Raw genomic sequence first — 72,089 nt, 5'->3', positions numbered from 1 at the left:
CTCGATGGGTGTTTAAGAACAAACTTGATGAGAATGGTATAATTGTTCGAAACAAAGCAAGATTGTTGGCCCAAGGTTATAATCAAGAAGAAGGAATCGACTTTGAAGAAACATTTGCTCCGGTTGCAAGGTTAGAAGCTATTCGTCTTTTACTTGCTTATGCATGTTCATTAAATTTTCAGCTTTATCAAATGGACGTCAAGAGCGCATTCTTGAATGGCTACATCAATGAAGAAGTCTATGTCAAACAACCCCCGGGATTTGAAGACTTCAAGAATCCTTCACATGTCTTTAAGTTGAGAAAGGCTCTTTATGGATTAAAGCAAGCACCTAGAGCATGGTATGATAGACTTAGCAATTTTTTGTGTGAAAAAGGTTTCGAAAAGGGTAAGGTTGATAAAACATTGTTCATTAAGAAAATCAAAAGTAACACTTTATTGGTTCAAGTCTATGTTGATGATATCATTTTTGGATCGACTAACAAAGAAATGTGTGAGGAATTCTCATTGATGATGCAAGGAGAATTCGAGATGTCTATGATGGGAAAGATGAACTACTTTCTTGGACTACAAATTAAGCAACTCAAAGATGGAATCTTTATCAATCAATCCAAATATTGTAAAGAACTATTGAAGAAGTTTGATATGGACAATTGTAAAGCAATGAATACTCCAATGGGCTCCGGTACATATGTTGATCAAGATGAATCCGGTACTCCAATTGATATTACCAAGTATCAAGGTATGATTGGTTCTCTATTGTATTTGACGGCAAGCCGTCCTGACATAATGTTTAGTGTTTGTCTTTGTGCTCGCTTTCAAGCAAATCCAAAGGAATCACATCTTATGGCGGTTAAAAGGATCATGAAGTATCTCAAAGGAACGACCAACGTTGGATTATGGTATCCTAAAGGTAGTGTTTGCAATTTAATTGGTTATTCTGACGCGGATTATGCAGGATGTAAAACTGATCGTAAAGGCACAAGTGGTACTTGTCACATTCTTGGAAATGCATTAGTATCATGGGCTTGTAAAAAACAAGCATGTGTTTCTCTTAGCACGGCCGAAGCGGAATACATAGCAGCGGGTAGTTGTTGTGCACAAATTCTTTGGCTTAAGCAACAACTTCGTGACTACGGACTTGATCTCGGGTGCATTCCTCTTCGATGCGACAATACAAGTGCTATAAATATTACAAAGAATCCGGTCATGCATTCAAGAACTAAACACATAGACATTCGACATCACTTTCTCAGAGACCATGTCCTTCAAGGGGATGTCGAAGTAACATTTGTAGATACTCATAACCAACTTGCGGATATCTTCACCAAGCCTCTTCCAAAAGAATCGTTTTATAAAATTCGACGAGAGCTTGGAATTTTAGATGAAGGTGATATTTAAATGTGTTCTTCATTGCCATAAATCAAAGGTACACACTTCTAATCACTCATGTGTGTCAAAAAACATGTTTTATTTATGATTTTTGAATTTTCTTTATGGTTAAATCGATTGGAAACATAGGCAAATCGATTGCATATTGAAACAGTAAGGTCTGTTCTAATTTTTATGCTATGCAAATCGATTGCACCCTTGTGCAAATCGATTGGTTGCTGTTTGCTTTGATTTTTTACGCTTTCTGGTGCTATGCAAATCGATTGCACCCTTGTGCAAATCGATTGGTTGCTGTTTGTCTTTTATTTTTGCACTTTCTGATGGTATGCAAATCGATTGCACCTTTGTGCAAATCGATTGCACCTGTTACGTTTTGCCATTATTTTGCTTTTATGTTGCTTTTAATTTTGGTCAGAATTTTTAATTCTCTTCAACCCACTCTTCCACCAACCTTTCCACCTATCCTTGACCATTTTTAATACCCACTTATCACTCTCCCTTCCCAATCTTATCTCATTAAAATCTATCTTGACCAAATCAATTATATAATATTCTTTCTCTTAAACCTAACTCCACACTTTGTCCAAAAATTCACTCTCTCTCTCAAAGCAACCCTAAAACGAAAAACCTCTCATCCATGGCTTCAAGACAAAAGAGAAAAGTTTCAGACCAAAGCAAGGGCAAGGGCAAAGCTTCTTCATCATCCATGGTGAATCCTTTACTCCAATATCTCACCATTGAACAAGAGGAAAGGTATACAAAGTTCTTTTCAAGCAAGAATGTTCAAACTCCAAAATATGGTATTCTCTCTACCTTTCCTCAAGAATGCTTTACTTTTCAAAATACCTTGGCCTCTTATGGTTTGGAACCGGTCATATCTTCATTTGGACCATACTATCCGGAATTAGTGAGAATGTTCTTTTGTAATATGCATATGGATAAAGGAAAACTTATTTCTTATGTTGCTGGAAAAAGAATTTGTTTAACCTTCAAATTACTTGGTCGTATTTTGAATATCCCTAGTAGTGGTAGCTCTCTCTATGACCCGGAGGATGAAGCATGGGCTGATTTTAATAAAAGAAATTTCTACTATAGTATAGGAAGGATGACTGAACAAGAATTTCATGCTAAGAGAGTTAAGGGACTAGGTGGTGTTGAACCATCAAGAGGTTCATGGTCTGCTGGAATTTTCTATATAGATGATAGGTTGTTTCACTACTTTATGGTCTATATCATGTTTCCTAGGGCTGGAAATCATTGCACTGTTACGGAGCTTGAAATGCAACTCTTGTATGCAAGGAAGAACAACATTGAGGTTAATTGGGCTCGTTTAATTATGGTTCATATGTTGAAATTCAATCATAAGTCTAAATTCTTACCATATGCTTGGTTTATCACTCGGATCTTGGAATTCTTTGAGATAGATTTTGCTGGCTATGAAGTTTGTCTTATGGATTCAAATAGTAATAAAATTACTATTAAGAATGTTGATGCGCGGATGGGTGTTTTATATAATCCGGCCACAAAAACTATCACTTACATTGGTGAAGATGTCGTAGAGAATGAAGGAAATGAGCAAGAGGTCGAAGGTGGTGAAGAAGATTCTCGTCCCTCACATGATTCAAACGGTCCAAGCAACCAAGAACTCTATGATTTCATGACTTCACAATTTGCCAACCTTAACACCTCCATCAACAACCAATGGAACTCAATCAATGAATCTACTACAAATCGGATTAATGAGTTTCGCCATGATGTGAACCAACAATTTTCCTATCTCTATTCACATCTTTATATCCCTCCTTATGATCCGACCAACCCGGCTGCACCTCCTCCACGATATACCGAACCACCTATTCAACAAGATTTCTTCAACCAAGGCCCTTTTGATTTCAACAACAACAACATGGACCAACCTTAAAGCTTATCTATGTTATGTCTTATGGTCTTTTATGTTATGCTTATGGTCTTCTCTATTATGTCTTATGGTGTTTTAGGTTATGTCTTTTTATGTTATGTTCTTGTAAGGTACTTAGTACCATAGCTATTTTATCTTGCATTCTTAGTATTATGACTTATCCATGTTATGCTTATTTTCTTTAATGAATGAATGTTTGTTTCTTTATATCTCTTATACTTTCATGTATTTTTTTTCCATCTTTCCCTTCTTTTTGATAATGTCAAAGGGGGAGAAGGAAGTTACACCTATATGCTTGTATTTCCTTGATTTTTTGTTTAAGGTACAAAATTCAAAATTTTCATCTCAAAATCATTCAAGACAAAATACTCCTAGATTCACATATTGAGGGGGAGTTATACATCTTAAAGGAGAAGCTTTCCGGAAATAACAATGCATTAGTAAAGATTATTTGTCATCATCAAAAAGGGGGAGAATGTGAAATCAAGATTCTCAATGGAAGATCTTTTGTTTTGATGAAGGCAAATCATACATGACAAGAAGGAAAAGATGATATTCAAGATAAAGCATCATGTGTAAAGACTTTGATTCAAGCTATGGATTCTTTGGAATAGGTATAACAATAATTACCAATTACTTAAAGTTTTAGATGCTCAAAAATCAAACCACAAAATTGCATAGCATACTCTCTCTTAGATCTCAAGTTTCCTAAACAAAAAATGCATTTTCACTAAGTGTAAATCGATTTACACTTACTGTAAATCGATTGCTTGCTGAAGGTTTTTACATGCGCTCCTGTTTTTGCTTGTGTAAATCGATTTGCACAATATAGCAATCGATTTGCACTGAAGTTTTTTTGAATTTTTTGACTGTTAGAAGTTGTGCAATCGATTTGCACAAAGGTGCAATCGATTGCTTGCTGAACGTTTTTGAAAAACAGCATCTTTTCAATACACCTTCTCAAACACCTTTTCATTAAAACCTTTCCTTTAATCTTGGCAATGGTTCATGATTAAAATACAGAAACTTGTGATATTTCAAGAGGTGTTATGAACATCTATATATACTCAAAATTTCAAATTCTTTCTTCACCTCTTCCAATCAAAAACTCTTAGAAATTTTCAGAAATTCACATTGTTATTCTTCAATCTTTTTCAAGATATTTTCTACACACTTTCATATCATCCAAATCAGAAAATATTTTGAGCAATCTATTACTTTAAAGAATTGTGAATTATTAACATTGGAAGGGAAGATCAATCAAGAGATTGATACATTGTTCTACTATTCAAACTCTTATACAAAATCAAATACTTGTTGTATTCTTGTTATCCAGGATTGTTGGAAACAAGTTAGACACTTTGAGAGGATTGTTCTCATAAGTGGTCTTAGTGAAAAATCCAAGAGGATTGTTCTTGGTCCAAGAGGATTGTTCTTGGTGTTTGGTTAGGCTTGTACAAGATACCAACTATATTAAAATCTCTTACTGCGTAAGGGGACTGGAGTACTCTCGGTTTGTGAGGGGAACCAGGATATATCCTTGTGTCATTTATTTTTCTGCACTTTACATCCTTTGATAACATTACCATAAACCAGAAAAATAATCACTTTACACCATAAAACCGAAAAAGTCATAAAGTACCTAATTCACCCCCTCTTAGGCATATCTGATACTTACAATTGATGACTGTGGATCTTGGCTTGGATTGTAATGCCCCATGGATATTTTCATATGAGCTATTTGAAGATGATTGATGTCTTTGAATGATCCCCTTGGGTTTTCTGGGGTTTCCCAAATGTAATCCCTGATTTTAGTCCTTGATGGGGCTCAAAACCCTAAACTGGGTATCAGTTGAACAAGAGACTGCTCTGAGTATCTATTTTATCTTTAATGAATAGTCTAAAAGATATGACATCTCATGGGGTCAAAAATTAGGGTATGACACATCGAGGGTCCTTGTTATAGCACAAGAGAAAGCTATGTGGTTTTGAACTTATTTTGGCTCTAAGCAAATGGGTAAGAGGTTTCACCGGGAATAATTCCTCTTTGGGTGGATGTGTCCTATTTTTTGTTCTAAGGTTTTTGCCAAGATGTTTCACCGGGAATAATTCATCTTGGGGGTTTGAACTACAGATCTCTAATTAGGAAAGAGCCTTCACCGGGAAGACATTCTCAATCCTAGGCCATATTCCTATAATATATATATATATATATATATATATATATAGTTTAACTGTCCTAGGGTTTACACTCAAACGTAGTTCTAAATATATAAACAGTTCTATATTTGACAGTAATTTAAATAAAGACTGTAAATTGAAAGCTTGTAAAGCCTAACCTGGATGGAGTGGAGGCCTTTGAAGAAGTATGTACAAAGCCTTACCAGCAATTTTTTATAACAGTTGAATATTTATAAAAAACAGTTAAGGGTTTGGAAAACATAAGAAGTGAAGATGGACAAAGGTCACATAGGTATCTAAAGATTTTCACCGAGAATAATGTCCTTCAAATACCAGAAGAATGTTTTGAAAACAAAAAGGAGATTTTATAAATACAGTTTTTTGAAAACAAACTATGAAAAGAAAAAGGTGTTGGGACTTACACTCTATTAGAGGCCCAATGAAAAATGATTTACTGTTTATGAAAACAGTTGGAAAATGATTGAAATGATATAAGGTTTTGTTGTTTGAAAACCTTAATCATCTGTTTAATCGGAGATTGAAAATTATGACAAAAGTCAACTTAATTAAGGTAAAGATAAAATCTATACCTAATTAAGACCTATATGATTAGGGTTTTATCATAAAATTATTCACAAAGAAAGATTAAGTTTAAAATCAAATGAAAATGTATTAAAAGTATTTTAGAAATTCTTAAAGAATACATCATTTTAAACCTAATAAAAATACATGAAATAAATAATATTTTTATGATTTTTTTTTATTATTCATAAAATAGATATATTAAATGATAAGTGTATGAAAAATGAAGTAAAAATGATTTAATTTGATAGGTTAAATAAATGGTTAAAGTTGTGAAGGAATTAAGTGGAAAAAAGTGATAAAAAAATAGGGTTTTGTCACCACGAAGGTTTGAACCCACGCCCTTTATGTTATCAGCCCAAAACAACACCACTGAGCCAACGCGCGCTTGGTGACAAATGAATGGTTCCATTGCAATACATATATTACTCAAATGCATAGAAGCAAAAAAAGAAATAAAATCAAAAGGTCTGGGGCGAGGAGGATTCGAACCCCAGACCTTGGGCACGCGCAACACACAAACACTCTTTACCACTGGGCTATAACGATTTAGTCGTTTATGAAACAACTACCATTCAAAATAAAATAAACTTTAGCCATGGATTTGAATTTTGCGCGCCACCACCATTGTCATCTTCAACCTCTAGCTTTTGGATTTTTGAAATTCTGAACTCTCTCAACTCTCAACCATTTGCAAAGATGTAAAGAGCAAACTTGCTCTAAATTCTCTCACGATTTCAAATATGTAACTAACATTTATTTATATGGACTATAACTATCTAATTTTCCAGAAAACACGAAGAACATATAAACCCTAAATTTAAAGTTAAATGACAAACAAGATGAATAAATGATTGATGATAGAGGGTTTTCAATCCTCTGATGATGTTGAACAAGATAGTGTCGAGCTATATGAGAAAGAATACTCAAATAAGTGGGATGGAGTTTGAAAAAATACCTCTGAAAATGGAGGTTGTGAGGATGATGAGGAACACCTGGGCTTGTGTGAGTGATCCTAAAAGCTTCCTTGGGACTCAGTGATGCTAACTGAATGCTTGTTGTGACTTCAATCCTTCTGAATTGCTCTATGCGACACCTTCGATTTGAGCTTCAAGTGGACATGGAGGGTGTTGAATCTTGAGTTACAGATGAGCTGCAGCCATCTGAACAGCTTCACTATACCCTAAGGAATGTGTCTGGATGCTTGGCTTTGTTAGAAACCTTCTGAATTGCTCTATGGACCTCCAACTGCAACAGCTCCAAAGTGAGAGCAACAATGGTGTTCCTCCACCTACAGAAGTGATCCAGGTGCTTGGATCACCTCAAATGAGCCCCCTTGAGATGTTAGAATGCTTACTTTCCAAAGAGAAGCTCTGGTTTGAAGAAAACGATTCTTCTTGCCAAAGAACTTTGAAAAACCATAAGCATGAGAAGAGAAAGAGAAAGCAAGGAATATGGTTACTTTGGTGTGAATTGTATGAAGGATAGCACTTGTATTTATAGGCAAATGGTTCAGTATAGTTGCAGAAGAGAGAGCTTGCTTAGTGAGGTTGATTTGGTTTCTTGGCTATGAAGGAATTCAAAAATATCCAAAATGCAATGATGGGAATTTTGATTCCATTTGATCAATCCCCTAGCCCTCGATTTTTCTTGATCTTAGGGGACAATTATGAGACAGAAATGAGCTCTAATTGGTTGGTGAGAAGATTCCTTGGGTGATTCATCAATTTGCCATAAATTCCCAAATGTAATCATTACATAATCACATGTTCTTGTTTTGAGAATCTTCCTCAATTCTTATGCTATGGTGAAAATGAATGCATCGCATGTTTTCAGATGTGTTATGGGTTGTGTAGCATCCATAAGTGAGGTCATGTGCACAAAATTTCAAAGTTCCAAAATGAGGCATGACCTATAATTTCACTTCATGAGGCCAACTTTGAACAAGCATAACTCCTAGCTCAAAATGAATTTGGAGAACATTGAGCACAATTTGGATAGCCCTAAACATCTACTTCAAATCATTAGTTTATGGTTTCTTCATAATCATTTGGGAAAATTGTGAAAAATGAGCCCAAAGTTGGATGAAAACTAGGTTAAAAACACTTAGAAAAATTTATAAGTTTTTATGACCTAAAGCTTCAAAATTTCAAATCTCTTAAATGGTTGATCTTTTGAAAAAAGTTCCTATGTAAGATGTTGTTTTATTTTGCAAGATCTACAACTTTCATGTTGGAAGTTTTTTGAGTTGTGTAGGTGAAATTTTGAGTTCCCACAATGCCCTCAAAAACCCTAATTCCCGACTTTTTGCTCCTTGGTGAATCTCTTTGAATTTCTTTGGTCAAATGACTTTAATAACCATATATTGATGATATTGATCTTTAAAAGTCATGGTTTGACCAAAAATCTTAAAAGTCAAGGGTGATCCTATACAGTTGACTTTTTCCTGATAAAGTGAGATTTTGGACTTTTGTGTGGAATCAAGATCTTCTCCTCAAATGGGTGATGTAAATGGATTATATTAAGGTAGTAGAAGTCCTTGAATCATGTCTTGAGTTTTGGATCCATGTCCTGATTAAAAGTCAACTTTCTTGGTGAATTAGGTCAAAAACCCTAATTGTCGACCAGATGAAATTGATGACTGTGGATCTTGGCTTGGAGTGTAATGCCCAATGTATATTGTCATATGAGCTATTTGAAGATGATTTATGTCTTTGAGTGATCCCCTGGAGTTTTCTAGGGTTTCCCAAATGTGATCCCTGATTTTAGTCCTTGATGGGGCTCAAAACCCTAGACTGGGTATTAGATGAACAAGTGACTGCTCTGGGTATCTATTGTCTTTGATGAAAAGTTTAAAAGATATGACATCTCAGGGGGTCAAAAATTAGGGTATGACACCGTGACCAAATCCATAAATCCGTGGAAATCTCCTCGGAGTCTCCCTAAATTGGTACGAAGTACAACAACGTCGTTCCGAAGGGTTTCTATAGCAGCAGTGTGGTCAACCATAGGCACGTCCTCATCAGGTGTAGTATCAATGTCATAGTAGCCAGTCGGTGTCCTCGGATCACTTTCTTCTTCCTCGAAGTCATTCTCACCTTGTCCTTCCAAGTCATAAATCCAATTTTCTTTCTTGTGAACACTTGGGAACCTAATGCAAGGTAGAGCAAAGTGATTAACTAGCTCATAGTTCACGAGTAGCTGATAAGGTGGAGACTCGTAGTTGCTAATCAGGCTCTTGTTGAAGCAAAACTCCATGTCCATGGATTTGAATCCTCCATAAGGAGTCAATCCAGCAAGCGGGCCTCTCAAAGAGAAAGCACGGGCGATCTTAGTAACAAGACCCCCTACAAGGATAGGACCGATGGTATCTTGGGCCAGAGTGGCCATCCTAGCTAGCATAAAGGAAACTCCCATAACCGGTCTGGCCTTGAAAACACACATCATAATGCCTAGCTCATCCTTAGTCACCGAAATATCGCACAGAGGTTTTCCAAAAAGTGTGAAAGCTAGAATCATCTAGAAATACCTAATGGCGGTATTATGGATTTCTGAAGAGAGTCGTAGATCATTCTGGTTTCTACCAGATATGGTACTCCAAAAGTAGTCAACGATGTTATCAGGGAAGTACTCATCATCGACTTCCATCAAGGCGTCTATGCCTGTGGGATATCCTAGTAACTCGGCCAACTGACGGGTGGTGAAGCGGTAGGTGAACCCAAACAATCTGAATGAAACTCTTCCTTTGTTGAAACCTAATCCAAGTCTAGGCTCATATCGGAGGGAACTCAGAAACTCTAAGGTCAGGTTGCAGAAAGTGGGTGTACGGGTGGTAAGGAGATCCTCCCATCCAATCTGATGAAGCATAAAGTGCACACTTTCACGGATACCTAGAACTGTCAGAGTCGCATCATGCGAGAAAGCAGTGACACCTATCTCACGTTGTGCCAGAATCTCATATCGTCTCTGCTGATCCTGACTCCCAAAAGTAACTACCATGTCATCAGTGAAATCCATCTCTAAAGTCAGAAAAGTGGTTAGTACCCTGGGATTATTTTATAAAATCATAAAGAAAAGTTTTAAGTTAGTATGATTTTAAAACAAAGAGTTAGTATTTTGAAATAAGAGTGCAGAAAGAAAGGAAGATAAATTTTAATAAAACATTTAAAATTAAAATGACTTAACGGAAAATTAAAGTTAAAAGGTGGGTTGTCTCCCACGAAAGCCCTTTGTTTAACGTCGCAAGCTCGACGAACCGATGGTTAGTTCTACGACTCGACGATTAATTCTACGAGCTTAAGAGTATCAGTGTAGTCTTTGTTTTCAACAATATGGTAATGTTTCAATCGCTGCCCGTTTACAACGAAGCTATCGCTCGATTTTCCTTTAATTTCGATAGCGCCACTCGGATACACTTTGGTAACTTCGAATGGACCAGACCATCTTGAACGAAGTTTTCCTGGGAATAGCTTAAGTCGAGAATTGAACAGTAGCACCACATCTCCTTGATTGAATTCCTTCCTTGATATGCGTTTATCGTGCCACTTCTTTGTTCTTTCTTTGTAAATCTTAGCATTCTCGTAAGCATCTAATATAATTTCTTCCAACTCGTTGATGTCCAATAGCCTTCTTTCGCCTGCGGCGGTGTAACTTAGGTTTAAGGTTTTTATTGCCCAGTAGGCTTTATGCTCTACTTCCCCCGGTAGATGACAAGATTTACCGTATACTAATTTGAAGGGCATGGTTCCTATTGGTGTCTTGTAGGCGGTCCTATACGCCCACAGTGCTTCGTGTAACTTAGTTGACAAATCCTTCCTAGATGTGGCAACAGTCCTTTCAAGTATTTGCTTAATTTGTCTATTTGAGACTTCGACTTGTCCACTAGTTAGTGGGTGATAGGGCGTTGCTACACGGTGTCGGACTCCATATTTCACTAAGAGTTTTTGAAAATTATAGATATGAAATGGGATCCTCCGCCACTAATGACTAATCTTGGTACACCAAATCTTGGAAAGATTATATTTTTGAATAGCTTAATAACTACTTGTGCATCGTTTGTGGGTGAGGCTACAACTTCTATCCATTTAGATACGTAATCGACTGCGACAAGTATGTAGTTATTTCCGAAGGAAGATGGGAAAGGTCCCATAAAATCGATTCCCCATACATCAAAGATTTCTACTTCTAAAATGCCCTTTTGAGGCATTTCGTCTCGTCTAGATATATTTCCAGTGCGCTGACATCGGTCATAGTTTCTAACAGCGATGTGGACATCCTTCCACAGGTTAGGGCCAAAAGAGACCTGCCTTCAGAATCTTAGCGCATGTCTTTGATGTGCTTGCATGCCCACCATAGGGGGCGTCGTGACAATGATGTATTATGCTTTCTATTTCTTCTTCCGAAACACATCGGCGGAATATCCCATCAGTGCCTCTCTTGAATAGCAAGGGTTCATCCCAATAATACTGTTTAAGGTCATGGAAGAACATCTTCTTTTGTTGATAAGTCATGTCGGGCGGAAGCACTCTTGCAGCTAGGTAATTGACAAAATCGGCATACCATGGCGGTGTGGTTTCGGTGCTTAGTGTCTTAACGGTTTGCGCTTTAGGTTGTTCCAATGTGTCGCTTTCGAATTATAAATGTGCTATTAAGCGTTCATAAGGGAAATCATCGTTGATTGGTGTTTCTTCTGTCTTAATACCTTCCATCCTAGATAAATGGTCGGCTACAACATTTTCGGTTCCCTTTTTATCTTTGATTTCCAAATCAAATTCTTGTAGTAGTAGGATCCACCTTAATAGTCTAGGTTTTGCATCTTGTTTAGCTAGTAGATACCTAATGGCTGCATGGTCGGTGTAAACTATTTTTTTTGCTCCTATTAGATAGGAACGAAACTTGTCCAACGCGGAGACCACGGCCAGGAGTTCCTTTTCGGTTGTGGCGTAATTCATTTGCGCAGGGTCCAAGGTCCTACTTGCATAGTATATTGCATGGAGTTTCTTATCTTTCCTTTGGCCTAAGACTGCTCCTACAACATAGTCACTTGCACCACACATAATTTCAAATGGTAAATTCCAGTCGGGTGGTTGCATTATAGGTGCGGATATCAGGGCTGTCTTTAGTACTTCAAAGGCTTCTAGACATTCATCGTTGAAATCAAACTCAACGTCTTTCATTAAGAGGCTAGTCAGAGGTTTAGAGATCTTAGAAAAGTCCTTTATGAATCTTCTGTAGAAACCTACGTGTCCTAAGAAGCTTCGTATCTCTCTAACTGTTTTTGGGGGTTGGAGATTTTCTATTACTTCGATCTTTGCTTTATCGACTTCTATTCCTCTTTCGCAGACTACGTGTCCAAGTATAATCCCTTGTTTAACCATGATGTGACACTTTTCCCAGTTTAGGACGAGGTTAAATTGTACACATCTGTCCAATACTCTTTCTAGATTTGAGAGGCATCCTTCGAAATCTTCCCCACACATAGAGAAGTCGTTCATGAAGACTTCCAAGATGTTGTCTATGTAATCGGCAAAAATCGACATCATGCATCTCTGAAATGTCGCAGGGGCGTTGCATAATCCGAAAGGCATTTGTCTATAAGCAAATGTTCCATAAGGGCACGTGAAGGTTGTTTTCTCTTGGTCATCAGGGTGAATCGGAATTTGAAAAAATCCTGAGTAACCATCCAGGTAGCAGTAATAGGAATGTTTTGCTAAACGTTCGAGCATCTGGTCAATAAAGGGAAGAGGGAAATGGTCTTTCCTCGTGGCTTTATTTAACTTACGATAGTCAATACACATCCTTGCTCCAGTCACCTTTCTTTCGGCTATAGATTCGCCAGACTTGTTTATGGTAACTGTTATGCCTCCCTTCTTTGGTACACAATGGACCGGACTTACCCACTGACTATCATAGATTGGATATATTATTCCAGCATTCAGAAGTTTGGTAACTTCATCTTTAACTACTGTGCTCGGGATAGGGTTAATTCTTCTTTGATGCTCCCTAGAGGTTTTACAATCTTCTTCCAACATGATGCGATGCATACATATGGAAGGACTTATTCCTTTCAGATCAGCAATGTTATATCCTAACGCAGATGGATACTTCCTTAAAACTTGTAATAGCTTCTCAGTCTCTGTGGCTCTTAGCTCTGCGTTGACTTTTACTGGTCTTTTGAGCTCATCCTCTAGATATTCATATCTAAGAGTCTTGGGTAATGGTTTAAGGTCCAAGGCTGGTTTCTTTGGGCACGGCATAGGGTTGGGTGTTAAAGCTAAGCATTCGCTTAAACTATCGTCTCGATATTCCGGACGCCAATTGTCATCTTCGAAAATCAGGGGCATCGTAATCTTTATAACTTCATAGTAAGATTCTTCTAACAATCCTATCTCTCTTATACATTCATCAATAACATCCACCAGATAACATGTTTCTTCTATAGCTGGGGCTTGAAGGAATTGTGTTAGAATAAACTCGACCTTCTCCTCACCTACTTCGAATGTCAACTTGCCCTTCTTTACGTCTATAATGGCTCCAGCGGTAGCTAGGAAAGGTCTTCCTAAGATTATAGGAGTATTTACGTCTTCCTTTATGTCCATAATTATGAAATCCGTAGGGATGTAGAATTGTCCGTTGCGGACGGGCACATTTTCAAGCACACCTACAGGATACTTGACAAATCGGTCTGCAAGTTGTACTGACATCTTGGTTGGTCTTAGATCTCCCATGTTTAGTTTCTCGCAAATGGACAAAGGCATTAGGCTAATACTAGCTCCTAAGTCGCATAAAGCTTTGTCTATGACATATTTTCCTATATTGAAAGGTATGGAGAAACTTCCCGGGTCTTTCAGCTTCGGTGGCATTTTATTTTGAATTATGGCACTACATTCAGCAGTGAGTGTTACGGTCTCATTGTCTTCTAGTTTCTTCTTATTCGATAGGATTTCTTTTAGGAACTTAGCATATGAGGGCATTTGGGTAATGGCTTCTGTAAATGGAATTGTGATGTTTAACTGTTTAAGAAGTTCGACAAAATTCTTAAATTGCCCTATGTTTTTAGATTTCTCGAGCCTTTGAGGGTACGGGATAGGTGGTTTATAAGGTGGTGGAGGTATGTATGGAGCTTCTTTCTCCTCCGTCTCGCCTTCCTTGTCCTCTTGCTCTTTCGAATCACTTGGTTTATCCTTGGGTCTACTTTCCTCCTCAGTTGTCTTCCTAGGGCTTTGGAACATAGCAGGGTTTTAAGCCTGGGGTCAGTCGGTTCATCCATCTCTCTACCACTTCTCAGAATAATAGCATGAGCATGTCCTTTCAGGTTCGGTTGTGGCTGTCCTGGAAACGTCCCAGCAGGTGCGGCAGTAGGTGCTTGTTGCTGTGCCACTTGAGAGATTTGTGTCTCGAGCATCTTGTTGTGAGTGGCCAACGCGTCTACTTTAGTCGCTAACTGTTTGATCTGCTCATTAGTGTGCATGTTCTGGTTTATGAAATCCTTATTAGTATGAGTTTGAGTGGCTATGAAATTTTCCATCATTATTTCTAAGTTAGACTTCCTAGAGACGTTAGGAGCAGCGAATGGTGCCTTTTGATATCCAGGTGGTACACTGGGTGCTTGACCAGGTGCGTACAGAGCATTATTGTTCTTGTACGAGAAAATAGGGTGATTCTTCCATCCTGAGTTATACGTGTTTGAGTAGGGGTTTCCTGGAGCATAGTTTATTGGTTCAGGGGAAACTCCTGCCAAAAGATGGCACTCGGGGGCAGCATGTCCAGTCATTCCGCATATTTCGCAATTGGGGGAAACAGCAGCCACGGCAGCAACAGGTGCTATAGTGAGGTTTTCAATCTTCTGAGTTAGGGCATCGACTTTGGCGTTAACGCGGTCGAGGCTACTTATCTCGTACATCCCACTCTTCGTTGAAGATTTCTCACCAGAAGTTTTCTCTGATTGAGCTCTCTCGCTTCCCCAATGCTAACGGTTTTGAGCCATACTTTCGATAAGTGTGTAAGCATCAGCATATTCTTTATCCATCAGTGCACCACCTGTTAGAACAAGATTTGTTATGATCAATATTCTTAGTTTTGATGATAACATTGTATATGAATTTTGTATGAGATAATGTGGTACTCTAATCCTATGCAATTTCCATTTCAGGAACCACATAAAGAGTTTGCACAAAATCAGCGCAAGAAGCACTGACTCAGAAGGTTCAGCATGCAACATCAGAACATGGTCTGGCAAGACATCAGAAGATGGTCAAGCAGAATCAGAACATGGTCTATGGAAGCATCAGAAGGACTTGAGATCAGAAGCAGAAGCACTGAAGTTCTCATGGTATCACGCTCAGAAGCACTTCAAGGTCAGAAGACAAGAATATGCTCTGCACCAAGCTGTTTGACTCTGATGATATTCAAACGTTGCTTACACAAACATCATATCAGAAGCAAGTACAAGATGGCAGGCTACACTGACTGACAAAAGGAACGTTAGTAGCTATTAAAGGCAACGCCAGTAGACACAGCGAAAGCAAGGCTCGAGGTAGTTGACAAAAGAGTGAAACATTAAATGCAATGCTGTACGGATCACGCAAAGCATTAAATGCTCTCAACGGTCATCTTCTCAAACGCCTATAAATAGAAGTTCTGAAGAGAAGCTGAATACAACACTTTGCGCAAACATACAGAAACGCTGTCAAATTCAAAAAGCTCTCAAACTTCATCTTCAACCTCACTACATTGCTGTTGTAATATATTAGTGAGATTAAGCTTAAACTTAAGAGAAAAATCACAGTTGTGATAATAGCTTATTAAGAAGCATTGTAACTCTTAAAAGAATTTGTTTACATTAATTTGTAAGAACTAGAGTGATCAGGTTGTGATCAGTATACTCTAGAAAGTCTTAGAGGGTATCTAAGCAGTTTGTTCCTAGAGTGACCAGGTTGTGATCAGAATACTCTAGAAGACTTAGAAGTTATCTAAGTGGAAAACCATTGCAATCTTGTGTGATTAGTGGATTAAATCCTCAGGTGAGATAAATCACTCCAAGGGGGTGGACTGGAGTAGTTTAGTTAACAACGAACCAGGATAAAAATCATTGTGCAAATTGTTTTTATCTTACAAGTTTTAAAGCTACACTTATTCAAACCCCCCTTTCTAAGTGTTTTTCTATCCTTCAATTGGCATCAGAGCGTCGGTTCTAAGGTGCAAGCACTTAACCATGTTTAGAAAAGATTCAGGAAGAGAAAAACGGTTAAGTCAAGTTTGCTGGTGAAGATCCAACTCATACATCTACATCTGGCTCTACTGAGCAAAACAATGGAAATGGTAACAATGGTTATACTAGACCACCAGTATTTGATGGTGAAAAATTTGAATACTGGAAAGACAAACTTGAAAGTTACTTCCTTGGTCTAGATGGTGACTTATTGGATCTTCTGATGGATGGTTACAAACATCCAGTGAAAGCTACTAGTGTAAAGCTTACAAGACAAGAAATGAATGATGATCAAAAGAAGCAATTCAAAAATCATCATAAGTGTAGGACTGTTTTACTGAATGCTATCTCTCATGCTGAATATGAGAAGATATCTAACAGGGAAACTGCCTATGATATATATGAGTCATTGAAAATGACCCATGAAGGAAATGCCCAAGTCAAGGAGACTAAAGCTTTTGCCTTGATCCAGAAATATGAAGCCTTCAAAATGGAGGATGATGAAAATATTGAGAAGATGTTCTCAAGATTTCAAACGCTAATTGCTGGATTAAGAGTTCTTGACAAGGGATACACACAAGGGCTGATCATGTCAAGAAGATCATCAGAAGCTTGCCAAGAAGATGGGTTCCTATGGTGACTGCTTTCAAAATTGCCAAGAATCTGAATGAAGTCTCTCTTGAAGAATTGATCAGTGCTCTGAGGAGTCATTAAATTGAGCTGGATGCTAATGAACCTCAGAACAAAGGTAAGTCTATTGCATTAAAATGTAATTATAAAAAATGCACTAACGCTTTTCAGGCTGAAGAAGAAGATTCTGAAGAATCAGAATCAGAAGAAGAAGATGAACTATCCATGATCTCCAGAAGGGTAAACCAACTCTGGAAGAGCAAGCAAAGGAAGTTCAAGAACTTCAGAAGTTCAAAGAAGCCTGAAAGAGGAGAATCTTCTGGAGGCAGATGATCTGACAAGAAGAACGTCATCTGTTATGAGTGCAATGAGCCTGGACACTTCAAGAATGAATGTCCAAAACTTCAGAAGGAGAATCCCAAGAAGAAGTTTCATAAGAAGAAAGGTCTTATGGCAACATGGGATGATTCAGAATCAGAATCAGAATCAGACTCTGAAGGCGAGCAGGCAAACCTTGCACTGATGGCCACAGTGGATGATGGATCAGAATCTACATTAGAATCAGATTATGAAGAGGTATTTTCAGAACTATCTAGAGAAGAGTTAGTTTCCAGTTTAACTGAACTACTGGAACTCAAGGCTCATCTTAGTATCAAATATAAAAAGCTGAAAAAGCTATTTGAATTTGAAACTAAGAAGCTGGAAATGGAAAATTCTGAACTGAAGGAAAAAGTCTTAAAATTATCCAAAGATGTTGGATCTACTTTTGAATCAGAAAAATCCATTCCTAGCCTCAATCATATTCTGAAAGAATATGACTCGAGCTTCAGAAAGTTTCTATCTAGAAGTATAGGCAGAAGTCATCTTGCTTCTATGATATATGGTGTTTCTGGAAACAAAAGGATTGGCGTTGGCTATGAGGGTAATACCCCACACAAATTTGAACCTGTTGATGATTTGAAAATCACATACAAGCCATTGTATGATTAGTTCAAATATGGCCACTCACATGATATTAGGCTCACTTCACATGCCAAAAGCTTTAACACTACACACACCAAGAAGCATGTGACACAACCTAAAAAATATCATGCTGCCAAACCTAAAGAATATCATGATGTTCCTCCTGTTACTTATCATGCTAAACCCAAGTTCAATCAGAACTTGAGGAAAACTAACAAGAAAGGACCCAAGAAATTGTGGGTACCTAAGGAGAAGATAATTTCTGTTGCAGATATCCTTAGCAGCAAATAAGACAAAGCACAAAATGTCATGGTACCTGGACTCTGGGTGCTCGCGACACATGACGGGAAGAAGGTCTATGTTCCAAGACCTGGTGCTTAAGTCTGGTGGAGAAGTCAAGTTTGGAGGAGATCAGAAGGGCAAGACAATTGGCTCTGGAACCATAAGTATGGGTAACTCTCCTTCCATAACTAATGTACTTCTTGTAGAAGGATTAGCGCATAACTTATTGTCCATAAGTCAATTAAGTGACAATGGTTATGACATAATCTTTAATCAAAAGTCTTGCAAGGCTGTAAGTCAGAAGGATGGCTCAATCCTATTTACAGGCAAGAGAAAGAACAACATTTATAAGATTGATCTTTCTGATCTTGAGAAGCAGAAGGTGATTTGCCTTATGTCTGTTTCTGAAGAGCAATGGGTTTGGCACAGAAGATTAGGACATGCTAGTTTGAGAAAGATTTCTCAAATTAACAAACTAAATCTGGTCAGAGGACTCCCAAATCTGAAATACAAATCAGATGCTCTTTGTGAAGCATGTCAGAAGGGAAAGTTCTCCAAACCTGCATTCAAATCTAAGAATGTTGTCTCTTCCTCTAGGCCATTAGAACTTCTGCACATTGATCTGTTTGGATCTGTCAAAACAGCATCTGTCAGAGGGAACAAATATGGATTAGTCATCGTAGATGATTATAGCCGATGGACATGGGTAAAGTTCTTAAAACACAAGGATGAGTCTCATTCAGTGTTCTTTGAATTCTGCACTCAGATTCAATCTGAGAAGGAGTGCAAAATCATAAAGGTCAGAAGTGATCATGGTGGTGAATTTGAGAACAGATTCTTTGAGGAGTTCTTCAAAGAAAATGGTATTGCCCATGATTTCTCTTGCCCTAGAACTCCACAGCAAAATGGAGTTGTAGAGCGAAAGAATAGGACTCTACAAGAAATGGCCATTACCATGATCAATGAAACCAATATGGCTAAGCACTTCTGGGCAGAAGCAATAAATACTTCATGTTATATTCAGAATAGAATCTCTATAAGACCTATTCTAAATAAGACTCCTTATGAATTGTGGAAGAACAGAAAGCCCAACATTTCATATTTTCATCCTTTTGGATGTGTTTGTTTCATTCTGAATACTAAAGATCATCTTGGTAAGTTTGATTCTAAGGCACAAAAATGTTTCCTTCTTGGATATTTTGAACGCTCTAAAGGCTACAGAGTATACAATACTGAACATTGGTTGTGGAAGAATCAATCAATATTAGATTTGATGATAAGCTTGGTCTTGAAAAGCCAAAGCAGTTTGAGAATTTTGCAGATATAGATATTGATATATCAGAAGCTGAAGAACCAAGAAGCAAAGTTTCAGAAGCTGAAAATCTCAGAAGCAAAGGATCAGAAGATCAAGTTGCTGCATCTTTAGAGAATCTCAGAATTTCTGAAGAGCCAACAGTCAGAAGATCTTCTAGACTCACCTCAGCTCACTCAGAAGATGTGATTCTTGGAAAGAAAGATGATCCTATCAGAACTAGATCATTCCTAAAGAATAGTAGTCAGAATCAGTGATTAGAATCAGAAGATGAAAAGTTCTATTCATCATCAGAAGCAAATGCAATGCAACACAGCTGTCATCAAGTGTTTTCTGATGGTGAACACGTGTTTGCACGGTTGGAAAAAGCTTAAGTGAATCTGATGGGACGCCGCCCTAGGTAATTGTGTTAAATCATTTCAATTACAACGTTCTCTCACCTAACGTCACTCATCATTTAATGCATTTGATTTCAATTGATTCTGTAACTGTTCATTCTCATAATTTAATTGCATTCTTTTTCAAATCCGCCTCTATAAATATATTTCAAATCATAACGTACATCCTTTTCGCTCCCATTCTCTCTCTCTTTGTGCATGCATTTTTGCAACCTCTTTGCCCTTTTCTCAAACCCTAAACGCAAACCCAGAAAAGATTCTTGTAATCTCAGTACTGTTTCAATGGCTGCTTCATCATCTCTCAACGCTGGCTGCTCTGTTCCTCTTCATCTTCAAGAAGAAGAACAACAAATTGTTCCTGTGATCTCTTGCTCTATTCCCAAAAAGGAGTTGGAAGTTATCTATGAACTTATGGTAGACTTTGATAGTCTTGAAGAACATGAGTTTCACCTTAAAGAAGATATCATATTTCAAGGATGGACTTCATTATTTGCTGAGTTCTGTGGACCGGTTTACCCAGAACTTGTAAAGGAATTTTGGGTGCACGCTGTTGTAGCCCCTAAATCAATTCTGTCTTTTGTTCATGGGAAGTTTGTGGTTGTTACTGAAAACATCCTGAGAATGATGTTTGACCTAAGAAACCCTGAGGGTGTTCATGAAATTGACCAAAGGGCTGATTGGGAAGAGGTTTTGGCTACTCTTTATACAGACGTGAAGAAAACAAAGCGTGTCAAGAACATGAGGGATCTCTACAAAATCTAGACCAAGATTCTTCTGGGGTGTTTCTATCATAGGAAGTCAACCCATTCTGCAGATTTTGTCAACAATGAGCAGAAATACATTTTGTATTGCATTGCCACTCAGAAGAAGGTTGATATTATCTACATAATCTTCAACCACATGTGGACTGCTGTGAGGGATTCCAGAAATGCCTTCAGAACAAAGAAGGGTACTATTATTCCTTTTGGAAGAATTATTACAAACCTTCTGGTTCATTCCAAGATTGTTGAGGACTTAGAAGTTCTAGGGATCATCAAAGATCTTGTTGTTGATACTGGAAGCTGCTTGAATGCTCTCACCTTGAGAAAGACGAGTGTTATTGAAGCTATCACACAAACCCCTCAACCTCTTCCTGGAGCAAGAAGCAGAAGAGATCATGTTCTTGCTGAATTTGAATCCTTCTTTAGAAGTGAGCTTCCAGAAGTCAGAACTAAGTATCTGAACTCACTAAAGGAAGAAAAAGACAAAAATGCTCCTGCAAAAGGTGGTCGCAAGAAAGTTTCTACTTCCAGGCCTGCTGCTTCGGAAGATGTTTCAGAAGCTGCACCAGAAGTTGTTGTCAAGAAGGAAAGAAGGACAAAGCGAAAATTTGATCATCCTTCTGTTAACCAGGAGAAGGTAGTCCAAAGTGTAGCTGTTGCTACTGTTGTTGTTGAGAAAGCTGCTCAAGAAGAAGTTGTTGCTGAAGAAGTTCAGGAAGTTTTAGTTGAAAATAAAAATAGTGAAAAAGAGACTGCTGAGAAGAAGAAGAAGAAGAAGAAGAAGAAGAAGAGAAAGATGAATAACAAGAATGTGGAAGATGGAAAGGCTGTCGAAAAGAAGAAGACAAGAAAAAGAAAACTTATCATAGAAGCCTCCGAGGATGAAGAAGAAGTTCAAGAAGCTGTGAATCAGCAAGCAGAAGCTGTGAATCAGCAAGAAGAAATTTATCAAGAACCTGCAACTCAAGAAGTTGAAACTCAAAAAGCTGCTGATAATGAGAAGGAAAGACTGGAATCTGCCAGAAGAAGAGAAATTTCTCTTGGAAAGGCAAAGATTGTAGAAGAGAAGAAGAGCAAGAAGCAGAGAAATCTTGAGGCTGTGTTTGAAGCTATTCAGAATGTGTCTAAAGGTATACATCTTTCTGAACCCGTTTCTGTTCCTACTTTACGTTCAGAAGTTGCACCAATAGATGTTGCTCAAACCCCTGAACTAGTAAATTAACCAGAAACAGCCCCATCAGAATCACCCATAAACATCCATGTTCTCACACCTCCTTCTTCTCCTTTAACCAATGCTCTTACCCCTCCTCATTCACCCATCACAAATGTTCCCATTCCTCCATCTCCATCCACAACCAACATTGCTTCTGACCAGACCCTTGAAACCCCTGTTCTTGATATCCAACCCCTTTAAACTCGCTTTCCACCTCACACAAATATATCAACTTCTCAACCTCCACCTCATGCAAACTATGAACCCATTCCTTCTACCTCCCAAAATAATCCTTATCTATCCGACCTTCTAGATTCTGCATCACATGAGCAATTGCTCCGTGACTGCAATTACACACCCAAGCCTCGTCCTGAAGCTGAGCTGGTAGTGTTAGATTTTGAGAATGAAGCAGAATCATCCTTGTCTTGATAGAGAGCCTCAACCCTATTTTGTCCCAAAACCATATTCTCCCATAACCAAAATAAAATCTCGCCGAGCATACCCTATTGGTGTAATCTATGAAATGGTAAAGAGGAATGTCAGAAGAGTCTTTGACACTCTTAGAATAGCTCATCATGCTGGATTAAATGATGTTGCTATGCGAAGATTCTGGAGATTCTTCAGAATAAAAGCAGATGCTTGTTTTCAAGAACTTCAGGAAATTTGTGTAGAACTTGCTCCACGACCTTGTGGAATTCTGAGGCCCTATGAAGATTTTTGGTTCAGTCGTCTTGGGGGGAGATATTGTTTTGAAGAAAAGGAATTCATTGATGAACTTGCAGAAGCACGAGTTTCTGCGGATATGGAAGCCAACCTCTGTAGGGAGATTATGGTTTGGAGACCTAAGTATCCAGTTCTGACTGGAGACTTCAAGTGGCTGTTTGATTTTCTGAGGGAGAATCCTTCTACGAAGGCCCCCAATACGGTCATTCTAGAAGTTGAAGGTCCTACTCCACCAAGGAATCTTGCTGCCATTCTTCAAGCACTTGAGAATGGAGATTCTGATCTTCCTGCTCCTGAGTATGAAGAAGATGCTTCTAGGGAAGAAGCTGATGCTGAGATTCATCTTGTTGGAGATATTCCTGCTAAGGAAAATCATGATGATGATCTCACAATGGATGCTGCTGTTGAGATTGTTGTCCCTCTGAACAGAAGTTGTGAAGCTTCTTCTGGTGAACCCTCTCTTCTGGTGAAGACTCTAGAGGTTATTCAGAAGAACCAAGCTGAACTGGCTTCTCGCATGGACAAGCAAGATGTTATCAATGATGAGTTTCGCTCATTTATGGAGAAGCAGTCTGAGAGCAATGCTGGGATTCATGACATGCTGGCCAAGATTATGTCTAAGCTAGGCTCGTCTTAGTCTTTTTGTGTCTTAGTTGTTTCCTTCCTTTTTGCATCTACTTTGTGCATCTATCTTCTTATCCCTTGTATCTTCTGATTATTTCCAATGAATGAAAATCTTTTATCCTTCTCTCATATTGTTTTGTTTTTCATCTGAATCTTTTGTGTTTTTGATGTTATGACAAAAAGGGGGAGAAAATGTGATAAATGATCTGATTTATATTATCAGTTGCTGGGAGTAAGTCTCCACATTTCTAACAAGAATTTGCAAGTTCTATGTCTTTGAGTGTTTTGCAGGATTGAAGACATTCTAAAAAGCTCAACATGAGAAGCAAAGACATGAGGAAAAGCAATTCTATATAGAAACAAGGTCATGGAAATTGAAGCAAGCTGAGTGCTGTGAAGCTTCAAGATCAGAAGCAAGAAGGAAGAATGTTATGATATTCTGATGATAGAATATGCTCTAACACATTCGTATTCCTTATATGTTCTGATGCATGTTTTTGTTCTAAATATGCTCTGAAACATTATTGTTTATGCTCTGATACATATTATATGTTCTGATACATATTTTATGTTCTGATTCATTCATGCTCTGACTTTTGTCGTGTAGTTTGTTCTGTAACATTTCAGGATGTAAAGATGCTCTGATGATGCTCTGGTACATTCAACAATGTTCTGATACAATCTAGCATGCAATGATTCAAGAAGAAATTCAAAGCTCTGAAGCTGTCCTATGGAAGCAAGAAGCAGAAGCTATGAATGTTCTGAAGATCTAAGCATATGTGATCGTCTCAACTGAAATGGAAAATACTCAGGGAAGTCTTTTATTTATAAATTTCTTCTAGTATTTATTTCAGGGGGAGATTATTTATCTCAGGGGGAGATTGTTAATCTCAGGGGGAGACATATTCACACATTATGTTTATATGCTTATGCTATAACTGTGTAATTGTCTTTAGCCGTCTGATATTCTGATTGCAAATTCATATCATTTATATATGTTTTTGTCATCATCAAAAAAGGGGAGATTGTTAGAACAAGATTTGTTCTGATCAATATTCTTAGTTTTGATGATAACAATGTATATGAATTTTGTATGAGATAATGTGGTACACTAATCCTATGCAATTTCCATTTCAGGAACCACATAAAGAGTATGCACAAAATCAGCGCAAGAAGCACTGACTCAGAAGGTTTAGCATGCAACATCAGAACATGGTCTGGCAAGACATCAGAAGATGGTCAAGCAGAATCAGAACATGGTCTATGGAAGCATCAGAAGGACTTGAGATCAGAAGCAGAAGCACTGAAGTTCTCATGGTATCACGCTCAGAAGCACTTCAAGGTCAGAAGACAAGAAGATGCTCTGCACCAAGCTGTTTGACTCTGATGATATTCAATCGTTGTTTACACAAACATCATATCAGAAGCAAGTACAAGATGGCAGGCTATGCTGACTGACAAAAGGAGCGTTAGTAGCTATTAAAGGCAACGTCAGTAGACACAGCGAAAGCAAGGCTCGAGGTAGTTGACAAAAGAGTGAAACATTAAATGCAATGATGTACGGATCACGCAAAACATTAAATGCTCTCAACGGTCATCTTCTCAAACGCCTATAAATAGAAGTTCTGAAGAGAAGCTGAATACAACACTTTGCGCAAACATACAGAAACGCTGTCAAATTCAAAAAGCTCTCAAACTTCATCTTCAACCTCACTACATTGCTGTTGTAATATATTAGTGAGATTAAGCTTAAACTTAAGAGAAAAATCACAGTTGTGATAATAGCTTATTAAGAAGCATTGTAACTCTTAAAAGAATTTGTTTACATTAATTTGTAAGAACTAGAGTGACCAGGTTGTGATCAGTATACTCTAGAAAGTCTTAGAGGGTATCTAAGCAGTTTGTTCCTAGAGTGATCAGGTTGTGATCAGAATACTCTAGAAGACTTAGAAGTTATCTAAGTGGAAAACCATTGTAATCTTGTGTGATTAGTAGATTAAATCCTCAGGTGAGGTAAATCACTCCAAGGGGGTGGACTGGAGTAGTTTAGTTAACAACGAACCAGGATAAAAATCATTGTGCAAATTGTTTTTATCTTACAAGTTTTAAAGCTACACTTATTCAAACCCCCCCCCCTTTCTAAGTGTTTTTCTATCCTTCACCACCTACGACGGCGTCAATTGTAAGTCTCGTATTGCAGAGAAGACCATTGTAGAAGGTATGGATGATTAACCATTGTTCTAAACCGTGATGCGGATAAAGTCTAAGCATGTCCTTGTATCTCTCCCACGCTTCGAATAAAGACTCGTTGTCTTTTTGTCTAAACCCATTGATCTGGGCTCTAAGCATGGCGGTCTTACTAGGTGGAAAATAACGTGCCAGGAAGACTTTCTTAAGTTCATTCCAGGTCGTGACAGAATTGGCGGGTAAAGACTGGAGCCAAGCTCTAGCTCTGTCCCTCAGTGAAAAAGGAAAAAGGCGCAGTCGGATAGCTTCTTAATTGACACCATTTGCTTTTACAGTGTCTGCATATTGCAAGAACACTGACAAATGAAGATTAGGATCTTCCGTCGCATTTCCAGAAAAATGGTTTTGTTGTACAGCTGACAACAATGATGGTTTTAGCTCGAAATTGTTCGCCTCAATAGCAGGAGCAGCAATGCTATTGTGAGGTTCAGCTTGCGAAGGAATAGCGTAAGACTTGAGAGGACGCGGCTGTTCTCCCATAGTTGATTCTTCAACTAGTTCAGAAGTAGGAGTAGGAACAAGAGTGCGAGTACGTCGTAATCGACGTGATACAGTGATAGAACGCTCCGGTTCAGGAATTGGCAGCACTAAGTCTTCACTTCGAGAGCGAGTACTTGGCATGCACAAAGGGGATTAGAAAAATTGTGTTTGCCTTAGTCTCTACAACGTAACAGTTAATTACGATTGTCGACTAAATTAGTCCCCGGCAACGGCGCCAAAAACTTGGTCGCGACAATGGGGTATGTCTATGATTATGACTGCAAGTGCACCGTCTATCGCGTAGTTTTAAAAGATATCGAACCCACAGGGACTAAGAATCGACCTAATGTAGTTAATCGCTACTACGTAAATCTAAGGCTTAATATCTGATTGATTAGGGATCATACGGGAATTAAAAAGAAATATTATTAAATTGAATCAGGATAATAATATTGGTATGCAATGGTCGGACTTTGGGGATCTAGTAAGCCATCGATGCTGATCGTAATTTAAAATCACTTTTCTGTAGAAATCATTAGTTTAAAAATCCTCCTCTCACACTCTCGTGTTTATTGATTATGACTTCACTATTAAACCTAAGTGAGCGCTCTCGCTGTATCAATTAAAGTTCAAAGTGATTTTTGAAAACCAATGAAAACTAATTACCCTTAAAGGGCCCTCGTTGTATTTAAGGTTAATGCCTAATTTCTAAGGTCCAATTAAAATCTCAAACTCTCGTTTTTATTGATCCTAACTTCTATTGTTTTTAACTCTTGTTACAAAACTGTTTAATTAAGCGTTTAGAAATATCAGAGAGCTAAACATGACGACAATAGGGTAAAAAAGTACGTAACCCTTTCAATAATTCTTGAGGGGTTTATATAGAGCTCTCAATTCTTGGATTTCTAACTTGTCTCGTAGCAGTTGTTGTTCTTTCGGCAGAGAAAATGGAGGAGAGAAAGTAGCGTAACGTCTCTTCTGGGCTTGAGTGTGTGACTTACGTCACACACATATATTAAGGGGGTGCCGAACGGATGGGGAGGGGCTACGCCGACCGGCAGGTGGCCTAGTGCGCCATTCGGATTCAGTCTTGCGCAATGGGCTTTCTTTGTGTTCTGGGCCTCTTTCTTCTTCCTATTTACACCTCCTTATTTAGTTGCTCTTTTAAGCAATTCTTCTCCATTTTAAGTCCTTTTTCTGACTATTTCTTTTGCGAGCTCCGATTAAATAAATTCCTGAAAACAAATAGAAATACCGGCATAATACAAAATAAAATAATAAAATCAAAATAAAATAGAATAATAATGCATGTAAATTAAGCTAAATATACGATACGTTTTCGCGTTATCAGACTGCATGGGAGAAAAGGACAAATTTTGACATGTGGACATATGCGTCATTTGAAATGGCGCATTCACTTTAATTATACACATTAGCGCCATTTGAAATGGCGCCTTCCAAGAAAGGTTATTTGAAAATTAGGGTTCTTGTTTTATCCTGTAGTGAAGCTGTCTTGATGTCCCATACTGTCAGTGTGTGTTTTGGACAGTCAGATACGCATGCTTTCGTCTAGTCCCGTCATTTTTGAATCTTCAGAGCATGCATTGATCAGTGTGCTTGCAGTTATTTGAAAATTTTCAAATTAGATGTGTCTATAAACACAGGCAACAATGTCTCGCATTAGGGTTTCCTTAGTCACCCAATTCTTCTATAAATTAGGGTTTCCTATGGATGAAATACTACAAACAAAACAACAATGTCTCGAATTAGGCCAGAAGGATCGCACCGGAAATCAGAGCCTCGACCACCAATGAAGCGTCTCGACTATGAACCGGAGTATTGCAAAAGGAACGGGCATGTCATATTCTCTCCCGTCAAACCCCCTATGCCGGTTATGTTTTGGAATATCAATTCTGTGGACCAACTCAAGAGGACTATCCTGAGGTTTTTGGATGAGGAGTATAAACCCGACGAAGAATGCCAATATCTTATGCTACAGTAATATATTATGCTACTTAAGAATGACAATATCTCTTTACAATCCACCACACACAGCCAAACACTTATCCAAAACAATGGCATCCCCACTCCAATACGTAGTCAATGCCCATCTAAACGGTGAGACATACATATGTGAAAGAGTTGGTTTTCTGATGAGAAACACTAAAGTTGTTACATTTTCATTAAGCAAAAAAGCCAATTTTAAAACTTCCATAAGAGATTAGAGGCGAAGATTGCAATGGGTCATATTGCACAAATTTTCTACCAATATCCTTTTATCCGTGACAACAACCCGGTTAAGTTTTACCAGGTTGAGGTTCAAAATGACGAAGACCTCTAGAATATGTTTGCTAATCACGAATATTCTGGGTACGAATGCATCGAGATGTATGTTACTGTTATACCCCAAAATTTGCCCACATCTTTTTTTAAGAAAACTCCAATCTAAAAGTTAAGAGTCTCATATAATCATGGATTTTTATTTCAATAAATATCCTGACATGTGAAATACTTAGTTTTTAGAATTTTTCTTATACAGTATTTTGGCTTGCAGTTGAATTTATTCTTACGCAAACGCCAAATACTGTTTATTACTTCACACATGCTATTTATTTATTTACAGATAAATAGTACTGACACAATTGGTACAGAGTTAAATCTTTTACAGGCGCAAAATCAGGAAACTCAGACTGTACTAGTAACAAGTAGATTATTATTATCTATTGTTTCCCATTAATTTTTGTACTATATTCCCTTATTTTCAAAATCTTTTCAAATCTCTTTTTCAAAAAATCAAATCCTAACTTTATCCTATATATCTCTCTTTTTCCCAACACTATCATACACTTTCTTTCAAATCTTACTTCCACTCAAAATTTTCCTTTTGTACGGAATCACTTCATTCCCCAACGTCTCTATCCTTCTTTCCATTCTATAAATACCTCTCATTTTTCCATAAAATCTCACATCAAATTCTAATTCATCTCTCAAATTCTTACTTCATATCCATCCTTTCTTCTTCCCCGACAAAATGGCGAAGTGGTGGGAAACGTGTTTTCTTATGGTCATCACCATTGCTACGGTGATCATGTCCTTTTTCTGTCTACATAGCCCGGAACACTGTGGACCTGGGATGCTTGCACTCCCAATCATCTACATGTTATTATTTGTAGCATGGGTTATTAATCGTCATTCTTAAAGTTTGCCGTATTTCTTATTTCTTAAATGTACCGTTTATTCGTCGTACTGTTCAATATAGTATGTAATATTTGTACTGTCAGTATTAAATGTTGTACTATTTGTCATAATGTTGCTTAATTATTCAGATAATATTTTGTGTGTTTTCTGCCAGTTAAATATTCATTTTTCTGTGCATTAAATGATTTTCAGGATTATTATCAGTAATGTTGCTCGCGTACAGTAAATATTAGTTATTTATTATGTCTGTGTTTTTTAACAAGTCATGTAAATAAACTTTCATTTTTCACATAAAACAAAAACAACAAAAAGAAAATTAACTTGGACTGTTGATTTTTCACTCTAACTGCTACATTAATACCCGAACAGTCAGTTGACAGTCAAACTGCTGGCAGTACAATTCTCAGTGTTTTGTACCATCAATCAAATCAATCTTTCACAATTCAAAATTCCAAGATTTTTGTCCTAGAAGTCTTCTGAATATCACATGATTAGCAGAGACTCAACACTGCACAAAAATCAGGTACGCTTAACTGTCTCCTACACAAACAGTCCCTGACTAGGGTTTTCTTGTTTTTACAGGAGAAATAAGTTTTTGAGACCTCAAATGGATTTCATGGACATCCATATATCTCAAAGTACCATCACACAAATTTTCAGACTTCAATTCACTCAGACGCACCGTCAGCAGCTCAAACAGTCAACAGACGACCCGTTTGACCAAAAAAGTCAACAGACAGTCAAAAATGAAATTTTTTGTCAAAGTACATATTTTGTCAAAGGATTCATCATTTGATCATTGGATGATCATAATTCATCAAGGAAAGATCAAAAATCAACAAAACCCTAAGATTCAAAATTAGGGTTTTTGCCTGAAAAGTCAACTCAACTTTGACTGGTCATAACTCTCTCATCCTTCATCCAAAAAATTCAAACCAAAGCTCATTTTGAAGGAAATTCAATTATCTTTCAAATGCAATTGATCCCATGTTCATCACATTCACCATTTGAAAAATATGAACAAAGACATTACAGGTCATTTTCAAAGTCAACAAAAAGACACTTTTTTCAAAAGGACACACAAGGAGCATCAAAAATCATTTTGACATGAGACCAAAGGCATTGGTTAGAGGACTCTTTGAGGTTTCCAAAAAGTGCAAGATCTCCTTCATATGACAAAAATTGAGGGGTTTACACCTTGTTGAAGTTGGGTAAATTTTGGGAAAGTGCATAAAACCAACATTGCTCAAAAATGCATTTTTTCCAAATGGGGCCAAGTTTTCATGGTTCAAACATGTTTGCCATAATATTATGGGCCTCCCACGACCAATACTAAGCCCATACCATTTTTATCCATTTTTGGCTTAATTTTATCTTATTTTAAGATTAAATAAAAAGGAAAAATGGATGGATAATGGATAGCTTAAAATCTAAGCATGAGTCATCCAAGAATCTTCAATTTTCTGCAGAGGATTGAGGTACAAGGCAAGAGCATTGAAGGGAAGCAAGACTTGGTCAACAATTCAAAGGTTTTAATATAAAAAAATCAAGAATTCAACAAAGGCAACAAAAGGCTTCTTGGCTTCAATTCTAAGCACAACATAGTTTATATAAAGGCTATAACACTTCACAATCAAAGAGACACGAAATCATAGCCAGAATTCTGCTTGTAACACACTTGTAATCACTTAAATTTTTCAAAGAAATCTCAAATTCGAATTTTGAATTCCAGTCACTTTCCATACAAACTAAACATTCTAATACCTTCCCCAAGCATCACTGAACATATTCCAATCATTTCTAAGTCTTGAAACCTCACAAATCGAGCTACACAAGCCACGGTTTGTTCAAACTAAAACCAACTTATATCTCATAACACACGCATATCTAGCAAGATGTAGACATATATTTGTGTTTAGATTGAGGTCCTAGTCATTTCTGGAAACTTAATTGAAGTTTGGACACTCATACGAAGAACCACCATTTTAGGGTTCATAATTTCAAAATTAGGGCTTTCTGAAATAGGAAAAATCAAAGGTTCTAAGTGGTACCATTGAATTCGTATGGACTAGACGAATCAAATGGACATGTCGCGCCAAATTTATTTTCACGTTTGACCCTATTCGCTATTTTGCAGGTTTAGGAAGTATCTATTACAGCGCTTTTATTACAAAAACGCTGTTAAAGATGCTGGCTGGAGGTTGAAGACGATGAGGTGTCTTCACCTCATTGGATGTAGCGCGCGCGTTTTTTAAAAAAATCTCTGATTCAGTGCGTGAAGTCCTATCATTATGCCATGTGCCTCAAAATCTGAGCCATCAGATCTCATTAAATTTTCAATCCAACGCATCACAACACGCAACCACACCATGTTCCCTCATAAACCATCACACCTGATTATTATCCTTTTATTTTCTATTTTTATTTTAATTTCTTTGTTAAATTAATTAAAAATAGTTTTAAAAATCCAAAAAATACAAAAAAAATATTTTTAGGTTGCTAAAATAATATATTATTTTCTGATATAAAAATATTTTATTTTTCTTCATAATTTAAATATTTTGCATAATTAATTGGTATATATTTATATATTTGCTTTTTAATTATTTCAACCAATCAAAAAATCATAAAAAAAATTGTTCTTTATATTAAATATTGTTTATACATTATAAACTAATTTTTGTACATATTTTGAATAATTTTCTCTTCAAGTTTTAATTATTTGTGTAATTATTTGTATAATTATATATTAATTAACTTAATAAATTTCTAATCAATTTCAAAAACTCAAAAAAAATTAGTTTTGTTTTTTTAAATTAATTAACAAACATTTTGAACATATTTTGAACTTAAATTTTAGGTTTAAATTTTATTTTCATCCTTTTTCCTCATTTTATTTTAATTAATCATGCATTAATCATAATTAAAATAAATCATAAAAATCCAAAAACATGTCTTTATTTTCTTGCTATTTAAAATTCCTAGATAAATGTATAGGCTGCTAAATTCATGTAAATAGGCATAGTTTACATTTCCTGCAAATCGATGTAATAGCGTAGATTTACTTTTCCGCATTTTACATTTCCGCATTTTAAATTCTAGCACATATAAACTGCGTGTATGTCAGAGATAAAATTGAACCGTTAGATCACTAACTTCAAAAGATAAAATATCTTAATTCAAACACAATCACACTTGCACCTCTTAAGGTAACCCCTTTCTCATTCTTTTCAAAATCAAAGTCAAATTCTACTGTTTCGAGTACAAAATCGAACCTTTTGTTTATATCCGGTGAAAGGATAGATTTTTAAAGGAAATAGGATAAAGACCTTACAACTCAGGGTAGACCTCCTAATTTGCTTGCTCAAATCAAAACAAACAAAATTCTCATACACTATTGTTTTTCAAAATAAACTTTCCAAAAAAGACAATACTTTGTATACATCCAAACAAGGATCATTACGAAGTTAACGTTCTTTTTCCAAAAACATCTTTTGAAAGATAAAAACACTTTGTATACATCCGCACAAGGATCATTACAAATTCAATTTACAAAGGTATTTCAAATCACATGCAAGTATTTCAGAGCAATTGAAAACAAGTGAGCTAAGCAAATTAAGAGCCCATGGATAACCATGGATACAAAGGGTGCTAACACCTTCCCTTTGTATAACCTACCCACTTACCCAGAATTTCTTAAAGGTCTTTTTTCTGTGTCTTTTATAAACCTTTCCTTAATTGGATAAAATAAAAGGTCGGTGGCGACTCTCTGAATTTTCAAAAAAATGCGAAAGCAGAAACAATAAAAAGAGTCAGTTCACGTATCTCTCCGCGAGAGGTATGGCCGGAAACGGAGGTCCACAGTTACCATACCGGTCGATACACAAAAATCACGTGTTGTTCAATCACAAGTTATTGACCCACCCGTCGACGAGCAAGCAGAGGTGAATGTTATAGACGAAGAAGAAGAAGATGAACAGGAAACTGATGTTGACGACATGGTCAATGAAGAATCTAAAGACGAGCAGGACATATCGGTGCCTCTAGATCATGTGTACGAACCTCCTGCACATATGACTAACTTAAACTTACAAGGCGACGAACCTTCATCCGATATCTTCTTCAATCCATAAATACAAAGTAATGAAGCGTTAAAGTCCGGAGATAAGTTTCCTTCTAGGGAGGCATGTCTGAGAACTATCAAAAAACGGCACATGGCACACAATGTTGATTTTGAAGTGGCCCTCAAACCTAGAAACGTATATAATCATTTGTAAAAACCCTGATTGTGCATTCAGACTTTGTGCTTCGTATAGGAAGAGAAGTGATGCCTGGGTCATAGGGTCGATTTCACTACAACAAACATGTGTCAACTCCAACATATCCCAAGATCATACGAAGCTTAGTTATGATCTTATCTGCCAGGAGATCTTGCCTCTTATCAACTGTGACCCGTCTCTGAAGGTGAAAACGATTATCTCGCATATCACTACAGGATACAACTACACTCCATCCTACATAAAGGCTTGGATAGCAAAAACAAAGGCCATTGAAATTGTGTACGACAATTGGGAGGATTCATACAAAATTCTTCCACGTTATCTAACTGTGCTTCAAATATATGCTCCTGACACCGTTTTATTCTAGAGACATTGCCAGCGCATGCCCCGGATGGAACCCGTGTTCAAGGAAATGGAATATTCCATTGGGCTTTCCAACCTTGCATACGAGGGTTTGCATATTGTAAACCGATACTGCAAATTGATGGAACTTGGTTATATGGTAAATACAAAGGAACCATGTTGATGGTTGTTGCACAAGATGGAAACAACAATATATTTCAAGTACCATTCACAATAGTGGAAGGTGAAACTGCCATGGGTTAGAGTTTCTTTCTAAGGAATCTTCGAGAATATGTTGCTCCTCAACCTGATCTTTGTTTAATCTCTAATAGGCATGCTTCCATTGAAAGTGCTTACAAAAATCCAGCAAACGGATGGCAACACCCACCATCAACACATGTATATTGTATTCACCATATTTCCCAGAATTTCATGCGGGAGATTAAGGATAGGCACCTCCGGAAAACACTGGTCAATGCAGGATATGCATTAACTCAACCTACATTCCAACATTATCGGAGTGAAATTGTATTGTCAAATCCGAATAAGGGAAGTTGGATTGATAACCTTTCCAGGGAGAAATGGACCAGGGCTTACGACAACGGCGTGCGATGGGGTCACATGACAACAAATCTAGTAGAATCCATGAATGGTCTTTTTAAGGGCATTTGAACTGGTGGAGGCAACCTACTTTAGGATGGCTTCACTATTCTCAACAAGAGGTAAGAGGTGGAGTACTATTAGAGAATCGGGTCAACTGTTCAGCGAGAGTTGCATGAAATTTATGAAAGAACAATCAGCGAAGGCCAACAGTCATCATGTAATTGCTTTCGATCGATTCAACCGCACCTTCAGTGTTTAAGAGACAATTGACCAAAATGAAGAATTGCCGAGACAACAATATCGGGTTCTACTAGATGATCATTGGTGCGACTGTGGAAAGTTTCAAGCATTTTGTATGCCTTGCTCACATGTCATAGCAGCACGTGCATTTGTGCACCAGGACGCATTATCACTACTATCTACAATTTACAAGGCTGAGATATTGCTCCAGGTATACAGTGTGGCATTTCCAGTGGTAGCGAAGGAGGGTTACTGGCCTGAGTATGATGGGGAGGTAATTTGGCATAATGACACGATGCGACGAAAGAAAAAGGGTCATCCCAACAGTACTCGTATTCGAACCAAAATGGACGTGCATGACAAAATGGAAAGAAAATGTAGCATTTTTCGTCAACTAGGGCACAATAAAAAGAAATGTCCTAGTCGTGGAACAACTCATCGCATGTTTAATCAACTTTGTAACATATTTTTACGATAATGTATCGACTTCGTGTATCGACTTTGTAACATATTTTTAATCAATGAACTTTACTTTATTAAGCGGCGGAATCGATAACACAAATATTAAATAACATAATTAGGGTTAATAACAATTTTACGAAATCGGCGTATCGGATAATTTTACGAAAATCAAAGACCGGAATCGTAAACTTTGCGCGAAATGAAACGAAATGGGGTATTTTTTTTAAAAAGGAACCCTAACACATATGAGTCATTTCAAATGGCTCCTATGTGTAAACAATAACACATTTGCGCCATATCAAATGGCTTGCCCTATCTTCATCAACGTTTGCGCCATTTGGTTTGGCTAGTTCACCAGAAGTGTGAACCAATGCGCCATTTGGTTTGGCGCATACCCCATGGTGTACTGCCAAACCTAGACACTTTGGTAAATTTTCTGAAAAACTGGTTTTTTTGGTTTTTTTTAACCTGGATATTTAAAAAATTCTCAATTTGTTTTGCATTGATAAATTATAAACATAGTATAAATAATGGAAGTAAAATAAGTTGTTTACCGATTCCCATAAAAATTTGTCACACAATTTTTACGTGCACCTCTAAAAATTTGCTAAACTCCATGATCAATTTGTTTTGCATTGATAAATTACAAACATGGTATAAATAATGGAAGTAAAATAAGTTGTTTACCGATTCCCATAAAAATTTGTCACATAAAAATCTGTCACATAACTTTTACGTGCACCTCTAAAAATTTGCTAAACTCCATGATCAATTTGTTTTGCATTGATAAATTATAAACATAGTATAAATAATGGAAGTAAAATAAGTTGTTTACTGATTTCTGGCAGAAACAATGTTTGGCCAGTGCACGTGCCTTCGTAGCACGAGCTGGATTAATCGACCTACTATGTAAGTCGGGAAAAAAAAGCTGTTTACCTTTTGTAAAAAAGAATATGCATGATCCACCCAGAGTGTATCAGTGGTGTAGTAGCCTTGTTGCGTTTGGGAGTAAGAAAATCCAAAAGAACCAGTTTCAAGGTTGAAGGGGATTTTGCCATCAAAATAAACCCGGCAGGTTCTTGACAAAAGAACCGGAAGAAATCATGAGTGGCAGAAGAAGCATCAGAGTAACAATGATAACACAACTACATATCTATCCCATCATCACACTACAAAGCAAGATTCAAATTGCTGGTGAAATTAATTAAATATAAGAAATAGAGAAACTGACCAGAGAAGGGAAGAGAAAGGTTTTGAAATAGTCAAGGTGAGTGGATGTTCAATTGAGAGCGAAGCATTTTGGACATAGCTCATGTCTGTACTATTTTGGATATAAAATATCAAAACAAATGGCCAAAGTCTATATATCGGATACAAGATATTTTTTTTCAAAATGGCCAAACTCCATCTATCTAATATTCTGGAAATGGAACTTAAAAGTTAAACCCTTCTTATTCCATGTTTAACTAAACTTAATTTTAAGGACATTACAAACTATTTACACTATTCTTGATTTATAAAAGGCCTACGTTTAATAAGGCTGGCGTGTCAATTGTAAAATATTTTGAATTTTTTCACGTAATGTCAAGCTATAGAAGATGGAAGGGCTCTCTCATATTCACTCTTGTCAAATGAATCTTTGGAATTTTAGTTGTTCAATTAACCTTTCACTCTCCTCAATGTCTTGACTAATGAATCTTTGTTTAACATTAAGCCAAAGAATTTTTCTTCCTGCACCCCGAAAGAGCACTTAGCGAGGTTCAGACGCATATCATACTTCCTGACTGATGCTAAGACATCCTCTATGTCTGTTGCACGACTCTTTCCCTTTGGAAATTTTACTATCAATTCTTCAACATACACTTCCAATTTTAGCATTATCTAATGGGAGAACATTGTGTACATGAGTCACTAGACGGCAACGCCTAAATTCCCCAAGCTAAAAGGCATGACATTATAATAGTAGTTGTCGTGGTTTGACCTGAATTTCGTCTTGGGAACATCTAGGGTTTCCAGATTAATCTTGTTGAACCATGAGTAGGCGTCCATGAAATAATGCCGGGTTCATTCATGACCGGGCACTTGCGTCCTATGTACTTCATGCCTGAGGGGCTTGGATACATACACCTCGGATTATTTAAATTAGGATACCGAATACAAATATGAAGTCAAAAATAAAAGTGATAATATAATTTAAAATAAAGCCCGAAGGTAGGACTTTGGGTTACTGTTTACTGTGAAAATAACAAAGCCCGAAGGCAGGAGTTTGGGAAAACAAGCGCTAGTCTTCCAAAAATAACAATCTTTGGTTACTCACAGGATCGACTAGATTGATCTTAGAAGATGTGCTTTATATTTCAAACCTTAATCTTGATAATAAAGAACACTTCCACTACATTCATGTTCTTATTGAAATGTTTATTTTGATTTACCTAATTCTTTAAAGTAATGCTGTAAACTTGTAAAGAAAGTAAAGTAAAGGCAATTGAAAGTAAATTGCAAGAATGCAAATTCTAGAAATGATAAGTTATATAAAATTGTAAAAGAAGATAAAATGGCGTTTACACGTACATTTTCAGAAGACTCTTTTCTCAATGCACAGATACTTTGAGTTTTTTGGTGACATTTTTACACAAATGAACACCTGAATCCTAAATGCTAAGACTCTTATATATACTAAATCGAAGATAACCATTTCCAGCGGTATTTCGATTAAAACATGCCACGTTTTGCTCAGCATGCCTTCCTTTAGCCATAAAGCTCCACGCGTCCTCTAATGAAAACAGATAAGGACAACAGGTAATTACATCTTCGTTCAAAACTCAACTTCCCAATCGAACTCTTCTCTTCGTTGAAGCAACTACAAAACTTAGAAAATATTTCTAAGTCCATATCAAACACTTTCTCCTATCATAACTGACTTCGACGGGCCTTCAGAAAACATGTTGTTTTGTCGAAAAATCATAATATCTTTAAAAGATATTTTCTTTCCTTCACTAATTCCATGGTGTCGAAAATTGCAGCTAACAAATTGCGCCCCAAGAAAGCTTCCAACCTACCTCTAATTCACAAGATCTTGGGGCCTCAAGTGGTCGAGAACTAACAATATGTTATTGAGTTGTTTATTGAAAAACAACAGAAGATCTATAACTCCCAGGTCTTGCTTCCTCTTTCCATAACTGCAAAACCCCAAGCCATGCTAGGTCGTATAGTGGACCCAACAGCTGATCAAGAAAAACTTAGACAGTTTTTTCCTACTTACGACAGGTATAGACCCATAACAAACATTAGGAAACCCAAGTCAAAAGACGAAGTTCACACTGATGAACAACCACACCCTAACACCAAGGCAATCCTTCAACTGATGATCCTATCAAACTAGGGTTTATGAATAATGGGTTTAGGGTTTTTCGATCGTCCCTTTCATCTAAAGATGTTTCATACAACTTAGCATGGTTAGCTAAGGTGGAAAAGAAGAAATCTCAATTCTGGAAATATATGGGTATCTTCAATTTAATAGAATTGTTGAAGGTAGGACGCGCTTATTGTTCAAGCATCTTAGTTGCTTCTATGTATTTTTCGGATAGTACTCACCAAACATTTCATCTCTCTTGTTGAATGATGACACAAACCTTCTTTGACATATCTACTATTGTTGGACTCAAATCCACCGGTGAGACTTTCGACCCCTCCTACCTAGTCGAATATTCCATAGACTTTGATGTTTCTAGAGGAACATATAGTACCCACATCGAACACTACCATAATAAGGAAACTGATGAAGTGTTTGATCGAGAGCACATTGCATTTCTTGCTCTATGGCTACGGCGTTACGTTTTCTGCTCGAGGTCCATTCAGTTGGCGAAGAAGTTCATCATCATTTCCAACCAACACAATGCTGGAAACAAACTTTGTTTGAGCCAGATGATCCTGATCCACCTTTATGAGTCTCTTGGCGAAGGAGTCACGTACCTTAAAAACCCCAAACCTAAAGGAAGCCTACGGTTCGCTGGTCCCTTTTGGCTGCTTCAACTCTGGTTAAATGCTTCTTTCGAGACTTCTTTACCATATCTCAGTCCTATTGATGCCAACTCTGACGAGATTAAAAATAGGAGAGTTAAAGGAACATGTCAGGCTCTTCTAACTCTAGTCGAAGAAGGACGCAACCTCCAATAAGCTTTTACCAACTTTGTGATGGTTTTTGCAAAGCGTCACAATTTTACTCCCTCTATGGCTTCTTTCGCAACCAAAAAGATTGGACCTGACTGGTTCACAAAAAAATTTCCTGCTCCAAAGAAAGAAAAAGAAGCAAAATCTTTTGCCATCAAGGATTCATTTCTCTCCCTTAGAGTGATACCCTTAAGACTTCATCTGTCACTTTAATCTGATGATAACCCGACCTCAAATCAATCTTACTGAATACACGAGCACCCACTAACTGATCCATCAAGTCATCTATTCTCGGAAGTGGATACTTGTTTTTGATAGTCACTTTATTCAGCTGTCTATAATTAACACATAACCTCATACTTCCATCTTTCTTCTTCACTAATAGCACTGGAGCTCCCCACGGTGATACACTTGGTCTCACAAACTTCTTCTCAAGTAGGTCCTCCAATTGCTTCTTTATCTCTATCAATTCAGACGCTAACATCCTGTACGGAGCCATAGAAACAGGTCGGGTACCAGGTACAAGATCAATCATAAACTCAACTTCTCTTTCAGGTGGTACGTCAGGAATTTCATCAGGGAAAATTTCATACCCCAAAAATTTGCCCATACTGTTTCTCTTGTTCAAACTCAAGTCAAGGCACATTGCTCAAAGACACCCCTCCTAAACAAAGGCCCAAGAAACTAGGGTTTGTGGTTTCCTGAAGAAAATCAATGAAACAAAGGCTCCAAGGCATATCATATGGTTTATGATGTTTCAAACTACCTCCATGACAAAATTCAAGGCTCAATTCAAAGAGTTGACCACTCAGTTGCTCAGAAAGTCAACAGTCGACTGATTTGGCCTAAAAGTCAACTGTGGTCAAAGTGCAGTCAAACTCCTGATTTTTTGTCAACATCCTCATTTTGAAGTATCATTCACCATTTTATCAAGTATTGATCATGGTTCACCAAGAAAAGTTCAGAAATCAACAAATTCAAAAGTTTCAAAATTAGGGTTTTCATAGGAGAAAGTCAACTGAACTTTGACCAGCCATAACATCCACATGGAACATCAGAAATTTCCTATCCAAAGCTCATTTTGAAGGAAATTGAATTCCCTACAACTTTGTCTCTCACATGCCAAGTCTAAAAATGCTTCATTTGAGAGATATGGAGCAAAAGATTATAGGTCCTTTTTGAAAGTCAGCCAAAAGCAGTTTTTAAAGCCAATATCACCAAGATAAATTCTCCAAAAGGGAAAAAGTTTCCAAAGTGGCTTGTAGAGGACATCTTGAGGTTTCCAAAAAGTCCTAGAACTCCTCCATATCTTAAAAATTGAGGGAGATATGCCTTGTCAAAGTTGGACAATTTTTTAGAAAAAAATGTGAAGTAAAGGGCTCCAAAATGAATCTTTTTGCAAAAGGACCCAATCTTTTTTTATTCAATATTGTTCCCCAAGCCATCAAAGATACTCAATCTCAAAGTCACGAAAACATGATGAATATTTGATTTTATTTGAATTTTATTTCATTAAAATCATGGATTTAATCAATATTTGGGATAAAAATTAAAAAGATATGATTTTTTTCTTAGTTCCAATCATATCCAATCTACATTCACTCCAAAATATCAATCAAATTTCGTGTGCCAACTAATTGGAAAAAGATTAGATCACATTGGCAAATTTAGAAAGATTTAGAAACATATTTTCAATCAAATTTGTCATATTGCAAATGAAAGATTCAAATGGATTCTTGCCATAATTCTTACCCTAATCCATTCTCCTATATAAACACAAGTGTTTCAGATGCAAGGTTTCACAAGAATTCTGCCTCAAGAACCCTAAATCCGAGTATAAAAGTTCAATAAAATCTCAAACTTGAATTCTGAGTTACAAGCTAATTCTTGGTGTTCTATTGATCCCAGCACGTGCCTTCAAGATCACTGAAGCTATTCCAATCCTCATACGCGTGCAACACTCCCAGAATCTTCTCCTATAAGCCAAGTTAAGTAGTGAAATTCTCAAATTCGATTACTACAATCCATGGCATATAAAGGTAATTTGAATGCATAATATTGTTCACCATGATGTGTGGAACGTTTCTGGATGCTTAATTGTGTGTTTGCGTATCTGTGTGTGGTTGTGCCATTGTAGTGGTTTAGGGTTCCGTTTTAGGGTTTTTTGACACAGTTACTTTTAGGCCAAATTAAGGCCATGGTAGAATTTGTGAGGCCCAGACGAATTCAATGGTGGCCTCGCGAAAGATTTTTGTGGTCGTTTGCTTGTATTCGTAAATTGCAGATCTATAGCTATGGAGGCGTCCGTCGCTAAAAGCCAGTTGCAGGGCTAAGACGATGAAGGGGAGGTTGAAGGTGACTGCGTGGCATGCCCCCATTGGCTGATTCACGTGCGCGACATGTTTCAAAATTCTGCTGGGCATGGTGCCTTATGACTCGTCCTGGTATCATGTGCCTTCAGTTTCCAGCCGTTAGATCATTCCATCTCCAGATCCAGTGTTCAGGAACACACTGGCGCATCATGGACCCTCACCAGTCTGCCACACAGGATCCACACGCTAAGTTTCTAATTTTTTTTCTTTTTTATTACATAAAATTATGTTTTCATTTTTTATTCCATATATTTTGTATAAATGTTTTTATATATAATTTAAATCTTTAAAAAACAAAGTTTTCTTTAAAACTCATATTTTTTATAAAACATGATTAAATAAAACATTTATATATTATTAAATAATTTTATTTTAATTGTTTAAATTAATTTAATTTGTTTGAACTATTTGTTTAATTTTTATTAATTCTTATTAATTGATTAAAAATAAATGCTAGGGGTAGATATTTAATCGAAACCTGATTTTCACCGATTTAATTAATTAGGTTGAAAAACTAATAATTAATTAAATTGATTTTATTGATTTTGTTAATCCTATTAATTCGTACCCTAGTCAGGGTTTACGAAGATCATGTCTACACTGAAGTCGTTTTCCTTGTGCAATTTTTTCAGGGTAGCACCAAGGTTTCCTCCGACTACGAACCATATCAGATCAAAGCTAAGTCCCTTATTTTATTCTTATTCATTTAAATGTTTATTTTTGTCTTTTAATTTAAATATTTATTTTTGCCTTTTAAGTTAAATCTTTATTTTTGCCTTTTAATTTAATTATTTCTTTTTGCCCTTCTGATTTAAAATTATGATTTTATATTCAACATCAATGAGCTGGCCATACACTCACCCCTTTGTGTTTATTTTTCTTTTTTCAAACTTTCAGGGTTAGCCAACCGTCAAAGCTCGATTAGTCGGTAACCCTAAAAATTCAATCTATTTTATTTCTTCTTTAAATTATTACTTATGTCAAACCCTATTGGGGTTTAAGTTTATTGCTTTTCTTTTTCCCCCATCCCCATGATTTATTATGTAACTGCTTCCAGGGTGTATTGTGTGGCCTTGAAGGCATTTAAAACTGTTATATTATATTAATTGCGTGGTTAGTAATCCTAGGGAGTGGTAACCTCGAATTGAATTAGAATCATTAATATTACAAGATAAATTGTTTTGAATCTGATCACGTGATTGTTGCACCCACACACCTTTTATGGTACCCCTCTCGTTGCTTGTTGCATGTTGCCTGTTGCCTTGTGTTTTAATGCAGAATAGCCAAGTCCCTCGAATACGAGGATACCTCCGCAATGTTGCCCTCAGTTCATTCAGATCATAAGTCCCTAATGATGCTGCCTTCGATTCGCTAATATGATCTCGTCCCTTGAAGTTGCCTACGAAGTGCTGAGGTATCCTCCGGTTGCCTAAAAGTAAATGGCTATTCTGATCCTTCCCTTATACTACTTGCCCCTCTATGGCAGGGACAGTCTTGTGGCGAACGATAATTCGACGACCCTTCAACCTCCAAATAAAAGGACTTCCCTACCCTCCTATGGTATGGATAGCCCTGAAAGGCTAAAAGAACATTTTTCATCTAACCAGGTAATTTGCCCCTAATTGCTTTGCTCTGGTTTAAAAAACTTTTTATTACACTTCTTCTTAAAAAACTTCAATAAGGCTACGCTCATTTTACGAGCTAAAGTCCTTATTTCTTCTTCTACATTTCTAAACTTTTGGTTTCAAAGAGCAAAGCAATTAAGAGCCCATGGAAAACCATGGATGCAAATGGTGCCTTGCACCTTCCCTTTGTATAATTTACCCCCCGCACTCAAAATCTTTTAAAAGGTCTTTTCCTGTTCTTTTAGCCTTTCTTTAAATTGGATAAAATAAAAGTCGGTGGCGACTCTTGCTATCCGCAACATTTCTAAAAAAGTCAGTTCACCGTATTACAGAAAACTTCAAGAAAGTCTCGTACTACTAGCAATTCTTCATTCACCGCTTGATTCTCCACTAATAATGTAGCCATTAACTAGAACATCTGAGTTTCCTCTTCTTGCATCAGTTGGCGTAACTGTTTACCTGACAGCAAACTCGCTTCTTCTTCTGGAGTAGAAAACCTCACCGACTTATCATAACAATTAATATGGACATGGTTATGCTCTAACCAGTTCATACCTAAAATCACATCTAATCCCCTTAAAGGAAAACAAACCAGATCAACAACAAAGTCTCTATTGAAGATCGACAAAGGACATTTCACACACACAAGAGAAGTAGTCACTGACCCCTTAGCTGGAAGATCGACTACCATCTCTCCATTCATAGCAGACAACACAAGATATAATCTTTCAACACAATCAGCAGCAATGAAACAATGAGTAGCACCAGTGTCATTAATAGTAATTAAAGGAGTACTATTGATGAAGCATATACCTCTGATGAGTCGGTCCTCACTAGCTGTCTGTGTCCCAGCTAAAGCGAACACCTTCCCACTGCCTGGCGCCTTCTTCGGTTTCTCACACTTTGTACTGATGTACCCTTCTTCGCCGCAATTGAAATAGATAACCTCCTTATGCTTTCAATCAGGAGCCAAATGTCCAGTCTTCCCGCAACGGAAACACCTCTGTGCCTCAGCACTACATACATTACTCTTGTGACCAGGTTTTCCGCACTTGAAGCACACAATACTAGCAGGAGCATCTCCCCCACTAGTCCTCTGACCCTAAGCAGCTTTCTATTTACCCTTGCCAGCTGTAGTATCATAGGGCTAACCACGGTTCTGTTGGTTCTAGCTTCGCTTCTCACTGATCATCTTATAATGAGTAGTGTTGTCTTCCTCATAGATCCGGCAGCTATCCACCAAATCAGCAAATATCTGAATCTTCTGATAGCTGATAGTCTTCTTGATTTCTGGATGCAACCCGTTCTCAAACTTGATGTACTTCGAGAACTCTCCAGTAGGTCCATCATAATGCTGATAGAACTTAGCCAGCTCACCAAATTTCGCAGCATAAGCAGTGACCGACATGCTCCCTTGTTTCAGCTCAAGGAACTTGATCTCTTTCTTTCCACGAACATCCTCAGGAAAATACTTCCTCAGGAACTCCCTACGAAACACAACCCTAGTCACTTCCTCACCAGCAACTTCCAACCTTTGACGAGTCTCTAACCACCAGTCTTCAGCTTCCACCGCTAGCATGTTAGTACCATACCGAACCTTCTTCTCTAGAGTGCAATCCATCACATAGAAGATTCTCTCGGTCTCCTTCAATCAATTCATTGCACCATCAGGATCATAGGTACCCTTGAAGACAGGTGGATTCTCTCTCTAGAAGGTATCCAAACTATGAGACCCAACATTCTCACCAATGTTCGGCTGATTTCCCAAAGCCTGAGCCATAGCCTCCAATGCACCAGCAATCACAGCGTCGTTTCTTCCAGCCATCTCAACTTATATCTACATCACAAACAATGGCTAGAAATAAATAACAATACTCGATTGTTAAACAACTACAACACGACCCTTTGCCGGACGGACCGACCTACTCTGATACCACTAATGTAACACCCCAAATCTACCCGAATATTTATTTCAAAAAATCAGAGTAAAATTTTCAACCAATCAAATAAGATGTCACATTCGTCATTTTAACTCACAAACGGAAAACGTGCCTTCACATGGATACATAGCAATTAAACGAAAGCGGACAATATAAATATTTAAATTAATCATAAAAAATACTCCATGAATTAAAACAACGTCGCATCAGAATTCACAAAACTTCACCAAACTTTAGTATCATCATCATAGCATCTTTCTCAATTAAACATCAAGTATGAACTAAAACCAAACACCAAAAAAATTCAGCAATTAAATTATTTAATAAAAACATTCGTTTGTCCCCTCGAGTGCTACGTATCAGAGCGACAACTGACTCGACTCATGGCGGCTACACTTCACTCACAAGCATCACTTGCACATTACCAATATAAAGGCAACGACGAAAACAATTAAAGGGTGAGATATCGAGCAATATAAACGAAATCATGATAAATAGTATATTACGGTTCAAGTTATAATATATCTCAATTCGCAATTTCCGTAAAACAGTTTAACATTCAAATTCACACAAAGTCACAAACAATTCAAATGAATGAGACGCGACAGATGCAATGCATATGGTACCCGGGGCTTCAGCCCCCATCACTAATTGCCCGTAATTAGAGGCATTCATACAGGCGTAAGCCTTCGTCACCATTCGCCAAATCGAGGCCGTCATCAAAATATGCAAATCATGCGATACGGATGAAATGCAACAAATCACAAGAACATCACAGTATATATATCGTCACAAAGGCATTCGCCTATATCGCCAAAATTATCAATAATCATTGATAATAATCATCACATCAATTTACTGCAATTTCGCAAACTTCACAGTATTCTTCGCATTCGAAACATTACCAAAATATCGATACCGAATTATTCCCGTACGTACCTAATTTATTCTACTCGATTGAATTAAATTCGGTCTACAGAAGATTCATTTTCTGTCACTGATATGCTAACTTAATGCTACTCTGCTACTGCTAAGGTTTACTCTGCTATCTCTAACAATTAACTCTGCTAGCATAATTTTCCTATTTCTTGAAATCGTTTTATTTATATAACCTCTGCTATATTGTGTTAATTCAATTACTGGTAATTCACTTAAGTTTATTATTCAATTCTAAGAATATTCAAAGGTAGCATTTTAGTTATTTTAGTTATTGATTGTAATTCATTTACTGGGCTTCTAAATGATTAAACAATAAAACAAGAAAAGTATATAATTGAGACATGGGACACCCGTCCCACAATGGGACTTCCCCAAGCACCCAAGGGCGCCCTCCCCTTCCCTTAGGGCCGCCTGCCCCACACATGTGGGGTCTTCCCCACTATTTATTTAAAGGACACCTGTCCTAGTTACGTGGCCCCGTCCCTTACCTCATTTTCTTCTTTTTCCCATATTAAATCATCAGTTTTCCATGAAAACAAACATCAACAACATCACAGAAAATATTCCCAGCACAAAATCCTTATCGATCATAATTTCAACTCAGTCAAACAATCACAGAAAAACACCAATCAACCATAGTGGCAAACAATAGATTTTGCAAACAGAATTCCAACAGAATTCCAACACAGTAGCATACAATTTATTCATGCATATTAGGAAAATTTCAATCGAACACAAAGATAACAAAATTCCCCAAACCCACATACAATCCATCATGTTCCCAATTATAGATCAAGAACCCCACCCCTTACCTTTGGAATGAAGGTTTCTCTAATTCGTCCCGATCAAAAATCCCCAAAATTGCTCTGCTATGGAATTTGCTCGTATCTCTTCTGTCTCTCTTTCTCTGCAACTCAGCTTCTCTCCAAATTGTGGTGTCTCACTGAGTTTTTCTAAAACCTAGTATTACCTCACTATTTCTAGTTTGGGCCACTCATCACACGTGCATACAGTATTGCTAACCAGCCCACCTACTTTAATTAATAAACCTTTTTTTAACTCTTAATCTCCAACTTACGGTCTAATCTCAATTGCTCGGAAAATTCCCAAAGCGCCGACTATTAATCTATTAATATTTCTGATACTAAAAATATTAAAATTCTCGATTAATTATCACTCCTCTATCCCGAATTAACACTGACTAAATTGTCCCAAAATGCAAAAAATTCAATAAACATTCCAAATGACTAAATTAAGAAAATAATCATTTTTCTGGGAATTACAGTTCCCATCCAAAAAAACAAGGTTTTTATTCACAGAGGGTCTAGGAACTCAGTTCCTCCAAACTGGGAACCAGTTCCCATCTCCAAAATCTCAATTTTCACATTTCAAAGCGTCCGGGAACTCGGTTCCTCCAAACTGGGAACCGGTTCCCGCTGTTGCAGAACCCCAAAATCCCCAAATTTTTATGCTACGAGTTTATCCCCCAAAACCCCAAAAAAAATCCATTCTCACATATTAAAACATCAGTTTAGGTCATAATTTCCCGGGTCTAACATTAACATCAAATAGTTATTCGAATCCACATATCAATTACATCATTTGCACAACAAATCATCCATCAATTTCAACATTGAACAACGACATCAAAATTGCAATTGTTATACAAACATGGATATTAAAGCATAGAATCTAATCCCCACCATAACCTATCATCATACAAACCCTTATAATGCAAGAATCCCACCCTTACCTGGTTTGGATTGAAGACAACTCTAAGCTCCCAATGGGGTTTGCCCTAGCTTTCTCTCCTCTTTTCCAAAACCTGGCTTCCTCCTCTTCCAATTTTGTTTTCTTATTCTGATAACACCATACTCTCTATTTCCTTATTTCATTAAAAAAAATCTATTTCTAATATCATATTGGGCTTAATGCTTAACACCCCTCTTTACTATGCTTCTCAAAACCAAATTAGGCCCATTAAACTAAATAGTTCTAAATAAACTAAAATATCAATTCTAATAATATTTCTCTGACTAAACTAATTTATTTACCATCATAATAACTTAATAAAATGGCATAATGCTAAATAATCTCATAATTATCAAATAATTCACAAAACACATCATAAAATAATTAAATAGCCACATAACATAAACGGATATTATTTCCAATAATATTCCACAACTACAATTGATCCATAACTTAAATAATACCAACTCGCAATTTGTATTTTTCCGACTAATCCAACTAATTAATCCGACCATAAACTTTACTGCTGAAATCAACATATTAATCCAATTACGCCTTTAGAGTAATACCGATAAATCCCGACTTTGACTAATTTCAACGAACAAATCCTTGATTAATTTAATTAAATAATTAATTAAATTCGGGGAGTTACAGACTATTTGTGTCAGAAGAGGAGGCATTTGTGCTATATTTCTAAGATGTTTTTCCAATAAAACATGTCTTAGATGATTAAGGTGATGATCAATCTTTGATTACTTCCTGGTTTTGATAACCTTCGATCCATGTTAGTATCTCAGCCAGTTTGCTCAAATTTGAAGGTCAAGTTCATATGCCAAGAGCATCCTCTCTGTCATCTGGAAGAGAAATATTTTCAGTTGTGTACCCTGGAATAGGTTATGTTGTGTGTGGATATGCACTAATCACAGTCTGTATTGCCCTTGAGAGGGATAATGGTTTATTCTCAAGGTATTCCTAGCAGTTGGTGAAGAAGCAATCCCTGATCAGAAGTTGGAAGATTCTGGAAAAGATGTCAAAGCTAATGTCTTGATATCAACATAACGGAGAATTTACTCTTCTCAATTTGTTTGACTGGTGTGTCTCTAAAACAGGTTGAAAAATGTTCAGCTGTTGATGTATGGGTCTCTTGTGTTCCCTTTAAAGAGATGTGTTTGGATTATTTTGGGTGTTATCCCCAAAGCCATAGTGAATGATAAAATCCATATGTTCGAGATTGATGCCAATGCTGATGTTGGAACATCATCTCAAGAATGTACCTATTCAGAAAAGGAAGTTGTTCTGGAGAGAGTATAGGAGTGTGGAGAAGTGGTTCTCTGAAGAAGTGAGCCCTATCTGATCAATGGTAAATACTTTGACAAGATCTGAGTATTTGTTGTTAGAACATAGTTTGATTCCAATCTTATCTTAGTGTTTTGATGATAACAATTAAATAAATTTTGTATAAGTAAATATGATACTCTAATTATATATCTCTTATTTCATAAGAAGTTCTAAACATATGCTGAAGTTCAAGAAAAACAAGTATCATCAGAACTTAGACTACATACAAATGCTGAAAGACAGTCACGCTGAAGTCTAGAGAAGTTCTAATGAAGAAACTTCTTAAAGCACCAACCGCTGAAGCATAATTCTGATAAGCGCTATCTCTACAAAGTCAGAAAGAAGTTTTCTTGAAGAAATACAAAGATAAAATACTATGACAGAAGAAAGATTATCGTTAGAGACATAAGGATTATTAACGGCTAAAAGCAGATTTAGTAACAACTCTCAAGAAGCGTGGAAAGCAAGTTTATCCAAGATAACATGCAAACATGAGAGGCTAAGCTAGCCTATTATCCAGCATCTGACGAAATCTTCAAAACGCTATAAATAGAAGATCATTTGAAAAAGGAAATAGACACATAATACAAGAGAGCTCTTACATGAGATAGAAACACACGCAAGATACAAGAAAGCTCGTTCAAAGAAATTTCTCATACTTTAACACTTATACTGAAAGAAAATATCTTTGTTCAAAGTATCAGTGTAAATTTCATCTTCATTGTACTAAACATAGTGAAAAATCACGATTGTAATATAGCTTAGATTAAGAATCACCTAAGATCACTTGTTAGAAATTATGTCTGTAATTGTTTATTGAGTAACCAAGTTGTGGTTAGGATTCTCAAGAAGTCAAAGTTTGTATTCCTTGAGTAACTAAGTTGTGGTTAAGATTCTTAAGAAGACGTTGACTGTTGCCTTCGTGGTTTGATGTAATCAGTTTTTGATTAGTGGATTAAGTCCTCGACTGAGAGAGGCGAAATCACCTTGGCGGGTGGACTGGAGTAGTTGAGTTATAATGAACCAGGATAAAAATACTGTGTCATTTTTATATTGCAAAAAGAAACCACTTGTTCAAACCCCTTTCTAAGTGTTTTCATACCCTTCTTTTGTCTGTCCTCGGATGAGGTTATGCATGAAACTAATGGTAAATACTTTGACAGGAGCTGAGTATTTGTCAGAGGCGTTATGCAAGTCTACAGTCTGAACATGGATTTAGAGGGCCAGCATTGAGCATAATAGAATTTATTTTTCTCTTCTGGTTGAGGAGTGGATGTACAAAGGTCAACATTGGAGAATGTAAAATGTCACACATTATCCCTATGGACTGTGTCACTAATTTTGGGTGAATGAAGAACAAAAACCAGTGGAAGGCATAATGGTTTACTTCAGGTCACGTGATGGCTTCTCAAACCATCAACTTTTGAAGAAGTCTTGAGAATAAAAAGAGTAAGAAGACAATGTCTGAAAAGATGTCAGGACATTGTTCAAGACTTATGTCCCTCAGGACATTGTTCAAGATTGTTGGTAGCTGCTGATTAAGTTTCCTCTTATGCTTCTTAAGGGGTCTCTTATGCCACTTAATGGGTCACTTATGCATTGTTAAAGAGTTATCCATCAATAGGGAAATTTGGATACCTTCATCAGTGACAAGCATTGGTTTCCACATTGAGGAGAAGTGTCAGCTATCTTCTTCCTCATGTACACCAAATGACTTTAGGATTTTCTACTCCTTTCCTGAGGTTGCTGGTTTGTGGTGTATGGAAAATGGAACTCATTCAAAATGTTGTGTGAAGAAGTCAAGCAGGATGTCCTGACAACCTTCATATAAATGAGAAGAAGACTAACTCTTTGGCAGGTAGATCAGCGACTGAAGTCTCAAAAAGAAAAGCTATGCTTGAAGAGTGCATGAAGACTACTACACTATTGCTCGACTTCTGTTGTTTTTGTTGCTGAAATATGAATGTAATATTTAAATTTGTTTTTGCCAAAATTTTCCAAATGGGGAGATTGTAGATTCTCTAATTGTATGGTTGGTATTAATATTTGTATGATCAATAAGAGAGAAAGGGTAAGTCGCGACATTTACCAAGAAAAATTGGGGTGTCTTTACCCGATAAAGGCAACAATTCTTAAATTCTCATCACACAGAAGCAGTCCAGGATTTCTAGAGACTGGATCTCCGATTCACTCAACTTCTCGTATATGAACCCAGAGATCGGTAGAGGATCTTTGGTCCAATAGTGAGGAAAAAGGGAGTGCCCGTCTAAAGAAAAAAGTACTTGGGGATATCTCGGTCCATATTTGACTCGTACAAACCGATCCTTAAACCCTTTGTAGTTATAAGTGTACAATTTAAGAAAGCTCTTCTAAAAGATACCGCTGATTTGAATCCAAATGCGCTTCTCGACCCTTTTTACCTCAAAGAAAGAGAAAAACAGGCATACAGTGGGTGTAATACGCAATGCCTCACAAACTTTTTCAAAGGCCTTTACAAAGCCCCAACTATTGGGACGGAATTGGGAGGAGGCCGCGTTCATGGTCTTCAATATGTCCGCCTTAAAATCCGAGAAAAGAATACGGACCTGGAAGTCTTCCAACACACCGGAATAAAAGTAAAAAAAAACTCTTCTTTCAAGCTCTTCGGACGAAGAATGCATACGCGTTCCCCGGGGTTGCACACCTCCAAAACAATGTCCTTCTCCTTTCTAGTTGAAGATATATTCCTTAGAGAACAAAGTTTTATGATCTCTATGTCATCGAAGGAGCTATTTTTATAGCCCATCACTTCTTCATCAAAAGGGGCGGGAGTCTCCATCAGTATCTCCATAGAACCTGAGGAAGAAGAGGTGGAATCAGAATCACTAAAAGGGGGCAAAAACATCACCATAGACTTCTTCTATGGCTTCATTGAACCTTTTTTTGCCTAAATCCCCTTTCATCTCACAATTGCACTGACCCCACATCTTATTTTCTTTCTTTAGCATTTACGGGTTTCCTAATATTTACCTCATAATCGCACTCTCTAATAATTACCAATTTTCTAAAAAGAAGAATGAAAAGTAGAAGTTAAAAGAAGAGTGAAGGAATTACCTGAGAAAGGAAGTGCTTGATTTGAAAATGAATGTTGAGGAGATAAAACGTTATGAAAGTAAGTTGTGATGGAGTGAATGAGGAGGAATAAGGCTTAAATATGATTAATAAACGGTAGTGTGAAGGAGGGAACAATCGCCTATGATCAATACCCCATAAATGAATCATTACGCTATGAGGGGGCCTAGAGCGTTTAATCGACGTGACTTTTCATTTTGACCACGTCAGTAGAGATATGAGTCGGGTACAAGACTCAACATTAATGGAGAAATGTTTTTTGGGCTTTCACGACATAGCATCACACCCTTAAAAGAGGGACTTATACTCGAGGGCTTGTGTACATCGCGAAAAATATTCTTGTCGGACCGGGATCTATAATAGGTTTAGGCCAGAGTCAAGGAGAGATCGAGGAGAAACAACTATTGAAATCCCCGCTTTTAGCTTAGCTCACTCGCCGGGTAGATATGACTACCCCGAGTGGCGAACACGGGTCCCAGGCCAGGTAAGCATCCGTACGCGACCTAGTTCGCTAGGGGGAGGACGCAACTGAACTATGGAGGTAACACTAAGGATGAGGCCGGATCATTAATAAGGTCGTTATGTGATGATTAAATGAACTAGTTAATGACGATGATAGACGTTTCTAATGATTATGAAACAAAAGAGAATTCAAGATGCAAGATGTGCTTCTTAAATGAGGCTCTGCAAAATTGAGATTGTATAAGGGATTCCCGCAAAAGGGATAAGCAAGACATTTATTTTAGGCAAAGACATATCACTGTCATAGCACCTAAATCCCTCAAAATACTACATAAACCTATTCATTACAACTTTCCCTATTTCTATAAGGAAGCTACTCGTTTAATATTTTTCGCAACAACATACTTTTCTTTTTTTTTTCTTCTTTACATTAACTTCATGTGGTTTATAACCACACTTAACTATCTTGTAGAAGCATCTTATACAAACTTCTTTTAGATTGATGGTCAACTTCCATTTGAATTCATAACTTCTAGAACTTCAAAATTTACATTGTATTCATATTTTAATTTAAAAAAAATAATACTTTTTAAGGATTTTTGTATATTTTGAAAGAAAAACTGTTTTATTAATTTTGAGAAAATCTCAACATTTTAAATTCAAAATATAAATTTTAAGCATATTATCATTCAAAATACCATTATTGTAATTCAATAGCTTATAAGATTGCATATGTTGGTCTAAGAGACCAACTAGTTCAATTCAAAGTTGGACTGAAAAAGTTGATGACAATGGTCTTGTGTAGTTTTCTAGTCCAACAGATTCACAAAATTTCTAGAAATCCCACCAACTTCCTTAGGTGGTTTCCTTCCATTTTCCTTTATCTTATTTTTCATAATAAAATATTGCCGCTAAATACTAATCATGTTATCTTTATACATTCAATTATTAATTAATTTCTCTTTTGACCGTGTAATTAAGTTTGGTATATTTCGAACCTAAGCCTATGTTTCATAGCTGCAGGTGTTGTCACACGACAAATAGCTTAGCCTAATCTGGCGGCAAACTAGCCCCGCCACACACTTGTTTTGAGCACAATTTGATAGTTAATGTATCATATCTTGTTTATAATTTATAAAAAAAAAAAACATATCCAATGTCACGCATGTCCCACGTTAATAATACGATAAATGTCTATTCAATGAGACTAAATCTTGCTTCACCAATCAAACATTAACAAGGGCTATTTTGAGGATATTTAGATGGTGAAAATTTCATAAAAGTTGAATGCCGCAAGTTCAAATTCGACTCGAGTTTCTGTGATCAAATATTTTTACAACCAACTTTTATAAATTAATTTGATAGTGATAGTTTAAGATATGAGATTGCCCTTTTCTCAAATTCTCAAAGATCAATCTGGTTAAATAGTTTTTGCCGTCTATGACTTTCATATTGATCTGACATAGAGTTTATATAGAGTGACAAGTTCACTGTTCACATACAAGTTAATTTTATAAAGATAAATCATATCAAATTTTAATTTTAATATAGTATCACATTCTATGAATCGAACCATAGATCAATAACAATTTATATAGAATAATATTTCTCATTTAAATTATCATCTTAGTGAGATCCATTTATATTACTACTAATATTCCACTAAATAATTTGACATGAAAACCAAAAAATAAGACTCCACAAAGAACAAAGAAGTTGTTAATAAGCTGTCATACGAAGATCTCATTGCCAAAAATGTAAGATTTTGACACACATATCCTCAAACAAAATTACAAGGTTGCCAAAATAGTTAAGAAACTCTATTATATGTTTGCTTGTATATTTCTCCACGCGTGCACTTCACATTTTACACAACTATTCTATGCATGTTGACTTTACACTCAAATAAAGCCAAAACCACAATCACCTCAATCAATAACGACAAAAACCATACCCCACAAACTTCACCACTTCATTCCTTGAACCTTATCTATTCAACTTTACATACAAAAGAAAAAACAAATTATTTAGAAGAAAATTCTCCTATAGACTCCCAAAAAGAAACATAATAATCATAACACAAACTCAAAAAAAAAAATCAAAATGATCTTCAAATTTTGATCATTCAAACACTACAAAGGCTTTCATCACCCTTAAAAAAAAGTAAAATATTAATTACATAAAATTACTAAAAAACCAAAAAAAAAAAATAGAAATAAAATTAAGCTAAATATGACTAAAATCCAAATGTACTTGGATAAAATGGTAAATGATCTCTTACAGCAAAACAAGACGTCTTGGATTTAAATTCAGTCGAGAACGTGCAAAAATATTAATTTTTGTAGTTGCGCACAGATGATATTTTTTCATCACAAAATTTTTTGTTGAAAAAATCACTTAGGACAAGGAAATTCATCAGAAGACATCAACAATTGTTCCAAATAATCCGAACCAAGATCTTCAAACACGACAGAATTATCAACACTGATATTATTGTTATTACTGTTGTTCTTGTTTCTAAAATCTTGTTCTTTGTTCTTCGCGAACCCGATTTTCCTTCTCAAAGAATGTTTCCTCTTAAGAGCAACAACAGGAGAACAACCATATTCAGAACATTCATCGCAATTCATATCATTAAGCGATTCTCTCACAATCTCCACAGGAAAATTGAGTATAGCAGAAGTGCCTCTCATGGCAAAAGCAGCTTGATCATACGCTAAAGCAGCTGCTTCAGCACTGTCAAATGTTCCTAACCAAACCCTCATTCCGTTTCTCGTTGAATCCCTTATTTCGGCTGCGAATTTCCCCCATGGCCTCCTTCGAACGCCGCGGTAGGATTTCTCCTTCCGCGGCTCGTTCTCTTCGGAACTTATGGAACTTACCTCTTCTTCTTTAACTCTGGTGCTAGTGAGGGAGGTGTTTGCATCGTTGATCATGCCGTAGAGAAGCATCTCTTCGGGGTCGTTTTCGTTGAAGGGGAGATAATTGAATTCGAATGAAGAGGAAGGGTTTGGAGTTGAGTTCATCTTTGTGAAAACAGAGTGCTCTGGTTTTTGAAGTTTAGTGTTGTAACTTGTAATTGTGTACCGAACTTGTTTTTATATAGAAAATTTGTAAGGTGGTAGTAAAACTGTAAGAGTTGCCACAAAAGTGAAGTGTAAAATGTAAAGGTGAAAGCAAAAATAAACTAAATAATGAAAGTTTATAGTGCTACATAATCATGTATATATTCAAAGTTTTTTTTTCTATGGGATGTGTATATTCTAAGTATCTTTGGTATTATTAAAAAGAAAGTATCTTTTGGAAGGTTTGCTCCCTATTTGCCACAACAAAATGTTTATTCTAAATAAGGACCAACATGGTATCACGGTTGACATATAATATGATCTTTAAATCAAAAAATGTTATTGTTACACTAAAATTATAAAACTATTTTACACTGTATTTTTCTCTTCTCTCTTTAACTAAACTGTATTTTTCTGTTTACTGATATGATAAGTATTAAAATATTATAATAATGAATAATTTTAAAAGATGAAAAAATATTTAATTTTTTTTTACGTTTCTTAAAAATAAGAAATATTATATAAAATTGGGTGATTAACCAACTTTATATCTTTCTTAATCAATATTTTATATTTTATTCACCAACTTTATTTTACTACAAAAAAATATTTTTAATATTTAGTTGTTTATGAACCAACTTTATAATTTTATTAACCAATATTTTACTTTCCATTAAGAATTAAAAGATAGTGCACAGACATTGTAAAATAGTTTTACACCGTCATCAAATGAGAATTCATCAATTAACCATATCATAATTTATTTAAAAATAACAGTATAATTTAGCATTTAACATGATTGTGATTGCTTGACAGTGTAAAATAATTTTAAACTGTCGATATATATCCTTTATTTTCTTTCATTAATCAACTTTGTTTTACCACTAAAATTATTTTTAATATCTAAGCGTTTATTAACCAACTTCATCACTTTATTAACCAATGTTTTACTTTTTATTAACTAACTTTATTTTTCTGCTAAATTATTTTTAATATCTACACGTTTATTAATCAACTTCATCACTTCATTAATAAACTTTTTATATTTTATTAACTAACTTTATTTTATCATTAAAAGTCAATGTTCATGCACTATTCTTAGATATTATTCACTATTATTATTCACGTCACTTATATATATATATATATATATATATATATATATATATATATATATATATATATATATATATATATATATATATATATATATATATATATATATATATATATATATGGGACATATCAAATGAGAACAATAATTAATAGATAGATTATGGTTTAAATACATATCACAAAAATGCATATCTAAGCATTGATTTTAAATCGTATGGTCATTATTAAAAGTTCTCAATTCTCATTATAGATAAAGTTCTCATTTGTCTAATGTATAAATACGGTAAACAGTGTTTGATGTAAATATTATAGTATAATATAGAGTTAATAATAACAATAATGTCTTTGAATATATTGTTTTTTTTTTTTTGACAATTTGAATATATTGTTTTAAAATCAAGAAATGGTGTTTTGACACCATTTTAAGTGTCCAATTGTATAAAGTGTATATACATTTTCATTTTTTAATTTCTTTTCTTTTTTATTATGTTAAATTAATAGTTATAAAAGATATATTTTTATATGGTATTATAATACGGTGTTGAATTTTGAATGTTTCAAATAACACTAATCTTTTAAAATTATCTCTAATTTGTTTGATGGAATATCTAGAAGTATCGCTTTGAATGTCTATCGATACATTTTCCAAATTATGTAAAAAAGAGGGAGTGATTATGTGCATATGATCTATGTAGATGAGTTGGTCTGAGCTTTTTTTTTGCTCTATGTGTAGTAATGTGTAGCAATCACCTTGCAAGATCTCTGATATGTGTTTTACTTCTACTGATGTGTATGTTCTATTGTGGTGTGTTACTTGTGTTCTCAATTTGTTATTTGTGATTTTGAAGATTTAATAATGTACATCTTGTAAAAATTATATTAGTTGTTTAAGCCAAAATTTTTCAAAGGGGGGATTGTTGTTCCTTTTGATTGGCTTCATTAGGTAAAACAACATGGGAAGTACAAGATGTATTTTTGTGAAGATGCATCATGTGGGACAAGATGTTCCAGCATGAGATTCAACATATGACCTCAGTCTGTTTGCTAGATTTTGTGAGTAAATCTGAGCGAGTAAATCTGAGAGTGATTGTGTTTATTTCTATGATGGTTGTTAATCCAAGTCAGTTTGAAGAAGATTTAATATAATATGGTTTAAATAAAAAGATTTGTATTTGGTTTAAATAAGAAGATTTGATTTGATTGGATTTGTATTGAAGAAAAGATTTATTTAAATATATCTTGAAGGTAAATTTGTTTCAGATTTAGTTTATTCAAGATTTTGCTGATATTGGATATGAAAAGATATTGATTGAAGATTCATTCCATGAAAAGATTTAATTTGGATTTACACTTATCTCTATAAAAAATGATTTAAAGTGTGATTCAGTTTTGGAAAGAGATTTATTCTAAATCTTTTACTTGAGAAGTTGGAATATGGTAGAAGATTTATTTTATATTATATGTGAAATATGGTATAAGATGTTGAACACATTGTCTTAGACATCATATCCAATATCTGTCTTGCGAAGAACAAAATTTCAAATTATATACTTACTACCAAGCATCATCGGTCATCTGCAGTGCCTCTCACATCACGTGAGTAGGTCTCCTAGATAACCTCAAAACAACATCGTAGAGGGATTTTCGCCATCATGGGAAATCCCTCACCTCCATGTCGTGTTATAAATCTATTAAGGCCTCCTGAGTCTCACTGCCCTTGCAAGGGGAACCATTATCAATTCTATAATAATTTAAAGTAGTGTGGAACTAGTTTTTCAGGTAGGCGACAAAGTAGATGAGAGTGTGTTCTAGTTTCATCCTTATTTTTTAGAAAAATGATCCAAGTATACGAGTTAAAACCATCAACTAGTGTAAGGAAATATTTGTAGCCTAAAAGAGATACAGTTGAGAAAGGACCCTTAAGATCATCATGTAATAATTCAAATGGTGCAAAAGAAATATAATTACTTAAAGGAAAATGTAACTTTTTTTTTTCAAAAAATGGAAAGAATCCCAAGGTGGATAATTTTTTTTATTAGATACAAAAGGATATATATTTTTTGAAATGGCATGAGAGCCAATATGAGAAGTGTTACCTATCTTATAGTGCCATATAGTAGAATTGGCATTGGAAAAAAAACTACATACAAAGTGGCCAGACCTAATATTTTCATAATAAACCACATATAATCATTTGTGCATTTTATCTATACCAATCATTACCATGGTAGAAGTCTGCAAAATATGGCAAGCATCATAAGTAAATTGAACACAATAATTGTTGGACAATGCAAGTTTAGTAATGAAAATGAGATTGACATGAAAAGAAGGAATGTATAAAATATTATGTAGGGTAAGGGTTGGGGAGAGTATGATAGAACCAAATATATGAGTAAAAATAGTCATTCCATTAGGTAAGGAAATTGAAACAGGTTGGCAAGTATGATAGAAAATAAAGGAGGTAAGAGTAAAAGTAATATGATTAGTGACACCAGTTTATAAGATCCATAGTATAGAGTTCTTAACATCATGACAAGATGACTTGGATGTCAAGGAAAAAGGAGAGCTAGAAACAACATTAACTTTGGAGCTGAGATTGGTATATGATTGTTGTAACAAGTGAATGATACTTTGATATTGCTCTTGAGTGAATCAAAAGACTTGGAACTTGAAGAACCTTTACCAGATGTGTCAGGATTGGCTTTAGAATCATAGTGATCAGTTGCTTGAGAAGGATTTCCTTTTGTCTTGAAACCTGAAGGGTAGTCATGCTTCACAAAACAAATGTCAGTTGTGTGGTTTGTTCTACCATAATGAGTGCAGTCTCTATTGGTGCCTTTAGGTAGACTTGTCCATTTCCATTCGTTGGGAGGGTTGTACTTAGCTTGAGAAGCATTAGCCAATAAGGTTGTAGGGGATGGAGAAGGTTCGGAAGTATCTAGTGGAGAAGGGTCGAGAAGAGGAATGAAAAGTTTTGTTTCTTGTTGAATAACCAATGAGAATACAATGTCAATACCTGGCAAGGGATTCATGAGTATTATCTGAGATTTGGTGGTGCTAAACTTCTCCTTAACACCCTTAAGGAAGTGTATAAAATAATCTTGGTCACGATACACTTGTAAAAAAGAAATAGCATTGCAACTGCATTGGATGGAGCATTTACAATGAGGAATTGAGCGATAATTCTCTAAATAATCCCAAAGAACCTTCATCTTGGTGAAGTAATTAGAGACATCTAAATTTCCTTGAAGAAGCTTGTAAAACTCTTCTTGAATTTTTGAAATTCAAACAGTGTGACTTTGAGAAAAATGTGTCTTGAGATTTAACCAAACTCTAGTTGCAGATTCAATCCAACGAACTAATATGGAAATGGATTCACTGAGTGAATGTTGAATTCATGCAAGAACTATGGTGTTGCATTATATCCAAGGTGCATATAGAGGATTTGAAACGTTGAGCTTTAGAAGGATTCCATCTACAAACTTCTCCTTGTTCTTGGAGATTGAGGCAATGTGCATTGAATGGATCCAAAATGATAATTTTTGTTGTTTAATGGAGGGCCAAATAAGAGTAATTGAGGGGTAGACTTTTATTAGGATCAAGGTAATAAGGATTGAAGTAATTGGTTGAGAAATCACCTTAATTAACAAGCGCCATGGAAAAGGTGATCAAGAAAGAAGAAGAAAGGAATCAAGTGAAGAGAAAACATGGAAATTGCTCGTGATACCATGAAAATGGAATAGGTTAAAAGTTAAGAAACCCATTTCTATTGATGAATGAATGAGAATTACATGAAAGATTATACAAAGATAATCCTCTATATAGAAAGATAAGAGAAAGTTAGTACACAAACTAATTAACTTCCACAACTAATCCTAACTAACTATTAAATATTAAATATGAAAAGTAATGTAAAAAGTTGTTACTTGCACATAGAAAAAAAAATGTAAAAGTTATATAGGAATCAACTTGACATTTTAATAGAGTTAAAGATCTTCTTAACATATATTTATGGTGTCAGAGACCGATTTAAAAGTGTTTTACGGACGCAATTTAATTTAAAATTTTAACTTTTAAAAAATTAAATGCACAAATAGAATATTTTTACATTTTTTTTAACATGTGTGTACAAATTAGCATTTTCTTTGTAGCAATTACTCTCCAACTTTTTGGCTTGGATTCTTTAAGCTGCCAAAACATATATAGTCTAAGTAGGTGCTATTTCAGTGATATATATGGTCTAATTTTTTTAATAGTTTAATATTTCCATTTTTTTTACTAAAACCAAATAGATAGGCCAATGATATTTTTTCCGACACTAAATGCGTAAGATTTTAACTTTACCTCGTCATATTTTAGATGATTAACCTATTTGCCTAAACTCATCCTCTTTAGTTGGTTACAAAAGTTTGGTATGATAGTCTTTTGAAAAAGACTGTTATTTTATGATTAATTCGTGTCTACCTTTACAAGAATATGCTCGATGTGTGCTAGTATCAAATAAATATATAACCCCACGATTGAAGTAGCAAATCATAAGCCTGCATATGCAACGCTCGGTGTACAAAGATATCAGAGGAGTAGTTGTGACATGAAACTCTTAACATCCACAAGAAAGAAGATATTGGACCCATATAAACCAAGTAATTAGTAAAGTAAGAATCAATGATTCATAATTTTATATTCAAGATTTGTTGTCGGTTAAGACTTAATACTCAATTCGTTGTCTTTGTTTGGGATGAGCATGAAAAAATCTTTGCAGAAGGATATATCTCACTCTGAATAGAGAAAAATGAAATCGTACAAATGAATGGAGGGATATAGAGCCTTATCCAATTAAAATAAAAAACAACTAAAATAATTAAGAAAATCTAAGATCAAAGACACACTCACACATCACATGATCCAGCGAATCCGTGCAGGGACGCGATGTTGGATTTAGAGAGCAAAAACAACAATAAATTCAACTTTAACGAAATCATAAAATAAATTATGGAAAGTAATCGAGTTGAGTCGTGAATTAGATTCATTGTCCTTGAGAGTTTTATTCATGTATTATCCTAAACACTCTCTAGGATTAAACAATACATTCTGGTTGCAGTAACCAGAAACTCAAGAACTAGCGAGAATCTCAAATATATATTGCCCAAAAACAAAGAAGGGAGAAGAAGAAAATACTTTTATGGTATATTATTTCATGAGAAATAAGTCAACTATTTGTAGGACAAAATTAGTAAATAACAAGGTATGAGAAATAAGTCAACTATTTATAGGACAAAATTAGTAAATAACAAGGTAGAGGAAGGAAATAAATGATGAGCGGCAAAGTTTAATAACATGGGCGACAACACAACAAACCATACTGATTTAGTTAAATTGGACGATGTATGGTTTAATAACTTGGGCGGCAGCACAAGAAATCGTACTGATTTCACACTGAACTTCCATTTGGAGAAGTTGTTCTTAAAAAGGCTGCAGTAGTGTTTTGGTCTGATTTTGCACTAACATCCACTTGTGGAAGTTGTTCTTAAAAAAGGGTGCAGTAGTGTTTTGGTCTGATTTTGCACTAACTTCCACTGGTGGAGGATGGACTTTGAAATATACTAATTTTCAAACAATCCCCCACATTTCAAAGGTCCAAAGAAAGAGTTTAAGAAGGGAGGAAATTTCCTGGACAATTTCCGAGAATGTAATTTTTGAGTCTGATGCCTTGTGGGCTATGAACCAGAGCCTAGACTAATAAGACTTAACACACAATTTAATTGGTGGAGCAAGCTCTATGAACCAGTACACTTTTGTGTGTGCTAGAGGCCTTACCAGTCATTACACTCCCACAATTTCTCAGTCCAATCATCCATCCTCCAAGCTTAGGGTATAGTAACCAAAATTCAAGTCCACATTAAGTTTTTTATGATTCAAGTTGATTATTAATGTTTTTAAGAATAAAATAAGAGTCGAAATGGACAAAGGAAAAAAAGTACATAAGCATAAACATATGCCCAAGTGGACAAAGGGAAAATAGGCATAAACATAAACATGATGATGAATGAGGCATAATAAAATAAAGCACAAAATATTAAAAGAAGCATAAAATAAAGTTAGAAGTTAGTAATTAGTAGATGGAGATTGATTCTCAAAGTTAATGATCAATAATGGCTGAATAATGAACTTAGGTCAAAGTTAGGGAAAACTCATCAGTCGATTGATAAAATCAAAACCTCTACACAACAAGTTTTTAAAGGTCCTGAACTAATTGTCAAATAATCAACCATCATTGGGCTTATAAACATAGTTTTAGGCCATGAATGATCATTTTCCGATATGGGTCAAATTTAGCACAATGTTAAGCAATCTCCAAGTAACTTATGTAGAAGTTACCCTACAATGAGGTTGGTCAATAACAATTTATGTGTTTAAGAACAAGTTAGAGAAATGATATAGAAGATCATTCTCCAAAAACTTGCAACACATGTAAAATAACAATAAAAAACAAGAATGGGATTGAGATGAAGAGGGAGGGAAAGGATTGCAATTAAAACCATAGGTCCACATGAATTCTTTTGTCTTTATGGTATTTCATCTTGATGATCCATCAGAAGAATGATAAAATCATAACCTCTACACAATGGATACCTCAAAACTTACACCCACAAATAAAAAAGAAAAGAGATGGAGGGAGAAAATCAAATCAAACATTAAAAAAAGAAATATTCAACAATTTTCAAAAGATTTTTAAAATAGAAAATAAGAAGCAAAAATATCTAAACATCAAACAAATTCAAACCAAAGATCAGCATAGGTCAAGGACCATCATAGGATTATTTCTAGATTTTTTTTCAGAATTTTATAATGCTCAAAAACATTTTAAAACCAATTAAAACTCAAAGAAAATGATAGAAAATATTAAAAATATCAAATTATAAGATAAAAATTTGGAAAAATAGTCATAAAATCAGAAATAATTCAAAGCATTTTTTGTATTTTTTCATAATGTTTGAAAATAAAATGAATGAGTTATGAATTTTTGAAGTAGAATCAAAATAAAACAAAAATAAGAAAAACAAAATAAATCACAAAAAACATGGCGCGTTGGATCTTGTTCACTAATACACGCTGGCAAATCCAATGGATTAGAGGTGATGGAACATCATGGAACCAAGTCAAAGCGCATACACCAAGCCAAATAAAGTCAGTCCAATCAAAACATTTAAAGTGGCTCATTTTCATGGGTTTAGGATGACACGTACGTAATCTACAACCTCTAGCCAATAAATTCAAGAGGAATTATGCAGAAATCATATATCAATCAAAATGTAATTAAATCAAGTGCTAGTGGTATCATTGTATTCATTTCTCCTTGACGATCTCAACCACATCACCGCGAAACATTTATTCAAACTACATCTTACTCGATTTGAGAAAAATCAGAGACATTGAAAAAGTTAAAATCAACATGAAATACTTAAAACCCAACCAAAATCAAAACCAGAAGAAGCTACAACTTTAGGGAGAAGAAGTGAACAAGATAAGAACAAGTTTGAGTGAAAATGATCACGAATTACTACTTGTTAAAACTCAAATTTGAAGCTCTGAATGTGAAGTTAGGTAGCTCGATTCTGGGCACAATTTGGCTTGTAAATGGTATGGTTAGCTTCAATAGAGTTCTGGGATGAAGATGGAATAAAAAATTTAGAACTGGGAAGCTTGAAAAGGTGAATTTGATTTCTGATTTGGGTGAGCTTCGAAAGAAATGTAACAGAGTGATTTTGGCTCTCTAAAGCTTAGAAAATGATGAGGAGATCTCCCTTATTTATAGCTGAGTATGATGGAAGCATTAGGTGAATGGAATGATCACGTATTGATGAAATTCGTGTGCACCCGCATCATGAAGAAAATGTGACTTGTAACTTAGCAAAACTCCACCAAATCATGCGTTTTGCCACTCTAATTGGCTCAGACTAACTTGGTAATCATGTTTAGAGGGAAAACGTGTAACGATTTGGTGATTAGAGGTCACATAATCCAAAATCAAATCTGATGGTAAGAGGAGACATCAGGCTCAAGGTACCATCTTCAACATCATGGGGAAAACAATGTAAGGGCCTTTATAATGCAATCTTGGACTCTTTAAAAAGTTTAGTGATCAAGATTTACAATGTGCTTGGAAAGGTTGCATTTGGTTGATTGAGCATAAGGATACAAGTCTTCAAAGTTGGAGAAAAAAATTGTTTCAACACTTAGAAAATTTCTAAGTTCTTGACCTCCATGAGTACACAACTTTGAACCAAGGATTCTTGGAATTGGCCCGTGTGTTTTCTATTTTTTTTAGCCAGATGACCTTCTCATCAATATGAATACAATGCAAAAATAATCAACTTCATAGGATTCATGGATTAAAATATGATCTTGGCAACCATCGAAAAACATCCACGCTACCATAAATGAGATTCTTTGAAATAAAGAGTCGTAACCTCTAGAGAAATAGAGTGTTCATGGCAAATAAACCTCTAGAAGAAACATAACCAAAGTTTACTGTATCATAAACTAATAATTATATCTACAAAGCTTCAAAATCTACTGGGAGAACACCAAACTTTTAACCCTTCTGACTACCCGCAAAGGTTATTATTTCAATTCCTTTTGGTATACTCATGAGTCAAAATAAATCATTTTTATAATTTTCAAAAAAAAATAGTTTGTTTCAATTTTAATTTATTTTTTGTTTCAAAAATTACTATCAAGAATAAATGAAATTTATAAAGCAAAAAGAAATAAGATTGCAAGTAAATGGATAAAGGCTCAAACTTTATTGATATGATGGTAGTCTGTGAATGGCAAGACTCCATAGATGATTACAAAGTTTGGAAAATGGTAATTTCATGGAAAAGATACATTGAAATATAATGACCCCATCCTCTTTAACAACTTTGAATCTCTGAGCTAAGTCTTAAGTCAAAATGTGTTGAACATTTTCTGACGGAGAGATAGTTTTTGATGATCAAGTCTTGTCTGATGTAGTTACTTGCCATGAATCCCTAACTTTTTCCTGGACCTCCTTCTCAGGTTTTTGGTCCACCAGGATGATTTATTCTTTTTATGTCTCTAACTTTTGCCTGGACCGCCTTTTCAGGTTTTCAGCCCACCCAGACACTCATTTTTGCATAAGCCACCCTTTTGGGTTTTCCACTTAGCGAGCTGTTCTTTCATTTTTATTTTGGCGAAGTATTTCATGACTACATCAGCATTCACAGGATTTGGAAGCTTCTCACCATCAATAATTGTAAGAATTAATGCACCGCTAAAGAAGGATTTCTTAACAACATATGGTCCTTCAAAATTTGGAGTCCATTTGCCCCTAGAATCAGAGTTTAAAGACAAGAAACTTTTAAGCACGAGGTCGCCTTCTCTGAATACACGAGGTCAAACCTTCTTATCAAACACTTTCTTCATTATTTTCTAGTACAACTGACCTTGGCACAAAACCGTCATTCTCTTTTCTTCTATCAAATTCAATTGATCAAACCTACTATGACACCATTAAACCTCAAACAACTTGGCTTCCATTAATATTCTCAATGATGAAGTTTCGACCTCAATGGGGAGCACTACTTCCATACCATTAACAAGAGGGAAAGGGGTTGTCCTTGTCGAAGTGTGAACGGATGTATGATACCCATGTAAAGAAAATGGGAGCATCTCATGCCAGACCTTATACGTAACAACCATCTTCCGAACAATCTTCTTGATATTCTCATTTTCCGCCTCAACTTCCCCATTCATCTTTGGTCTGCAAGGAGAAGAGTTGTGATGTTCAATCTTGAAACTTTCACAAAGCTCCTTCATCATGATATTGTTCAGGTTTGACCCATTATCAGTGATAATCTTGCTTGGTAAACCATATCTGCAGATACTATTGTTCTTAATAAACCTGACCACAACCTGATTGGTTACATTAGAATAAGACACAACTTCTACCCACTTGGTAAAGTAATCAATAGCCACAAGAATGAAACGGTTTCCATTTGAAGACTTGGATTCAATCATTCCAATCATGTCAATGCCCCACATAGAGAAATGCCATAGAGAGGAGATAATATTGAGAAGCATTGGAGGAACATTTATTTTATTTGCATACACTTGACACTTATGACACTTCTTTACAAGCTTATAGCAATCATATTCCATTGTCATTCAATAGTAACATGCTTTGATCATCTTCTTAGCCATCGAATGCCTGCTAGCATGGGTACCAAATGAACCTTCATAAATCTCATGCATTAACATGTCTGCTTCGTGTCTATCCACACTTTTGAGCAAGACCATGTCATAATTTTTCTTGTATATAACCTCTGCATTAATGAAGAAACTTCCAGCTAGCCTCCTCAAAGTCTTCTTATCTTTATTGGATTCCTAAAGTAGGTACTCTTGAGTTTGAAGAAAATGCTTAATATCATAATACCAAGGTTTTTCATCTGATATTACTTCAGCTTTGAACACATGAGAAGGTCTATCAAGATGCTTGATTGTAATATGAGGCACTTCATTGTGAAAATTACCATATATATAGAAGACAATGTGGTGGAATTCGACTTTAATGAAGAACCTCAATAATCTTCTAGCATAATCTTTGTAAGGGATCAAGCCAGGGTGACGAGACTCCCATTCTCCCTTGATTTGATTGATTGCAAATGCTGAATCTCCATGAACATCAAGGTTCTTGATTCTAAGGTCAATGGCTTCCTCAAGGCCGAGAATACAAGCTTCATATTCGACAATGTTATTTATAGATTCAAAACATATCCTTGCAGTGAAAGGAATATGTGAGCCTTGCAGAGTAATAATAACATCACCAAACCCATGACCATGAGCATTAGAAGCTCCATCAAAAACTAAACCCCATCGGGATCCCGATTTTTGCCTTTCTTTTGGCAAAGGCTCATCACAATCTCTAGCTTTCAAATACATCACATCCTCATCAGGGAAGTTAAACCTAATGGATTGATAATAGTCAATTGGTTGGTGAGCAAGATATTCTGCTAGCGCACTACCCTTTATAGCCTTTTGAGTACGATATTCAATATCATATTCGATAACAACATCTGTCAACGAGAAATTCTTCCAGTTAGCGCATGCTTTTCAAATATGTACTTAATTGGATCCATTTTGGAAATCAACCAAGTAGTGTGATTCAGCATGTATTGTCTCAATCATTTAGCAGCCCAAGCTAAGGCACAACAAGTCTTACCGAGCGGTGAATATCATGACTCATAATCAGTGAATTTATTACTCGAGTAGTAGATGGCATACTCTTTCTTCCATTCTCATCTTGCTGACCTAAAATACAACCCATAAAGTGGTCTAGCACAGATAGATACATAATCAAAGGTCTTGCCTCAATAGGAAGGAGAAGAATGGGAGGCTCGAGAAGATATTCCTTAATACTGTCAAAAGCTTTCTGACAATCGGCAGTCCATCACACATCCTTGATCCTTCTTTAACAACTTGAAAATCGGATCACAGGTAGCAGTCATATTGGAAATGAATCTGGAGATATAATTCAAACTTTTGAGGAAACCTCTTACTTGTTTTTCTGTCCTCGGTGTTGGCATTTCTTGAATAGCTTTAACTTTATCAGGATCCAATTCAACCCCTTTATGACTAACCACGATACCCAACAACTTTCCAGAATGGACACCGAAAGTGCATTTGTTTGGGTTCAAGCAGGGTCGATACTTCCTCAATTGCTGAAACAGCTTTAACAGATCCTCCATATGATCTTCCTCAAATTGAGACTTGGCAATCATACCATCTACATACACTTCAATTTCCTTGTGCATCATGTCATATAATAGGGTTGTCATAATTTTATTTTGAAAAGCTCGATTTATTTTCGTTTATGGCGTGTTTTGTACATTGTGTGCATGATTTGGTTAATGTGGTAATGTGGTGATGTTGTAATGATATAACTGTGATTTGACATTATATGTGGTGCGAATTATATATGATATAATTGTGGGTGGTGTTGAAACTGAATATAGTGTTCGATTTTGCTTTTGGTGAGTTATTGGTGATGATATTGTTCATTTTGATCCAGTGGTGATGTTGTGACAACAGGATTATAATGTGGTAATGTGACTATGATATGATTGTGTTACAATTGTAATGATTGTTGGAATGATGTGTGATTTATTTGAATGATGCTGGTGACATGTACATACTTTATCGGTGATGAAAATGGTGAGTTATGGTGAGACGATGCGGTGCATCAGATCAATGATGTTATATGTGTGCATTCATTCATACTCATTTTGGTGATGGATCCTGGTGATGTTGTGGATCAAATGGTGGGCATAATTCCCATTGTGTGGAATTTGTGTCGGTTGGGCTGTATCTTGGTGATGAATATACCAGTCATATGGGTTTAGCCCATGTATGGTACCACATGTATGTAGTTGCATTACATTAGGATGTATGTATGGTTATAACATGAATGGAAGATGTCCAATGTTATAACTTGGTGTGATTGATTTAATTGATGTGTTTGGTGCATTATTGTTGTAAACCTGAATATATTCAATTGAGTGGATAATATGCATGATATCTTATTATTTGTGAATTTATAACATTGATTAATTGCGAATGAGACTCACCCTTACATGTTGATATTTTTCAGATTGAGGGGTAGCGGCTCATAGCTCGGTGAGGATAGCTTGTAGAGCTCATCCGTTAGTTCGTGTCGTGTCAGTCATGCTCTGATAGTGTAACACTGGGAACGATTTTGTTTAGAATTCAATCTACATACTCTATTTAATGGTTCTGATTTTGATCAATTACTTGTATTCGGTGATGCGTACTTTCTGCCGTGTTAAACATGATGTTGTTTATTTGGTGAATCGTTTCTAATAATGCATGACAGTTGACACATGTTTAGTTTAAAATGAATTGTGGCACCCTTGATTGCATATTTTAATAATTGTCGCGGGGGTTTAGAAGGGTGTTACAGTAATACTTTCAATCAACTTGTATCCTTCTTCAAAGGATTTGAATAGAAAAGCTCCACCAAATATGCATCGAACATGTTCCTTGAGTATGGAACCACTACATTATAAAAATGTTTCTAGTTGATTACAAATTGGTATCACATGGTGGGGATATTTGCTTAACAGCTCTTTATATCTTTGCCAAGCATCGAACAAAGACTCATCATCTCCTTGTCTAAATGATGTAATTTCATTTCTCATCTTATAGTTATTGACAAGAGGAAGGTACTTAAATAAAAAAAATCAGCTAAGGCCTACCATTTAGCTACGGAATTAGGCTCTAAATAATTTAACAAGCTGTTGGCACTATCCTTTAAAGAGTTTGGAAATAGTCTGAGTCTGAAAGCATCATCAGTAATTCCATGTATCTTGAAGTTCCTGGCTATTTCCAAGAATTTCCTCAAGTGCAAATGTGGATCTTCATTGGCAGCCCTTGAATATTGGCCTCTTGTTTGAAACATTTGAAACATCATAAGCTTGAATTCAAATTGTGACATTATGATCTCTGCTTTTATAATCCTCGTATTCGAGGAATTGGGATCAAACACGGAAAAATCCATTATGTTACTTGTCCTATCATTGGCAATGCCAATAATGTCATTGTCTGCCGTGACTCATTCCTCTTCAAATGGTTCCTCTTCAAAGTTACCAAAAATAAAAGCAGGTGGAGGACTCCCTGGTAAGTAACCAGTAGCTTGAAATCTCCTTAGTAATATGAGTGTTATTTCTGGCTTTGGATCTCCTGTGTACACTAGACTCATCAATCTGTGCATGCAACGGCTAAGCACCGGTCACGTCACCGGATTACAAAAAATGTTAGAAGCTCAAATATTCTTTTCACAAAAGAAACAATGTTTTTTATACAAAATCAAAATGTTATTTGACACACTCCCTGACAACGGCGGCAAAAACTTGTTGCTTAAAAATGTGTGGTGTCACATGCAAGTATACATGATCTTTAAAGTAGCAAGTGATAGATTAGTAAGAATTTTAAACCCGCAGGGAGTGGAAATAACTTAGATTTATTTTCACAATTAACTTTTGTGAATTGGAAGATAAAAAATAACAATAATTGATGGTTGTCACAATTTCAGTTTTAAAGTAAACAGTTGTAGAAATAACTTTGGTCTAAATAAGTGAAATCAATAATGGAGAATATGTTGAGCAATGATCCATTAATATAACTTGTCTATCGTGTGTACATGATGTGATATGTCATTCCATATGAGTTCAAAATGTGATCTCAAGGTGTATTCCTACAATATCATAAATGTATACAAGAAAGCAGGGGGACAAATTCCTAAGCCATGCATGTCTAGTTTCATTCCAAATGTCCTCTATGATTGTATCTCTTTATTCCTAAAGTCGCTAATCTAGTCAATATTCATATCCTACTATTTTCAATCATATTTATCATGAGTTTCGCTTAATAGATTCTTCACATCAACAAGATTTTATCTTTTCCTAAGATGATTAGCCAAAGAATTAAATTCATGACAATATAATACATGATACAAATAAGGCACTAATATAACATCAAATAACACAAAAAGATTATTTCATATTAATTTCACATTACTCAACATAAAATATTTTAGCTCATAATGAGCTTAGTACATACATCAATAATGGTTCCTAAACTAAATATTCTTAAGCACTTATTGAAAAAGAAATAAAAACCATCAATTTATTTGATTAAGCACGACCTTATATAGGATATACTTGACATGACTCAAGTTATTTAAGTTAGTCCATATAAAGAATTTCACTTTGAGTATAATTTTATTAGAAAGATATTGAGGAATATTTTTTAAGATTATCTACAATATAAGAAAGTTCAATATTCTGGAAAATACCATTATGCCCCTCTCTTCATTTGGCCCATCCACGTGGATGCTTTCTTCATCCACCTTGCTACTTTCTTTTCCATCTTTCCATCATTCTTTCTCTATTTCTTACCAACTTGCCTATTCATTTTTCTTTTTCCATCATCTGCTTATAAGATTTAAATATTTTTTTTAACATCCTTTCACATCAACTGTGTAATAGTAACCAAACTAACCTAGTATGCTTGTATTTGGTATTTGCTACTTTTAACCCCCCCTTCTTCAATATTTTT

General features: G+C 35.8%; 2 protein-coding genes and 2 non-coding genes across 4 annotated transcripts; 2 read left to right on the top strand and 2 right to left on the bottom strand.

Annotated features, from left to right (window-relative positions):
* Positions 1 to 25,430: 25,430 nt before the first annotated feature.
* On the top strand, positions 25,431 to 25,537 carry LOC131633833 (small nucleolar RNA R71). Its single transcript, XR_009293413.1, has one exon. It is a non-coding gene; the product is annotated as a small nucleolar RNA R71 (small nucleolar RNA).
* Positions 25,538 to 44,375: 18,838 nt separating this feature from the next.
* Positions 44,376 to 45,032, bottom strand: LOC131633832 (uncharacterized). The gene is made up of 2 exons (XM_058904513.1): positions 44,946 to 45,032; positions 44,376 to 44,852 (listed from the first exon to the last, which is right to left on the bottom strand). The coding sequence occupies exons 1-2, from the start codon at positions 45,030 to 45,032 to the stop codon at positions 44,376 to 44,378; spliced, it is 564 nt and encodes a 187-aa protein (XP_058760496.1).
* Positions 45,033 to 54,409: 9,377 nt separating this feature from the next.
* On the bottom strand, positions 54,410 to 55,886 carry LOC131633831 (ethylene-response factor C3-like). The gene has a single exon (XM_058904512.1). It carries the CDS (start codon positions 55,773 to 55,775, stop codon positions 55,143 to 55,145), a length of 633 nt encoding a protein of 210 aa, XP_058760495.1. The 5' UTR covers positions 55,776 to 55,886; the 3' UTR covers positions 54,410 to 55,142.
* A 14,181-nt stretch (positions 55,887 to 70,067) lies between these two features.
* Positions 70,068 to 70,174, top strand: LOC131633834 (small nucleolar RNA R71). Its single transcript, XR_009293414.1, has one exon. It is a non-coding gene; the product is annotated as a small nucleolar RNA R71 (small nucleolar RNA).
* The last annotated feature ends 1,915 nt before the right edge of the window (positions 70,175 to 72,089 follow it).

Source organism: Vicia villosa, unplaced genomic scaffold (genome assembly GCF_029867415.1).
Source record: "Vicia villosa cultivar HV-30 ecotype Madison, WI unplaced genomic scaffold, Vvil1.0 ctg.001179F_1_1_1, whole genome shotgun sequence".
Taxonomy (NCBI): Eukaryota; Viridiplantae; Streptophyta; class Magnoliopsida; order Fabales; family Fabaceae; genus Vicia; species Vicia villosa.
Note: the sequence above shows the minus strand (reverse complement) of the source record. Positions and strands in the feature narration are given on the sequence as shown.

Coding starts and splice junctions, on each gene's coding strand:
- LOC131633832 (XM_058904513.1), bottom strand. CDS start 45,032: ATGGCTGGAAGAAACGACGCTGTGATTGCTGGTGCATTGGAGGCTATG. Junction 44,853..44,945: donor AGCCGAACATTGGTGAGAAT/GTTGGGTCTCAT, acceptor AATTGATTGAAG/GAGACCGAGAGAATCTTCTA.
- LOC131633831 (XM_058904512.1), bottom strand. CDS start 55,775: ATGAACTCAACTCCAAACCCTTCCTCTTCATTCGAATTCAATTATCTC.